Source organism: Homo sapiens, chromosome 14, assembly GCF_000001405.40.
Source record: "Homo sapiens chromosome 14, GRCh38.p14 Primary Assembly".
Classification (NCBI taxonomy): domain Eukaryota; kingdom Metazoa; phylum Chordata; class Mammalia; order Primates; family Hominidae; genus Homo; species Homo sapiens.
Genome location: NC_000014.9, coordinates 94,927,127 through 94,999,029, shown reverse-complemented (window position 1 = coordinate 94,999,029; position 71,903 = coordinate 94,927,127). Strand labels below are relative to the sequence as shown.

The window sequence follows — 71,903 nt, the reverse complement described above, 5'->3', positions numbered from 1 at the left end:
CAATCCCCATTTACATGACAAGGGTGGCAGCCTTGGGGTGGCCGCTCAGACCTCCCTTCAACGGAGAATAGCTGTGGGGAGGGCAGGCTGCTGACACCCCTGGCTGCAGAGTCTTCGGGAGCCACTGCACCGTGTGCTGAGGACACGCCCTGCCCAGCTCCAGCCTGACGCCGAGCTCTGCCGGGGATTGGCCTGGGCATTTCTGCCCAGCTTGGGGTGGCCCCAAATGTCGTAAGAGCCTGTGACCTGAGCATTTGTAAAAATGGTATTGTCCTGGCTTTAGTCACTAATTTACATGGCTGCATGCCAGATTTTGTGAGACATTATTTTCTTATTTGAAAAAAACAAGCAAACAACTCAGTAGAGTGGGAAATTAGTATTTTCCATGACTTTTTTTTTTCCCAGATAAAGCCAATCAAATTGACTGAATGCTACTAGAAGAAAGCATAGAAGGGAGCGTCTCTCTTTTGCTTAGATAATCTGGAAACATTTCATGAAACATTTCTATACAGTGACTTGGCAAGTTTCATCTTCAGCCTTTTAGCAGAGTCCAATTTCCTGACCCCTTGCTTTTCTGAGGGCCCCCTCCTACTTCCTTCTCCAAATCAAGAACCCTGGGGGTCAGGGGAGAGAATCACCAGCTCAGCCCAGGGGAAGGGCTGAAGAGCTGGTGGGCTTCCTGGAGGAGGTGGTGTTGGAGCTCAGTCCTGAGTACAGCGAGAATGTGGCTGGTTAGACAGCAGTGGAGAGGGCAGAGCAGGGAGAGGACAGCAAGGTCAAAGGCAACATGGTCCTTACTCAGTAGAAGATCATGTCTTTCATATCAGTTGGCCACCCAGGACTCTGGGATTTAGTTATAGGGTGGAAGCCCTTGTTCTTTCTGGTCTATTCCTACTCTGCCTGTCTCCCCTTCCTTCGTTTTTTTTTTTTCCTTCTTTCTTTCTTTCTTTCTCTCTCTTTCTTTCTTTCCTCTCTTTCTCTCTCTTTCTTTTCTTTCTTTGTTTCTCTTTCTTTTCCTTCCTTCCTTCCTTTTCTTTTCTTTTTTGAGACGGAGTCTTGCTTTGTCTCCCAGGCTGGAGTGCAGTGGTGTCATCTTGGCTCACTGCAACCTCCACCTCCCAGGTTCAAGTGATTCTCCTGCCTCAGCCTCCCGAGTAGCTGGGAGCGCCCACCACCAGGCCTGGCTAGTTTTTTTTTATTTTTAGTAGAGATGGGGTTTCGCCATGTTGGCCAGGCTGGTCTCAAACTCCTGGCCTCAAGTTATCTGCCCACTCGGCCTCCCAAGTTTCTTCTTTCCTAGCTCTTTATTTCTGTCCACTGCTAAAACTAGGATGTTACTGATTCTGAAACCTGCAACATAGCTGGCAGAGAGAAAGAACACAGGCAACATGGATTCAAACATTTCTTTGCAGACTGCATATCTTTGCAGATAGAGGCTGTATCAGGTTAACTTGCACGCCCCCATATCTATTTGCATTCTAACCTCTGGACCCTGTGTTTGGGACCCTATATGAAAAAAAGGGGGTCTTTGCAGATGTGATGTAATGAAGGATCTTGAGATGGGATTATTCAGGATTAACCAGAAGATTCTAAACCCAATGACAAGTTTTCTTATAAGAGACAGGGGAGAAGACACAGACACCGAGGACAAGCCCATGTGAGGATGGAAGCAGAGATTGGAGTGATGCAGCCACAAGCCAGGAGCGCCTAGGAACACCAGAAGCTGGGCCCTCCCCGAGCACCGTCAGAGGGAATTCGGCCAGGCAACACCTTGATGTTAGACTTCTGGCCTCCAGAGCGGTGAGAGGATAGATGTCTGTTGTTTGAAGATGCCAAGTTTGTGGTAATGTGTTACGGCAGTCCTGAGAAATGAACCCACGGCCACAGAGTCCCTGCCCTGTCTCCTCTGCTGCCCCCAAATCTGCTGCTTGATGTTGAGAAGTTCGCTTCTGAAATTCCACTGCCTCATTGCGGGTGAGGGCTCACCCTCCCCTTCTCTTGAAGGATAAGGGGCTGTGATGGTCCCACCAGCCACACCTGGCATGTTTCCCCAGCTCCAGTACTGCAGGCAGCCCCGGGGTTTTGTTTTCTACCCTCCCTCGCCACACAGGTATTCCCATTGTGGATCTGGACAAGCCTATCATCAAAGAATTACCCGGAAGCACTGGTATAATTCCAGTGAAACCAATACTTCTGTAGATTCTAGGGGTTGTGAGAAAAAAAACTACCACCTACTCCCAAATGCTGTATTGTAGAATTAGTAACAGAATCTGAAGAAGGAAAGGTTTTTGGAAGAAATGTCTTTGGGCAGAGAAAGCCCAGGAGGCATTTGTTGACTGCCTGCAACACAGTGAGTCGTTCTCAGCCCTTAGAGGGTGGGGGAGATTTTTTTTAATTCTGATTTTAAAAATTAGAATCTTTGGGTCTGGGGTCCAGGCACGGAATTTTTTTTTTTAATAAACACACCCCCAATAGTTTTTTTTTTTTTTTTTTTTTCCTGAGACGGAATTTCGCTCTTGTTGCCCAGGCTGGAGTGCAATGCCGCGATCTCGGCTCACTGCAACTTCTGCCTCCTGGATTCAAGTAATTCTCCTGCCTCAACCTCCCGAGTAGCTGGGACTACAGGCATGTGCCACCACGCCCTGCTAATTTTGTATTTTTAGTAGAGATGGGGTTTCTCCATGTTGGTCAGGCTGCTCTCGAACTCTCAACCTCAGGTGATCCACCCACCTCAGCCTCCCAAAGTGCTGGGATTACAGGCTTGAGCCACCACGCCTGGCCATCCCCAATAATTTTAATGTGCAGCCAAACCCCACTGACTGGGAGGGATTTTCAAGGCCGGGCCCATGGAGTGTCAGCCCCTGGGTGATGCTGGGTAGCCATGCAGAACCCTCAGGCACATCCCACTTCCGGGGCCAGGGTCTCCTGGAGGAGACCAGCAGTCTATGTCAACAAGTCTCCTGGGGCTTCTGCTGTGTGCTCCAAGCTGAGAACCACTGTTCTGAGGAACCCACCTAACTGCTCCTCCACCCCTCTCTAAGGGTTTTTGCTATTCTGAGTGTCTTCAAATTCTTTCAGGTCTCTGTAGCGGGCCAGGCTATTTATTACTAACGATAGTAATACACATAGCTAATATGGTTCCAGTTGCTTCCCTGCTCTGGGGGACCCTGCCCCGGGCATCTCTGTCCCCCTTCCAGGGAGTTACCAACAGTGGGAGGCAGGAATGTTCTCCGACCCCCTTCCCCTTTGATCCCCGATCCTTGGCAGCGGAAGATGTCCACTCTCTCCCTTGACTCCTGTCCCCGCAGGGTCCAGTTGCTTCCGGTCTCTGAGAAAAGAAAGTACCTTCCCGCACTCCCCTGCCAAGGTGGTGCCTCAGGGAAACTTCAGCTGGCATCCCGGCTGGAGGTCTCTGAACCTTGGTGTCTGGTTTGATGTGGGTGGGGCAGATAAACTTGCCCTTGGGCACAAGTGAGAAAGAAGAGGGCAAGGGCAATCCACAAAGAGAGAACACCTGGATTGGTCCTTCTAGGCATCCCCTGCTTCCGTGTGTCAGGCACTGCAGGCACCAGTTAAATACTTTTTATATGTAGCCTTATTTAATTCTTACAACAACTTGGGAAGGAGGTATACTATTATCCTATTTTACAAATGAGGAATCCTTGCCTCTCTGAGATCCAGAAACTCCTCTGAGGCAGACAGGATTCTAATCCAGGAGGTCTGGCCCAGATCCCACATACAGGACCACAAGGCTTTGCTGCCTGGTAATAACCACAAAGCTTCCCCTTGGAGATGGGCTCTGGAGTGAGGGGCAGTTCCTGATCCCTTGTTCTCCTGGGATGTGTGAATGGAGATGGGAAGGAGAGAAAGCAAGCCTACTGTCTGCAGTGGGAGTGAACTGGGTGGTTGGGGTCCCAGTGGCAACACCATGCATCAAGCCTGTGCTTCTGTCTTTTGGGAAACAGTCTAGCAAAGGAGCAAGATTGCTGATGACTTTCTGTAGGTGTCTCATAGTCTTGTTTTCATGGGACCTCCTGGCTATTTTTTTATTATAGTCCTAACAATCATCAACACAGGATCTGAAAAGTTGTGAAGTAGGCACCACTTTTGGAGAAAGTGGACACTTTCTCCACAGGACACCCATCCAGCTGACTTCTGTCCATGGTGGGGATGGAGACAGGACAAGCAAGGCTTCAACACTGGTGGCTAGAGCGAGGAGACCTATGTGGAGGTCTCCGCATCTGAGACTTGAACTGTGGAGACTGAGATGTGTGTTCTGGGAGCATACTAACAACTTACTAAATGCTGCTTATTAGTGAATTTTATGAGCGTATAGTGGTTTGATTCAATAACCATGCCTACTGCCCTCTAATGGAAATGAGGCCAGGTGTTGTTAGTGACACAAGATGAAGAAGACACAGACCTAGCTGGGCTCAGGTGTCAGGACACGCAAATATTTGAATACTTAATGTGTGTCCTGTAGAGATATGTTCAGAATACTGTGGAAACAAGAAAGAGAGGTTGGTTAATCCTGCCAAGGACACAGTGACAGCTTTGCAGAGTAGAAGGTATTTGGAAGATAAATAGGGCCTTGAAGGATGAATAGGAGTTCAAGTGGTGAAGAAGGTACAGCAGGAGAAAGAGGAAGGAGGACCCTCTTCCTTCCATCTGGAGGGTCAAAATGACAGTGACATGTAAGCACAAGAGAAGTCTGCCACCCCTGGGTTGACCTGATTAAGAAATAAGTCTACCATGTCCTGGAACTCTTTCCCTGTCTGCTGGCTGGATACAGAAAATTCTGAGTTCCCAGGGATGATAGAGCCTCAAAGCAGGAAAGGACCTAGATCCCTGGATCATCACATGGAGGAAAGCTTCTCAGCAAACTGAAACACTCACATTGAACTATTAAAGAAGTGAGAAGTAAAATTCTCTTGTGCTATATCCTTGCAATTTGGAGATGTATTTATGGCAATTGGAACCTGTAGGACCCATACAAGCATAAGTGAAAGTCCAGTGTGGGTGTTGGAGGAAGTGGTGGGACATTGGCCCAGAAAGGCCAGTGAGACCTAATTGAGAGGGGCCTTGAATAACTACAGGGTTGGAATAGTTCACTTGAGATGTTTTATTTGGAAATTTCCTGCAGCAAGCAGTGGTGGCAATGGAGGAATGGAAGTGAAGTGTGTGGATGGGGCTGGAAATTTTGCTCTCAGAGATAACCGAAAGTTGGTTGTAATCTGAGCTTAATAAGAAAATTCCCTGAACATCTCCTTTGCTATGCAATTGTTCAAAGCAGTCAGGCTCCAGCTCACTCATACATTACGAATATTTTAGTGGTAAAGGAAATTTTGCTCTCTTTGATTTCTTTCAAGGTGTTATGAATGACTTCACATTAATGAAACCCTTTGAGATCCTCAATTAACTGTGACTTCAGCAATATTATGACTCTAATGCCTTCCCCCCAGACTTGCTTCCCCTTTCATTGGGAAGGATTATTGCCCACTTCCCAGCTCATTAGCATGCATGAATATGGGTTTAATTTACAGAGGAGTAATAAATGTCTAGTGGAAATAACTGCCCCTCTTTTTAAGACCATTTATATATTTATTTTGGAAAAGGTATAAAGAATTTCTGACTTTTGCAAACAGGCTTAAAAATTATGTGAGAAAAAATATGAATGACACCATGACGCAGAACACAGGACTCAATCCCCTGACTGAGAGGCAGGTGTTTGGGTTCAAGTCTTGGCCCGGTCTTGAACTTGCTCTATGACCTGTGGCAGAGTTTCACTTTCCTATTTTTGACACAAGGGGTTTGCCATAGGCTAGCATTTCCTTAAGTTTGGTTGATGTGCCACTGGTGGTGTGTGAGATAATTTTTAGTACATAGACAAGTATTTCGTTAATTATCACGATTATATATTTATTTTAATGTTTAATAAAACAACATAAATAGTACATCAAACCCATGATTTTGTGGAGATTACTGCATCATTGTGATTTCCCTTTAAATAAAGTTAATAAAAAATTTTAAAGGGAGGTAACAAATTAAAAAATAGGTAAATAATATAAATTATTAATGGATGTTGCAAAAATTGTAAAGGTGGCATGCTAATGACTGAAATTGGGTGGAGTAAGTGTTTTTTCTAGGTCCAGTGATCTGTGGCTTGTTGGGCCTTTAATCCCACTGGTTCCTCTTTAAGAAAATGAATCCAGATTGAATCATTTCTTTTTCTTTTTCTTTCTTTCTTTTTCTTTTTTTTTTTTTTTGAGACAGAGTCTTGCTTTGTTGGTCAGGCTGGAGTGCAGTGGCATGATCTTGGTTCACTGCAACCTCTGCCTCCCGGGTTCAAACAATTCTCATGCCTCTGTCTCCTAAGTAGCTGGAATTACATGCATATGCCACCATGCCTGGCTAATTTTTTGGTATTTTTAATAGAGACAGGATTTTGCCATGTTGGCCAGGCTAGTCTTGAACTCCTGGCCTCAAGTGTTCTGCCAGCCTTGGCCACCTCCCAAAGTGCTGGGATTACAGGTATAAGCCTGGCCCAGATTGAACCATTTCTCTCATTGGTATCATAATGAGAGAAATGGTTCAATCTGGATTCATTTTCTTAAAGAGGATAAATGACATAGTATACTTATCATACTTATGATACAGGATGGTATTTTAATATAGTTGCTTTCAGAGTATTCTCTCTGGTTCTTGGGATACCAGTTCTCTTGTTTACCCTCAAGGTGATTCATTTGTTCATTCATTTGTGGTTTGTAATTTTAGATTGCAACATCTCTCATAGAAATTGTTTCCTATGGGAATTCCATGCACTTTGTGTTATAAAATTGTCTCTACAGAATGATCTTGGCAAGTTTCACTTGTCCCAGGCTAGTCTTAATGTTAATGTGTCAGTTTAGGGTTCAAATGTCTTAGGAGGAAGAAAATTTGGCTCAGGTTGGCAATTTCTAGAAGGTTTTTTTTTTTTTCTTCTACCGAGGGCTGTGAACATGTGGCAAGCTCCCTCACCATTTTTCTGCTAGTGGATTTAGCAAGAGCCTCCATTCTACTACCTCTTTACACAGTTCTGAGACCTCTGCTCTTGAGAGGACAGAGAGATGGGAAGTGATAGTTGATAAGTCAGTGGTGTCATGGGAAACCCACTGAGGTCTTAGATTGTTCATTCATTCATCACCAACACTTACTGAGCATCTGCCATATTCCAGGCTCTTTGCTGGGTACTGAGAAAAAGATCTCTCGGAGCTCACTTTCTAATAGGATTGGGATTAAAATGTTCGTTCTACTAGTTACTTGCTTTTAACCTTGGGGAAATAACTTAGCTTCTCTGAACTTTGATCCAGTATAAGGTAAGAAATGGCTTAGCTAAGAGTATTGGAATTCATATGTTTCAACAAGAGGAGAAGCAGAGTATAGGTAAGTTGGTGAATTTCATGGAGGGCCATTTGAAAATTATCTTCTGATTGCTTCAAATTCATTCTAGTGTAATAAAATAGATGTAAAGTCATTAGCTGAGAGCAAGCAAGGAGGAGAGGGTGTTGGCAATTTGAGAAAAAGGAAGACATGTGATGATCTTCTGCCAGAGGATTGATTAGGAAAATGGAAAAGAATTGCTGAGAACTCCAAGAGCTCAGCTGAGGGTTAGGGTCATGAATTCAAGGTGATATAGTTTAGCTGTGTCCCCACCCAAATCCCATCTTGAATAGTAACTCCCACAATTTCCACGTGTAATGGTAGAAACCTGGTGGGAGGTGATTGAATTATGGGGCGGGTCTTCCCTAGGCTGTTCTTGTGATAGTGAATGAGTCTCACAAGGTCTGATGGTTTTCAAAATGGGAGTTTTTCTGCACAAGCTCTTTGCCTGCTGCCATCCACATATGATGAGACTTGCTCCTCCTTGCCTTCTACCATGATGTGAGGCCTCCCTAGCCATGTGGAACTGTAAGTCCAATAAACCTCTCTCTTTTTTAAATTGCCCAGTCTTGGGTATGTCTTTATCAGCAGTGTGAAAATGGGCTAATACACAAGAAAAGCCCAGCCAGCATGGCTATGTGCTTTTCCCTAGCCATGCTCAGCTGCATGCGTGCAGCTATATTTAATGAAATTATAATATGCATTATTTCATCAATCCTCATGACAAATCTTAGAAGCCATTTTGTACCTGTTTCACAGATGAGTAAACCAAATGTAGACAGGTAAAATGACTTATCCAGAATCACAGTTAGGAAGGGGCACAGCCAGGGTTAGAAACCAGGACTGGCCCCAGAGCTCACACTCTTAATCCTTGTGGTATGCTCAAATAGCTGCTTTATAACCTTTTAAGGGAGCTTCAAGTGATTTTGATTATTTAATCTGTGAAAACTGCTATGCAGTATCCAAAGTGGGCGGTCAAATTTTAGATATGATTCTGCTACAAATTCAGCGGTGGCTTCAGCCACATCAATTCCTCCCTGTGGTCTTGATTCTCCTCTCTAAAATGGGGGGGTTGATCTAGAGGCCTCTTGATTCTCTTCCTACTCTTTAATTCTAAGCATTGGTTTTTTTTTTTCTCTCTCTCTCTTTCTCAGAAGTGTGGCTTAGCATCCTGTAAAAGTTCAACCCTGCAGGGACTCGAGGTCCTTCTTTGACATGAACACATTTGGGCACTGTATCTTTTCCACCAAGATCTCCAAAATCTGAAGCCAATTAAAAGCAAAGATCATCTAGAGTGGAAATCAAGGCACACTGGACAGGGCAGGGGGTCAGGGAGCTGCCACCCTCCTCTCCACAAAGTTTGCAAGCCCGGTCAGATGGGGGCACTCACTTTGTCACGGTGCTGCCCCCATAATTGCAATAGGCTCTTTTGTTACTAAACAGACCCAGCCAAAACAAAAGGGATACTGTTTCTTTTATGAGTAATGTGCTAACTCACCCCTGGAAAAAAAAAAAAGTTCAAGTCCAACCTAGGGACTGAGACAGCATAAGATTTATTATGAAGGCTACAGAAATTATTCCTCCTTCACAGCACTTAAATTGTCTAATTATTCACAGCTGTTTCCAATTTGGCTCAGGTTGTTAATTAAGGGGTGTTCGTCTTCTCCTCCCTTCAGTGGCAGCCACCTGAAGCCTCACCAGGCACCACACAGAGGAGCTGGGGCAAAGGAGGGTCCGTGGCTTAGATGTGGGAATCTTCTGCGCAGCGGCCAACCTGCTTTTGTCCATTTGCCTCTCACTCAGATGGAAATATATCAGGAGACATGCATTTCCTTCGTGCAAGTGAAGGATGCTGGCTTGAGGGATTACCTGCAGAGGGAGGGACCTGGTTCCTTGACCTCCCCTAGGAATGCAGGGAACCTCTGATCACCTTAGGTGTTCTTGGGGACCATCGAAGAACATCCTAGCAAGGGGGTGGGTCTCTCCATTCCTGTCTACACCCAACACACACAGGCAAGTTGGACCTTCCACTTACATCTCACATTCTGGTCTACATGCCCCTCCCCTTGCAGCCCTTATTCCCTCTGGTTACCTCCACGGCACCCCCATATATACCCCTTGTATCTCCTTGTCTCAGGTAGATATTCTGCTTTGATTTTCAGATAGGTGATTATAATAAACATTTGTTCGACAAACATCAAATGGGCAACTGCTGTGTTTGGGGCACTGAGCCAAATACTGGGGCTTTAAAAATGAATGAGATGTGTTCGATTCCCCTCTAGACTGTAAGCTGCATGGTATAATATCTTAATCATCTTTAACTTCTCCCCAGTACCTGGCAGAGTGGCTGGTATACAGTAGGTGCTCAATACATACATCTGAATAAATCAATGAGTCACAGAATGTTCTGGCTGCAAGAGACTTTGGTGATAAGCCTACCCCTTTAATTTAAAAAATTTTAAAAGCTTTTTACTTGAAACAAACCTAAGATATATTAATTTTAGAAAAATTGGAAAATAAAGAAAAAACTAGAAATCACCTATAATCCTACCTAGAAAACATATCAGTTGTAAACATTTGGTCATATATCTTTTTAGTCTTTTTTCAAAGGATATTATGTATATTTTTAAACAAAACTGGGATCCTATGTTATATTTACCTGTTTATAACTTGTTTTATTATAATTTTATTATATTAACACCATATAATTTAAAACATTTCCCACATCATCTTCATCCAAATCATTCTTAACAAATATGCTATATTCTATGATATAGTTTGACTATAATTATTTTTACCAGTTAGGTTGCTTAAAGTCATTTTCATTTTTTCTTTTGCTGTTGTATATAATGCTTAATTGAACATCCAACTTTTTATAAAAGAGGAAACAGACTCAGAGAGGGGAAGCAATTCACCCAAGTGTTGTCCCTCAGCTCCAAATGCATTCTATATGATGCTGGGGCTGGGATTTTACAAACCACATTTCTGCTTTTCTATCACAGAATGAGTAAATGGACAAATGAGAAAATGAATGTAGAAGTCTCTGAATTGGCTAGAAAAAAATAATTTTGGATAGGCTCTTTGATGGCTGATGGAGTGAATCTAGAAGTATGTATTTATGACTTTCAAATGGAAAGGGAAGCATCAGAGTTCCCTGCATGGTAAGCTATGGGGGCACTTTTTTGGTAAAACAGAATACAATGTAAAAGACAACTATGGGACGGGTGCAGTGGCTCACACCTGTAATCCCAGCACTTTGGGAGGCCCAGGCGGGCGGATCACGAGGTCAGGAGATCGAGATCATCCTGGCTAACATGGTGAAACCCCGTCTCTACTAAATATACAAAAAATTAGCTGGGTGTGGTGGCGGGCACCTGTAGCCCCAGCTACTCGGGAGGCTAAGGCAGGAGAATGGCATGAACCCGGAAGGCAGAGCTTGCAGTGAGCCAAGATCATACCACCGCACTGCAGCCTGGGCAACAGAGTGAGACTCCATCTCAAAAAAAAAACAAATAAAAAATAAAAATAAAAAAATAAAAAGACAACTATGTAAAGACAGGTACTGAAGAGTGAGTAAAAGCAGGCAGATTCTGCAGGGGAATAGACACTTGGAAGAAGAAAATGGCATAGGGTGAATTTTCTGCCTATCTGGTGTTTAGCCTGAAAGCAGACCACAAATGACCCACACGAAGCCAATAAAATACCAGTAGAAAACCTACAGCCTTTCTGAAGAGACCTAGAGAAAGAGGGAACCACAATCTGTGTATAAACTCAAATCTCTGGTGGACCGCTGAACCATGCATTTGCAGGACAGACTGCAAGTAGTTCAGCTAAGGATGAAAGAGCTAAACTGAGATTTGAGCTACCGCCTGTGTCAGAGTTTTCAGTTTGCACCCACCTATGTTAACATTGCCTGCTAATACAAACAAAAAATCAGCAGTCTCCTCAGGAATAACCAAATTCAGTTATAATAGACAAGAATAACATGACAGTCACAATGTCTATAACACAATCCAAAATTACTTGACACACAAATAGGAAAATATGACCCATTCTGAAGAGAAAAGACAATTAATAGAGACTGACCTCAACATGGTAGGTAGCGGACAAGGATGTTAAGGCAGTTATTATTGTTCAATGATGTTAAAAAAATGCACTTAATGAATGAAATAAAAAAAATCAGAGAAATAGAAACAAACAAACCTGAAAAATACAATACCTGAAATTGTGTAGATGGTAGTGAAACCCATGGGAATGAATAAGATTGTCCTAGATAGAGGAAGAACAAAATTTTTTTTAATTTTAATTTTTTATTTCAATAGGTTTTTAGGGAAGAGGTGCTGTTTGGTTACATGGATAAATTCTTTAGTGGTGATTTCCGAGACTTTGGTGCGTCCATCACTCAAGCAGTGTACACTTGGTATACAGTATACATTTGGTGTGTGTGTGTGTATATATATATACCAAATTTGGTATTATATATAAAATTTGGTGTGTGTGTGTGTGTGTGTATATATATATATATATGTGTGTGTGTGTGTGTGTGTGTGTATATACACACACCAAATTTTTAAGCATTTAAAATATATACCAAATTTTTAAAAATCCACTCAATGATTGATGAGCATTTGGGCTGGTTCCATATTTTTGCAGTTGTGAATTGTGCTGCTATAAACATGTGTGTGCAAATATCTTTTTTGAATAATGACTTCTTTTCCTGTAGGTGGATACCCAGTATGGGATTGCTGGATCAAATGGTAAATTTACTTTTAGCTCTTTAAGGAATCCCCACACTGTTTTCCACAGTAGTTGTACTAGTTTACATTCCCACGAGCAGTGTAAAAGTGTTCCCTTTTCACCACATCCATGCCAACTCTATTACTTTTTAATTTTTTGATTATGGCCATTCTTGCATGAGTACAGTGGTATTGTGTGTGGTTTTGATTTGGATTTCCCTGATAATTAGTGAGGTTGTGAATTTTTTCATAGGTTTTTGGCCATTTATATATCTTCTTTTGAGAATTGTCTATTCTTGTCCTTAGCCCACTTTTTGATGAGATTGTTTGTTTCCTTCTTGCTGATTTGAGTTTCTTGTAAATTCTATCTATTAGTCTTTTGTCAGATGCTTAGTTTGTGAAGATTTTCTCCCAGTCTGTGGGTTGTCTGTTTACTCTGCAGATTATTTCTTTTGCTGTGCAGAAGCTTTTTCATTTAATTGAGTCCCATCTATTTATTTTTGTTTTTGTTGCATTGTTTTTGGGTTGTTGGTCATGAAGTCTTTGCCTAAGCCAATGTCTAAAATGGTTTTTCTGATGTTATCTTCTAGAATTTCTATGGTCTCAGGTCTTATATTTCAGTCTTTGATCCATCTTGAATTGATTTTTATATAAAGTGAGAGAGGAGGATTCAGTTTTATTCTTCTAGATGTGGCTTGCCAATTATCCCAGCACCATTTGTTGAATATGGTGTCCTTTCCCTACTTTGTTTTCATGTGCTTTGTCAAAGATTGGTTGGCTGTAAGTATTTGGCTTTATTTCTGGGTTCTCTATTCTGTTCCATTGGTCTATGTGCCTATTTTTATACCAGTACCATGCTGCCTTGGTGACTATAGCTTTATAGTAAATCTTGAAGTCAGATAATGTGATGCCTCTAGATTTCTTCTTTTTGCTTAGTCTTGCTTTGGCTATGCAGGCTCTTTTTTTGGTTCCATATATGGATTTTAGAGTTGTTTTTTCTAGTTCTGTGAAGAATGATGGTGGTATTTTGATGGGAATTGCACTGAATTTATAGGCTATTTTTGGCAATATGGTAATTTTCACAACATTGATTCTACCCATCCATGAGCATGGGATGTGTTTCCATTTGTTTGTGTCATCTATGATTTCTTTCAGCAGTGTTTTGTAGTTTCTCTTGTAAAGGTCTTTCACCTCCTTGGTTAGGTATAGTCCTAAGTATTTTTTTGTTTGTTTTGTTTTGTTTTGTTTTTTGTTTTTTTGTTTTGTTTTGTTTTGCTTTGCAGCTACTGTAAAAGGGGTTGAGTTTTTTATTTGATTCTTGGCTTGGTAGCTGTTGGTGTGAATAGCAGTGCTACTGATTTGTGTACATTGATTTTGTATTCTGAAACTTTACTGCATTCATTTATCAGTTCTAGAAGCTTTTTGGATGAGTCTTTAGGGTTTTCTAGCTATACAATTATATCATCAGCGAACAGTGACAGTTTGACTTCCTCTTTACTGATTTGGATGCCTTTTATTTCTTTCTCTCGTCTGATTGCTCTGGCTAGGACTTCCAGTACTATGTTGAATAGAAGTGATGGAAGTGGGCATCCTTGACTTTTTCCTGTTCTCAGGGGGAAGGCTTTCAACTTTTCCCTGTTCAGTATAATGTTAGCTGTGGGTTTGTCACAGATGGCTTTTACTACCTTAAGGTATGTCTCTTCTACACTGATTTTGCTGAGGGTTTTAATCTATAGTAATGCTGAATTTTGTCAAATGCTTTTTCTGCATCTATTGAGATAGCCATGTGATTTTTGTTTTTAATTCTGTTTATGTGGTGTATCATGTTTATTGACATGCGTATGTCAAACCGTCCCTGCATCCCTGGTATGAAACCCACTTAATCATGGTGGATTATCTTTTTGATATGCTGTTGGATTTGGTTAGCTAGTATTTTGTTAAGGATTTTTGCATCTATGTTCATCAGGAATATTGGTCTGTAGTTTTCTTTTTTTTGTTATGCCCTTTCCTGGTTTTAGTATTAGGGTGATCCTGGCTTCATAGAATGAAGTAAGGAGGATTCCCTCTTTCTCTGTCTTTTGGAGTAGTGTCAATAGGATTGGTATCAATTCTTCTTTCAATGTCTGATAGGATTCAGCTGTGAATCCATCTGGTCCTTGACTTTTTTTTCTTGGCAATTTAAAAATTACCCTTTCAGTCTCGCTGCTTGTTATTGGTCTGTTCAGGGTTTCAATTTTTTCCTGGTTTAGTCTAGGAGGTTGTATATTTCCAGGAATTTATTCATCTCCTCTAGGTTTTCTAGTTTATGTGAATAAAAGTGTTGACAGTAGCCTTGAATGACATTTTGCATTTCTATGTTATCAGTTGTAATATCTCCTGTTTCATTTCCAGTTGAGCTTATTGGGATCTTCTCTCTTCTTTTCTTGGTTAATCTCGCTAATGGTCTGTTAATTGTTTTTATCTTTTCAAGGAACTAGCTTTTTGTTTCATTTTTTTTTTGTATTCTTTTGTTTCAATTTCATTCATTTCTGCTCTAATCTTTGTTATTTATTTCTTTTCTTCTATTGAGTTTGGGTTTAATTTGTTCTTGTTTCTCTAGTGCCTTGAGGTGTGACCTTAGATTGTCTTTTTGTGCTCTTTCAGACTTTTTGATGTAGGCATTCAATGCTATGAACTTTCCTCTTAGCACTGCTTTTACTGTATTCCAGAGGTTTTGATAGGTTCTGTCACTATTATTGTTCAGTTCAAATAATTATTTAATTTCTATTTTGATTTCATTGTTGACCCAACAATCATTCAGGAGCAGGTTACTTAATTTCCATGTATTTGCACGGTTTTGAGGGTTCCTTTTGGAATTACTTTCCAATTTTATTCCACTGTGGTCTGAGAGAGTACTTGATATAATTTCAGTTTTCTTAGACTTATTGAGACTTGTTTTGTGGCCTATCATATGGTCTATCTTGGAAAAAGTTCCATGCACTGTTAAATAGAATGTATATTCTGTGATTGTTGGGTGGAATGTTCTGTAAACAGCTGTTAAGTCCATTTATTCTAGGGTATAGTTTAAGTCCATTTTTTGTTGTTGTTGACTTTTTGTCTTGATGACCTGTCTAGTACTGTCAGTGGAGTATTGAAGTCCCCCACTATTACTGTGTTGCCATCTATCTCAGGTCTATTAGTAATTGTTTTATAAATTTCAGAGCTCCAGTGTTAGGTGAATATATATTTAGGATTGTGATATTTTTCTGTTAGACTGGTCCTTTTATCATTATATAATATCCCTCTGTTTTTTTTTTTTTTAGCTGTTGTTGCTTTAATGTCTGTTTTGTCTGATATAAGTATAGCTACTTCTGCTCACTTTTGGTGTCAATTTGCATGGAATATATTTTTCCACCTCTTCATCTGAGTGCTTATGTGTTAGGTGAGTCTCTTAAAGACAGCAGATACTTGATTGGTGAACTCTTATCCATTCTGCCATTCTGTATCATTTAAGTGGCGCATTTAGGACATTTACATTCAACGTTAATATTGAGAAGCAAAATACTATTCTATTCGTCATGCTAGTTGTTGCCTGAATGCCCTAGATTTTTTTTTCATTGTGTTATTGTTTTATAGGTCCTGTGAGATTTATACTTTAAGGAGGTCCTATTTTGGTGATTTTGAGGATTTCTTTCAAGATTTAGAGCTCCTTTTAGCAGTTCTTGTACTGCTGGCTTGGTAGTGGTGAATTCTCTCAACATTTGTTTGAGAAAGACTGTATCTTTCATTTATGAAGCATAGTTTCACTGGTTACAAAATTCTTGGCTGATAATTGTTTTGTTTAAGGAGGGTAAAGATAGGACCCCAATCCCTTTCCGCTTGTAGGGTTTCTGCTGAGAAATTTGCTGTTAATCTGATAGGTTTTCCTTTCTGGGTTGCCTGATGCTTTTGCTTCACAGCTCTTAAAATTATTTCCTTCCTCTTGACTTTAGATAACCTGATGACTATGTGCCTAGGCAATGATCTTTTTGTGATGAATTTCCTGTGTGTTCTTTAAGCTTCCTGTATTTGGATGTCTAGATCTCTAGCAAGGCCAGGAAAGTTTTCTTGGTTATTCCCTCAAATATGTTTTCCAAACTTTTAGATTTCTCTTCTTCAGGAATACCAATTATTCTTAGGTTTGTTCATTTAACATAATCCCAAACTTCTTGGGGCCTTTGTTCAATTTTTTCAAAAACTATCCTTTGTCTTTGTTGGATTGGGTTAACCTGAAAGCCTTGTCCTCAAGCTCTAAAGTTCTTTCTTCTACTTGTTTGATTCTATTTCTTAGACTTTCCAGTGTATTTTGCATTTCTCTAAGTTTGTCCTTTATTTCCAGAAGTTGTGATTGTTGTTTATTTATGCTATTTCTCTGGAGATTTTTCTATCCATATCTTGCATCATTTTAAAAATTTCTTTAAATTGTTATTCATCTTTCTCTGGTGCCTCCTTGAGTAGCTTAATAATCGACCTTCTGTATTCTTTTTCTGGCAATTCAGAGATTTCTTCTTGGTTTAGATCCATTGATGATGAGCTAGTGTGAGCTTTTGGTTAAGGAACCCCATTTTGTCATATTACCAGAATTGTCTTTCTGGTTTGGAATAACATAAATTGATAGGGGTCAGAACTAAAGTCCTTCTCAACTTTCAAAAATATTTTATAACTTTTCTCAGTTTCCAATTGCCTGTCTTTATGAAAATACTTTTCTCACTTGATAACCAAGACATCCTTTGAGATAGATTTATATTTTCTATTTAGCAGACAAGAAAACCAAGGTTTCTACAGGGGGGAAAAACATAATACCTTTTTTTTCTTAACTGAGAATACTCTGTATCCCAACTGCTGAACTTGATATACCTTTTTGCTTATCTTGAAAATAATCTTATAAAGTAGTTGTGCCTTTTAATCCATGTTGCAGCTAAAGAAACTCAGGTCAGAGAGCACAAGCAGCTTGTATAAGATCACTTTGTGCCCAGGACAGGCCGTAGCCAAGGATGGCACTAAAATACACACTGAGCAATAATGAGATGCTCTAGAGTTTAGGATTTGAATCTGACTTCACCACTAACTAGCTGTGTCATTGTGTGTGCCTTGAGTCGAGGCAGTGTATTTAGTAGCATGGGCTGTAAAGTTAGCCGGGGTTCAAATCTAGCCACATGAACTTGAGCCTCAGTTGTCTCATCTACAAAACCAGAATAGCAGTAAGACACACCTCACTGACTGACTGGTCGTGAGGATTAAACACGGGAACACAAGTAAAACACTTATAATATTGCCTGGAAGAAAGAAAGAAAGGGCTTATTAAATGTTGGCTATTCTCGATGATAGTAATAACAGCAGGGTAGCAAATACAATCACTGCCCTGCCCTAATCCCCATGCCCTTACCATTTCAGTTCATGCCTGCCCATCTCCCAACTATTTGCACTCCTTGCCCCAGGACTTTCCCTTTATGCTTCCTATCAGCTCTGCAGGCAAGTGAGGCAGGCTCGAAATGCTGAGGAATTAATGCTTGGGAGGAGCAGCCCTTAACAATGGCTAATGTAAGTTGATGGATAAATACCTCAGCTCCCTCACCTCCAAGGTGGGATAGCTCAGGCATATATTCTGCACCATTTTCCAGAGCTCCCCAGTGGGGTTGAGCTCTGTTTGGCCAGTAGTAACATGCTTAATAATCCACCCTTCTTTTCCTTCACTGTCTCACTTCTCTTTTTTTTGTTAATTTTTTTTTTTTTTTTTTTTTTTTTTTTTTTTGAGACGGAGTCTCGCTCTGTCGCCCAGGCTGGAGTGCAGTGGCGGGATCTCGGCTCACTGCAAGCTCCACCTCCCGGGTTCACGCCATTCTCCTGCCTCAGCCTCCCAAGTAGCTGGGACTACAGGCGCCCGCCACTACGCCCGGCTAATTTTTTGTATTTTTAGTAGAGACCGGGTTTCACCGTTTTAGCCGGGATAGTCTTGATCTCCTGACCTCGTGATCCGCCCGCCTCGGCCTCCCAAAGTGCTGGGACTACAGGCGTGAGCCACCGCACCCAGTCAGTCTTCTGATTTTTTTTTAGTTCTTTATTAAATGTTATAGATGCAAGCATTTAGATGGAATTGTGCTTCTGCAAGTAATATATTTATTTTAAATGAAATGTTCACCTTTTCAATAGTGCCATGAAGAATGGCTTTTAGAGAGATTGCCCTAAGAATCCCCTGGCCACATTGCTTCTCTGTTTAAAATCCTTTATGCATTCCACAATGTTTATTGAGCACCTACTGTGTGCAGGCACCGTGCTGGGTGCTGGGGATGTATCAGTGAACATGCCAGTGTGCCTTGGCCTCATGAGGCCTGCCTGCCAGCAGGGGAGAGAGATAAAAGACAAAAGTAACATGAAAATATGATGTCAGGTATTAATAAGCGCTCTGAAGAAAATAAAGCAGGAAGAGGGTATAGCAAGTGCAGGATAGAGATGTCATCCTGAGGAGGCATCCTTGGAGCAGAGACTCAGATGAAGGGAAGGACTGAGCCATGGGACTCCCCTGTGGAAAGATGAATTGACCTGCTAACCTGGCAATGGTTGGCTTTGTTTTCAGATAAAGCCCACATTCCTTAAAGTGACATTCCATGTCTTTCCCAATCTGTTTCTTGTCTCTACATTTTCATCTTCATTTCCTGTCAGTTCCCAAAGCCATGCCAAGCATCAGCCATGCTGCAAAACCAACATTTCCTCCCAAAATATATTGTTCTATTCTCTTCTGTCAGCTCTCCTCTGGCTTAGGCTTGGGGAGCCGGGAATGAGTCCAGCAAAGGCTCAGCTTCCCAGGGAGAGGGAGGGACATGAGAAGAGGTGAATGAATGACAGAGGTGATTGTCCACAGCAGCCCAGGGCAGCTCCGCTGGACAAAAGCCCAGGTGGGGATGAAGAGGATGCATGGATGAAAAAGATCACAGGAGCATCATCTTCCCTGGGATTTCTCGTGTAACACTGTGAATGTATTGGCTTGTTGGTCCCATCTGCACTCTGCTTGCTCTGTGTCACCAGTTCAGGATTTATCCAAAAGAATTCTGCAGTCAAATTACTTTGAGACAAGCTGTACTTATGCCCCCTATAGAGATTCACCGTAAGCTCTGACATAATAAATGCTCTGAGAAGTCCTGTAGTAAAGAAATGTGTTGAGCTTTACTTTAGCATTTTCCAAACCTATCTGGTGGCAAAAGTCTTCCATTCCTATAGAACATCTATTACAATCTCCCAGAAACATTGCTGGGCTGTGCACACAGGTGAAAACCAGAGTTAGAGTCAATGGTAATTATTAACAGTTGAAGTTTAGTGGGAGATGATTGTTAGAATCCATAGATTCATATTCCTTTAAACTTTGACCTATGTTCAGATTGCCACCAAAACAAAAAAAATGTGGGACATACTGAGTGGCAAATACGTATGCTTATTTTAATTAAGACCTATAACTATGTATGGAAAGAAAGCATAAAATGATTGAGTTGGGGGCTATATTCCTCTTTGTAAATGTTATTTTCTTCTGTTATTTTTGCTGATAAACGCTTAACCGATTGTCCTGCTCAGGGACAAGCAAGATTTCCCTTGGTGGTAAAAGGTCCAAGGTCCAAGGAGATGACAGGGTTCCTGAAGGAGCAGCTTAGGTAGGAAAAAGGGGGCTAGATAAGAGAAAATCCTCCCAGAATCCTCCTGCACCCAGTGACTGTCACTATACAGAGACCTCTCGAGGGCAAGATCTGGGTTTATGCATCTCTGTGCCCATATGTTACACAGAGCTTGGCACAAAGGAGGTGTGCAGTAAAGCTTTGCTGAATGAGTGAAGGAATGCATGAATAGTGATTCCTTGTGTTCTTACTTCCTCAACACTTAATTGTTCACTTATTATGAACTATTTACAATACCTCCTACTGTGTGCCAGCCGGGATCTAGGGATGTCCAACACATGATCCCTTCCCTAAGGAGCTCACAGTGTAGTCATCTTTAATTATTTTCATTTTAGGGGTCCCTTCCAGCTCTGGACTCTGCCACTCACCCTAAGATTCTACGATTCTGTCATTCTGAAACTCTGTTATTCTAAGATTCCACGATTCTACAACTCTCCTCATGAGCCCTGGACATCTGCCTTTATTTTGGATCCTCTGTTGGACTAGTTATCTAAATAGGAATCTTCTCAGTTCATTTATTTGTGAATGTGTATCAAGCATCGATGAAGAGGTCACCTCTAAGAAATTTGTAGATTCAGTTCAAGGTCAATTGAAGCTAACCGTATTAAAGCAAGATCTTATCTCTCCTCATGAAATATTAGCCGTTCTTTTTGAAAAAAAAAAAAAAAAAAAGAATTAGGCCAAAATAGTTCACATAAAGAAAAAAAAGACTTCATTACTGCATATATTTACGCATATGCTCATTTGGTGGTTTCTTCTCTTAATTACGAACAGGAGGAAAAGATCTAGGGTCATACGAAGGGTATGTTGTGTATGGACGGGGCCACAGGCAAAGTTCACAGAGGGTAGCACTGAGGGTTGGAGGGAAGCAGGGAGTCCACTAAGCCAGTCACCCACTCGCCCAAGGCCACATAGGAGGTGAAGGCAGAGAACCACCCCAAGTCGGTTTCCTCCTCCTGGTTCCGTGTTCTCCTTGCATCCTGAGGCTGACCAGACAGGTTGACAATGACCAGGGAGATGGGACCAGGTCATTGCAGGCCCAGGCTCTCCACCTCTGTGTGCATCCTCTGAGAACATAGATTGGTAGCCCTATTGAGTGACACAGAGTGACATGGTAGGAGGAGGCTGGGTTGGAACTCTGGGGGATTTAATTCAAACTCCAAACCCAAGGTGGGCTTGGACGAGTCACTTCTCTTCTCTGAGCCTTGGCTTCTTCGACTCTAAATTAAGGATGTTGAAGTAAATGATTGCAAAATTAAATTGCTATGAGTCCCCATTTATGCTTATAGTGGTTATTTTTTAAAATGTTATTATACAAATAACATATTAATACGTTATATACAACATGATATATCTATAAATATGAGTGCATTATAGACAAGGCTAAAGTTCGTTTTGACTTCAACCCAATCCTGCTTCTTGTTTGACTTCCCCGAAGAAACCATATCAGCTTGGTTTGTATCCATGCATTTATATAACACTATACACACACACACACACACACACACACACACACACATAGACATACATATATAATATGTACATAGTATAACATCATCTATGTGTGTGTGCTTGTATGGTTTTTTTTGTTTGTTTCTTTGTTTCTTATTACCATTCTGTACTCAGCTTTTCATTCAATAATATGCCTTGGACATCTTCCCATAATAATCATTATTTTTGATGATTTGCAATATTTTAATTATTCTCAATGTTTTAAATTATTGCTTTGCAGTCTACTGTATGAGTTTATCTCAGTCTATGTTGTCATCCCTCTGTTGGTGGTCATTTATGTTGCTTCTTTTCTTTACTGGGTTTAATTTAATGGTTTAAGTTTTTAATGCTACTTTGTGAACTGTATTGGCTGTTGCATCAAAGATTCAGTAGTAGCTCAAGTCAGGAATGTAATACAATGCCTGCGTTCTCTTACCTGAGGGTAAAATAAAGTTGCATAATTACCTCTCAAACAAGCCATAGCAACCACCTGTTGACTAGAGCCATTCCTGGAGTGCCAACAGGGGAGACTGCCTGTGATCTCTACTTGTTACTGTTGACCATCAGGAGTTGGGGAGGATAGATTCTTCTTTCTCTGAGATTAGGAAGTTAGCCACTCTGCCTTATAGTTTGTTTTTTTTTTTTTTTTTTTTTTTTATTAGACGGAGTTTTGCTCTTGTTGCCCAGCTGGAGTACAATGGTGCGATCTTGGCTCACTGCAACCTCCGCCTCTCGAGTTCAAGAGATTCTCCTGCCTCAGCCTCCCAAGTAGCTGGGATTACAGTCATGTACCACCACATCTGGCTAATTCTCTTTTTGTATTTTTAGTAGAGACGGGTTTTCACCATGTTGGTCAGGCTGGTCTCTAACTCCCGACCTCAGGTGATCCACCTGCCTTGGCCTCCCAAAGTGCTGGGATTACAGACGTGAGCCACCGTGCCCAGCCGATGCCTTATACCCTTAATATAAAAAAGTCCAAAACTTTTATAATGATATTTATTGTCATTGCAACTTCAGGTAAAAAGTGACCACCTACAATTTAACAGTCTTCCTAGGAAATATATCTTTTTAAGAACAAAGGATAACTGCACATACATTTGCCCTTTCAGTGTGTTGCTCTATTAAGATATTCATCCATCATTGCGTGTATATAAGTATATGAATGTGGAAGCATTTGGACAATTTCAAATATCTTTTGAAAGTCCTCTAATCACTTGGTATTCTGGTGTTTACTGACAAGATCATAGTAAAATTACTCCACCTGACAACTTCCAATTTATTTTTATTTTTAAAATTTCCTTTATTTATTATTATTTTATAGAGACAGGGCATTGCGTTGCTCTGTCGCCCAGTCTGGAGTGCAGTGGTGTGATTGTAGCTCACTGCAGCCTAGAGCTCCTGGGCTCAAGCAATCCTCCCACCTCAGCCTCCCAAGTATCTGGGAGTACAGGCATGCACCACCATAATCAGCTAATATTTTTATTTTTTGTAAAGGTAGGGTCTTGCTATGTTGCCCAGGATGGACTTAAACACCTGGTCTCAAGTGATCCTCCTGCCTCAGCCTCTCAAATCTACTTCCTTTTGGATAAATTTTTTTACCTAAAAGTTTGGAACAGGTGGGGTGCCTAAATGCCTACAATACCCCTTACACTTTACTCCCTAAGAGAAAAAAGAAATGCAAGTATATTTTAAACTGGATAAGAACAAAGCAAAAATTGGTTTCAAGTAAGATTTTAGTATTGCAGGCACCAGTCTGAGTCCGTCTTTAGGCTAGGTAACTTTATGACGATTACACAGGCGTAATTACCCGTCAGAAGTCTGATAAAAGACAGCAAGACCATGAATATTGATGCACTTTCAGAATGCTGGTTGGAAGACCACGGAATTAACACTGATGGCTCTGGTTGTATTTGCCTTGTTGCTTATTTTCTATTTCCCTAGGCAATACGGCATTTCCTGCCTCCTACAGGAAATGATTATGTGTCCCTCTGATGGAAGTGATGACTGAGAAGAGTGGAGGCTGGGTTTTTGCTCTGACCCTGTCCTGGGCTGATGAGTGGCTCAGGAATGATCTGTTTCTGGCTGTTGTTTCTTCCCTCTCTCCTCTACTTTGCTGCATAGTACTTGACCTTCTGGATCTCTCTTCCTCTTGAGATCTGAATTACCAGGACTCTTGGCTGGCAGGTTTTGGAAGCCTGACTCACACTGGCTCAAGCAGAAAGGGAAATTATGGCTGCCCTGGCTAAGAAAGTTATTGGGGTGGGTCCCAGAACTAGCAGGTTACATACCCACTCTACAATGATCAGGGTGCTTGTTATCACAAGAAGAAGGATGGGAAAGCTTGCTGGGCTCCCAAAGGCATTGGCTATTCTTTATTTTGAGAATATCTGCCCAGAACCCTCATAATCCTAGAAGGCTTAAAAATGAAGGCCCCTTTTTTTCTACTGACCAAACCTTACTATTAAAAAAAAAAAAGGCTTAAGAGAGAAAGAGGAACAATACTAACATGCTTTTGTGCTGTGGAAGAGCCAGCCAGCGGGTGGGGCAGGGTGAGCCAGTCAGAGAGAGGGAGTGTGAGCAGGTACAAGAGAGAATGACCACGTGGAGTAGTACTCAGTGACAGACACATCAGTGACATCTGGACCTGCCACTCCAACCCACAGCCTGCTGAAGCCAGCTGACTGAGTGGGCCCAGCTGACACCACATGAAGCAGAACTGTTTGGCTGAGCCCTGCCTGAATCCCTGACATGCAGAATTATGAGAAATAATACATCAATGTTGTTTTGAGCCTTTACGTTTTGAGGTGGTTATATAGCAACAGGTAACAGAAATGTTGGGAATTCTGTGAGTTTTTTCCTTTTAAATTCTAATTGTTTTGTGCTTGGTGAGGTGATCCTTCTAAAGTTTGACTCCCTTGCATGCTTTGAAAGTGCACTTTCTCTTTCCTTTTTGAACTGTTACTATCCCTGAGCCTTGCTCAAATTAATAATTAATAATTAATACTTAATCTTGCTCAGATTAATACCGGGTCAAAACAAAGATCTGAGCCCTCAAATGTATAAGGCACTTACTTATCTTGCGTGGGATGGTAAACTGGACTTTAGACCCTTCTTTATGCCAATGGCTTGGTGGAGTGAGGAAAGAAACTGTTAAGGGCTAGGGGAATTCACTTTATGTTTGCCTTTTGTATGTTATTTAACATTTAAATGGTATTTTCTGGATGTAAAAGTAATGTATACTCACTATAAAAATTTGTAAAATGCAGAAAAGTATAAATAAGTAGAGAAAGTTAGAGATCGCTTCTAATTTTATCATCCTGGTATAGGTAGCATTACCAGTTTCGTATATCTTCCCTCCAGTCTTTTTTCTGAGTACACACACAGACACACACATACACACATATTTTACACAGTTGAAATCATTATAATGCACAGTTTTGTGTCCCTTTGTAACTTTTTTCTTTTTCTTTTTTTGAGGCAGGGTCTTGCTCTGTCACCCAAGCTGGAGTGCAGTGGTGCCATCATAGCTCACTGTACCCTCGACTTCCTGAGCTCAAGTGATCCTCCTGCCTCAACCTTCCAAGTAGCTGGGACTACAGCTGTGCACCACCATGCCTGGCTAATTAAAATTTTTTTTTTCTGTAGAGATGGGGGTCTCCCTATGTTGCCCAGGCTGGTCTCTTAACTCCTGAGCTCAAATGATCTTCCTACCTTGGCTCACTGCAGCCCCGACCTCCGAGGCTCAAGCAATCCTCCCACTTCAGCCTCTCATGTAGCTGGGATCACAGGCACGCATCACTACACCTGGCTAATTTTTTGGTTTTTATTTTTGTAGACACAAGGTCTCACTATATTGCCCAGGCTGGTCTCAAACTCCTGGGCTCAAGTGATCCTCCCATCTCGGCCTCCCAAAGTGCTGGATTACAGGCATGAGCCACCATGCCTAGCCTTTTTTTCTTCACATCATAAATGTTTCTCCTGATTCATTAAAAAAATACTTTACAAATGTCAGGGTTTTTTTTTGTTTTTTTTTTGAGACGGAGTCTCACTCCATCGCCCAGGCTGGAGTGCAGTGGTGCAATCTTGGCTCACTGCAAGCTCCGCCTCCCTGGTTCACGCCATCCTCCAGCCTCAGCCTCCTGAGTAGCTGGGACTACAGGCGCCCGCCACCACATCCAGCTAATTTTTTTGTATTTTTAGTAGAGACGGGGTTTCACTGTGTTAGCCAGGATAAATGTCAGTTTTAATAACTGCCTTGCATTTTGCCATCTGGGTTACCACACTTTGCTTAAACAACTCTCCAACCTATAGGGTGCCTCCCATGTCTTGTGATTTTGAAGTCTGCAGTGAACGTCCTCATGTGTAAATGTTTGCAGCTGTGGCTAGAAGTATCCCTAGACATGGGATACTTAGTGCTAGATTCCAGGGACTGGTTTGAATGTAAAATGACATTTTCAAAGAGCAATCAGAAAACTGACTTAAATGGTCATTTCAATTGTGATAACGAAACAAGCTGATATAAATTGAGATTCCCAGGAGGATGTCTCTTCTGGTGTCTGCTTTTTCTATGTTGAAGTTGTTCATTTTGTTGTTTATTATTCCCAAAGTGTTCCTCACCAGCATGTTGTCAAGGGTTCATGCTTATTCTGGCTTCTATTGATCCCCTTTGATGCATCTTAAAAGTCAAATTAATGGAAGAATAGGGGTTAGAATTCAGTTTTTCCATTCATTTGTTGTGGATCAGTGACATCATCTCCCCCTTGGGACTCAGACTCCCTGTAAGTACAATAATGGGCTTTGAGCAGACAATTTTCTCCCCATCCTCGGGTTTGAGCACCTAGTACATGCCAGGCACTGAGCTAAGAGCTTTTCGTGCATTCTGTGTTTTAAACCACACTATTATTAACCCATTTTATAAATGAGGAAACAGGCCATGAAAGCGTAAATTGTACCCACAGCTCCTTCAAGGCTTGTCCACTTTCTAGCTCTAAGGTTGGACCATTGTATCTAGGGTAACACAAAGGTCCAGGGAATTAAGGTTCAACTCATCCCTACTCATATTTCCCAAGGGCCCCCCACATGCCATGGCAATGTCAAATGATTTTTTTGCAAAAAAATCATACTTATTTGCTAAATTTATTTATTTACTTATTTGCTAAATTTATTTACTTATTTGCTAAATACTTATTGTATACTTATTTGCTAAATCTCACAATGATTCCATAAAACAATGTTATTATTCCCCAGATGAAGAAGCTAGCATTCAGAGAGGTGAAGTGACTCATCCAAGATCACACAGCTGGGAAGGAACAAAGAAAAAATTTTACCCGAGTCTCGCTGCTTTTAAACACAAGGCTTCTTCCCCATGTTCAGTCCCCATTGGTAATGGGAGGATAGGTTCATGACCTCTTGTCACTGCCATGCAGATGATGAAAAGGAAGCTCTGATCTCTGTGTTCTGTCTGGACCACTTCTGGGTTTTGGTACCTTCTTCCCTCTGCATTCTCACTGTCCCCACCTTCTTGACTGGCCACCAACTTAACTCCATATTCACCATATCTGGGGCTTCCTCCTGTCATTAAAAATCCACCTCTCTCTCTCTTCCTCTCTGTGTCTCTGTCTGTGTCTCCCTTACATAGCCGTTTCCTTTTCCCTCCTCTTGCAAAATACAAAACCAGGAATGAACTGAACACAGAAGTCTGTAAACACGCCGGCTTGGCTCCTTCTGAGGCTCTGGGTTCCTGGACACAATCTTGAATCCTAATTAAGCCGTTAGAGAAAAGCTTGTTACTGGCAACAGCGTCGGGGAGAAATAGTTTCCATTGTGCAGTATCTGGAATTGGAATTGGCCAGAAGGCTCTTGCTCGCTGCTTTCGATACCTAATAGGCAGAATCTCAAATGTTATTAATCTAAGTGAACCGTGCGAGACACAGGGATAGAGTGGTGAATAGAGTTATTTGATTTTAAGAAAGAAAATCAGGCAAAGAACATTCTGTGTTTGTAATGTCCTGGATCCCTGTGACAGGCCGTTAGATTAGAAATAAGTCTGTGGTATGTGGTGCAGGATTTAATGAAACTACAAGATAAATTGAGAAGCTAAGGCCAAGGTGAAAACATAGAATTCCTGACTCACTCTCTGCTTGGAGCCTCCTGTGCCCTTGGGGATTGGTGAAATGAGCATTCTTGATGGCAGAAAAGGAAAACATCTGATGCAATTACCAGTCAGTGCTGGGGCTGCCCACATGCTAGAGGGTCGATTCTGAAGCTTCACAGCCAGCACAGCCACTGAGGCCTGGGGGAGGCAGCCATTTTGTTGGCAAAAAAAAAAAAAAGAAGATAATGGCTTCTCTCCTGTCTTACTTCATGGGATGTAGGGACAGGATGTGATGTCTGGAGCTATGGCAGTCATGTTGTGATGTGAGTTGATATACTTAATAGATTTTATTTTATTTTTATGTAGCATAAGTGTTTTGTAAACATAATCATTTAATAATAACTCAATACCCAAACCCTGAGGATGGCAGAGCAAAGATTAGAAAAAAAAAAAAATCTGATGTTATTGCTGAATCAGCAATCCAACCCTGGGACTTCTTGTTAAGGAAGAATTAAAGGATAGGTGTCAGGTATTCTGTTTCTTGAAGTCCAAAGCCTATGTAGCCAGATGCCTGCTGGATATCCATTCTTAGTATACTCTTCTGTTACAGAGCTCTGCTATGTAACAAGGCAAATTACTACTAAGAACAAAGATTACATGACCTATTCTTCTTTCCAGGTAGAGTAGCAATGAGACTAAGTTCTGGCCAATAAGTGAAAGTTGTGTGTGGGCTTCTGAGAAAACTCTTTCAAAGGAGCCAGCTTTGCAGGAGGTGTGCCCTTTGTGTCTGTTACATGGTTAGGCTTTGTGTCCCGACCCAAATCTCATCTTGAATTATAATCTCCACAATCCCCGAAAGTCAAGGGAGAAACCAGGTGGAGGTAACTGAATCATGGGGACAGTTTACTCCATGCTGCTCTTGTGATAGCAAGTAAGCTCTCACGAGATCTGATGGTTTTATAAGGGTCTCTTTCCCCTTTGCTTCGCACTCACTCCATCCTGCCACCCTATGAAGAAGGTGCCTGCCTCTCCTTTGCCTTCTGCCATGATTGTAAGTTTCCTGAGGCCTCTCCAGACACATGGAACTGTGAGTCAATTAAACCTCTTTCCTTTATAAATTACCCAGTCTGGGGAAGTTCTTTATAGCAGTATGAAAATGGACTAATACAGTCTATTTCCCATTCCTTTGTCCAGATGCCAGGAAGGCAAATGTGAAAGCTGGAACCCCAACATCCATCTTGGGCCATGAGATGGTGAAGCCGTATATAGAGGTAGGGGGAGCAGAAGGAAGATGCCTGGGTCTCTGAGGTCTGCAGACCTGCTATACCAGTCCCGACTGCCTGTATCTGGACAGAACACATTTCTGGAAAACAACAAATTCTGTGTGTTTAAGCCACTGTTCTTTTGAGTTTTCTGCAAGTCACAGATGAATCTAATCCTAATACTGGATGGAAAGCTAGCCCAAGAGGAACTCGTTTGAAACCTTCGTGGCTTCCTGTTGCCTGCAGGAGAAAGTCCTGGCTTTCAAGGCCTGTACAATCTGCCTTAACCTTCCTTTCTAGCCTCATCTGCAACTCAAAACTTCCAAATCATCCTTGGACACTCCAATCAAAGGTACTTGAGCCTCTGAGAAGCCCCCCTGACCCTCTCTGGCAGGGGACCCCTGGCTCTGGGATCTTTGGCATCTTGCCCATGCCTCTGTGCTAGCGAGTATTATACCCACCTACTAACAGTTATTTCTGTGGAAGTTTCCAGTGGAAAATGTTTGCAGGGCAGGCCAAGGAAGCCATGGCCCAGAGACAGCACAAAAGTTGGGCAGAGCCAGCGCTTCCAGCTCTGAACTAAGCCCCTTTCCACTCCACCCTCTTATTTTATTAGACTGGAGGGAGGAGGAGACTTGTTAATTTCAAGTCATTCTACTTGACAACTTGATTTGGCATCTTATTTCAAGGACAGAGCTGGAAGCTGTCGAGCTGGAAGCTGTCAAGCTGGATTTCTGGGGGTTTCAGCTGAATTCTCTTCCTCCTGGAGAATCTAGCACAGGCTGCTCCAAGGGTCACCCCCAGGTTCTATTGCCGGGACTCAATAGCAGCACTGGGCAGGTCTTGGGTGACCTGATCCTTAGCCTGGTGCTAGGCCTAAGGGCAGGGTCTGAGGCAGGTATGGAAAGAAACTGACATAGGTCTCGAGTAGAGACTGGGGTGGAGCAGGTTTGGGCAGCTGGGACTTTTTTTTTTTTAAGAAAAAAAGAGGCTTTAGGTCATTTATGCACTTACTCATTGTAGCCTGGTGCTGGTGAGAGGCAGTTAGCAGAGTGGTCAGTGTATGGACTCCAAAGTCAGACAGCATGGTTTCAAATCTTGACCCCTGGCTGGGCGAGCTGGCTCATGTCTGTAATCTCAGCACTTTGGGAGGCCGAGGCGGGTGGATCACCTGAGGTCAGGAGTTTGAGACCAGCCTGGCCAACATGGTGAAACCCTGTCTTTACTAAAAATACAAAAATTAGCTGGACACGGTGGTGTGTGCCTACAGTCCCAGCTACTTGGGATGCTGATATAGGAGAATCGCTTGAACCTGGGAGGTGGAGGTTGCAGTGAGCTGAGATCATGCACTACACTCCAGCCTGGGTGACAGAGTAAGACTCCGTCTCAAAATAAGTAAATAAATAAATAAAAATAAAAATAAATCTCGGCCTCACCATGTACTTGCCACGTGACAATGGGCTAATTCTATTCTATGAACAAAGTCATCTTACAAAAATTAGTAAGCACCAGGTATACGCCAAACACTATTCCACTATCCTAGACATAGGAAGGAGTGTGGACATAAAGCAGTAAACAATACAGATTCAACTCTTTCCCTGTGGAGATTTTGTTCTAGTGAGAGGGAAGGGGTGCTGTGGTTTGAATGTTTTTGTCTCTTCCAAGACCCATGCTGAAACTGAATCCCCAGTGCAGCAGTGCGGGAGACAGGGCCTAATGGAAGGTGTTTAGGTCCAGAGGGCTCTGTCTTCATGAATGGACTGATGACACTAAAAAAAGGGGTTGTAGGAGTGTGCTCACTCTCCTCTGCTCCTCTACCATGTGATGACACAATGTTCCTTCTCTCCAGAGGACTCAGGAACCAGGTACCATCTTGAGACCAGAGACCTAACCTGTCTGTGTCTTGATCTTGGACTTCCCAGCCTCCAGAAGAACCGTGAGAGAATAAATTTCTGTTCTTTATATATTACCTAGTCTCAGGTGTTCTGTCTCAGCAGCACAAGACAGATTAACACAGAGGGGACCAGAGAAAAAACACATAGACAAATGCATGTATAATATGTAAGATAAATATAAATTTTATCTAAAAATTAAGCAGATGGGAGGGTAATTTTTTATTGAAAGACATTGGTTGGCCAAGCACTGATCATGCTTATATTTGTCTGCCATCTACCCCACCAGAGAGGAGAGCAATCCAGAACAGGGGTGAGGTGTGATTCATCTCTAAAACTGAGTCTAGAATTGTCTAGGAGAGATTTCCCAAACTGTTGTCCATAAAAGTGTTACTAGGTAATGAGTACTAAGTGTGTGGTCCAAGTTTGGAAGGTGTCAAGCTAAATAAAATTAAATCAAACAGGCTTTTTGCTTCAGAGCCTTTATAGGCTAAGGTGCGTTGTAATGCAAGGTGGAATGGGGTAGAGGGAGGTGGCTGCCTACAGTCATAGTTCCCAAAGTTACTTGGTTGGGGGCCACTTTGAGGCAGAGCATCTCAAGGTGCTAGTGTTCTGAAGAACCCACTGTGATGGTTAATTTCATAGTCCTCATCCAATCCACTGAGGGCCTGAGTAGAACAGAAAGGTAGAGGAAGGAGAAATTTCCTTTCTCATTGAGTTCCTGGTTTTCAGGTGTTTGGACTCAGACTGGGGCTTACACCATTGGCTCTCCTGGTTCTCAGGTTTTTGGGCTTGGACTGGAACCACACCATCAGCGTTCCTGCGTCTCCAGCTTGCAGATGTCAGATCATGGGACTTCTCAGTTTCCATAATTGTGTGAGCCAACCTCTAATGATAAATCTGGCCTTGGTGACCCAGGAGCCAGGCAGAGATCCAGGGTTTTGGTGAGTGGTGGATAGATGGATTGAAAAACGCATGCATGGGTGGATGGATGGATGGATGGATGGATGGATGGATGGATGGATGGATGAATGAATGGATGGATAAATCTCTGAAAGCTTAGACTGAACATCCTGCTTCTAGACCCACAACAGAAATTGTGCAGACTAGGGGGACCTCTAGGAGCCACACTTAGCCAGCGTCCCAGAGGGCCAGGGGGAGGCCTCCATGTGGGATGAGCTGATCTTGGAGCTCTGGGACACTACGATAGGGTCCCTGGTTGGAGCCACAAAGTTGGCAGCAGCAGGAATGGGGCCAGGGCTCAGGACTGCATGGGATGAGGGGCTCCCTGCAGCTCCTGTGGGCTGGGAGAAGGCTCCTGAGAGGTCCCAGAAAAGGCTCATTCAGCTTCTAGGAAGTGTTCATGGTGTCCCTGGCTTCAGCTTTGGGATCCAGGGGCAGAAGTCTATATATGTGGCCAGGGTCTCTGGGCTTGTCTTGTTCCTGGGGCTCTGAGGACTGAGCAAGGCCAGGTGAGGGAAGTTTGAAGGCACACGGAGAGATAGGACCCCCTAGGGCAGGTGTGTGGAGCTGCAGGGCCCTGGGCTCAGCCAGCTGGGTCTCCCTGAACTCTCAGGAACACTGTATTCCCCTTGCTGTTAGGTTGGGTCAGCGACTGCTTTGGCCAAGGGAGTTAGGGTGAAAGTTGCTTGCTGCTTCTCAGCTGTCCTTAGAAACATCTGGCACTGCCCTCCAGTCCTCTCACACCTTTCCACTGCAACCTTGGAAACTGTGTGCTCTATAAGATGTAGCAACAGTGTGGGAGCAGCCAGGTACCTGAGTCCCCTCTTTGAGAAAAGCCACCCAGGAGGGCCACCCAACCCACACCAGGCTGAGAAACACAAGTGAGAAATGAATCTTTAGCCCATCAAGCTACTGAGATGCAGCCTTGATATTTTAACCACAGTGTGTGGTCTGTCCCGTGTTTATTCCAGTGCGGTTTCTCTCAGGGGGTCTAGGTTGATGGGGAGCCAGTGATGTGACTTGTCATGGATTTGGCACTTCTGTATTATTCACTGATCTCAAAAATAGAGGCACACGGCCCAGGAGAAGCAGCATGCTGTTCAAGTCCAACAGACCTATGTGCAAACCCTCGCTCTCACCGTTACCAGCTGTGTGTCATTCACCAGGCAAGTTACTTATCCTGAGCCTGTTTCCTCCTCCAGAAAATGAGTATAGTGACTCCACATCACAACATGGTTGTAAGAAAGAAGACCTTGAGTAAAGTATCAAGCATTGTGCCTGACACATAGTAGGTGCTCAACAGAGGTGAGTAACTTTCTTCCTCACCCTCAGAGATGCTCCAGAAAGCTTACCATTTATTTTTTCATTCATTCATATGTTCCTGCAATAATATTTATGAAGCACCTACTGTGTGCCAGCTTCTGTTGCAGGCACTGGGGATACCGCAGTGAACGACATGGATAGAATTCTCTGCCTTAATGGAGTGACACTTCGTTGGGAAGAGACAGTCAACGCCATGCATGGGGTGTCTGTATGTGTGTGCACGTGTGCATGTAGAGGCGTGGTCCTAGGAGGAATAGGGTGAGGATTTCCTTTTTCTTATTCTGAAGCTCTTTTTGATTTACAAAGAAAATGGAATCAGGGCTGGAAGATGCAGGAACCAAGTTTGAGAGAGTCTTTGGGGACAGTGGGTACAAGCAGTGCTCTGTGGGGCCTAGTGACACAACACAGCACCAAGCAGGGGAGAGAAACACCTCACATGCCGTACATAAGCCCCAGGGACACTTGGGGACTCCAATGTCTCATGGAGGGCAGAAGCTGCCCAGGGCCCTGGTGCTTCCATGCAGTATTTTGATAAATTAGGTGTTGATGAAACAGAAACATACAGATAAAATCTCTCTGGAGCACCCACGGGTTCCAAGATGGAGGGGAATTGTTTGCTTGGCAAAGTGCATTTTGGGTTCTGCCCAAACCCTCATGGTTGGAAAATATATCTTTTTGCCCTTCCTTTTTTGACACCCCAAACACCAAGGGTTGTATCTCGCCCCGGGAGACAAACCAGCTCTTTTAGGCCGGTAGTCGCAGCTACTCGGTAGGCTGAGGGAGGAGAATTGCTTGAACCTGGGAGGTGGAGGTTGCAGTGAGCCGAGATCATGCCACTGCACTCCAGCCTGGGTGACAGAACAGAAGGAGGCTCTGTCTCAAAAATAAAATAAAAATAAAAATAAAAAAATAAAAACCAAAAAAGGAATGGAATATCCACAGCGGCCCTTCCCTGCTGGCTGCAGATGGAAAGCTGTGCCTCGCACAAGCGCAGTGGATTCTGGCTTCAGCTCCTGACTCTTCTGCATATTGTGTGGAAAGTGCACTCGGAGGCCTTGCAAGCACTTCTGTTGGTGCAGGAGTCGTCTAGTGCGATGGGCTGGCCATGAGCCTCTCAAGACCAGGCCTGTGTGTCATTCACCATCATATCCCCAGCCCTGAGTGCAGTGTGTGGTACAAACCAGGAGCTCAATGTCTCCATTGATGAATGAATGCATGAACGAGTCTTTTTTTTTTCTTCATAACAACCCATGAGGTAGGGATAGATATTCTAATTTTCCAGTTGAAAAAATGGAGGCTCAGTGAAGTTAAGTAACATGCCCAAATGTACACAGCAAGGCTGTAGAAGAGCTGAGATTTGCACCCTCCCTGACTCCCGACTCTGTGTCTCCTTCATGATCCCTTGTGTCTCAAGGGATTCAGGGAAGCCAAGAAGTGTTTCCAGCTTTGGGAGCTTGAGATTCCTATGGACTTGGACTCCCAGGACTATGGACTCCTGGCTTTGGGAGCTTGAGATTCATTCCTAAGACTCAGTCCTAGAACACAGTGTTCACCCACTCCCTGGTGCTGTGAGCAACAGCAGCTAACATCTATTGAGCCAAGCACTGTGCTAGGTACTTACCTCGTTTTGCCTTTACAGTGTCCTGTGAGGTTGATCTTACTAGTATCTCTCCCCCTTTATTAGATGGGGAAACTGGAGCTTGAGGGGTCAAGTGAGTGGCCACGGTAATGGCTGGTGAGCCAGGGCAGAATTTGAATCCAGGCTGCCTCATTGAAGAATCCCCTTGCCTCAGCCAAGGACCAAGCAGGAGATGCAAGGGGGTGGTAATGCAAGACAAGTTCATGTTCACCTGGCTGGGGTGGGGGCAGGGGCAAGGGGCTTCCTGGAGGAGGTGGCTTATGAGCGGGGCCTTGAAGAAGGGTCAATGAATTGTGGGTACAGAAGCAGGAGGGAACATAAGGTACCTAGGGTTAGGAGTGGACATTGGGGTTCTGTGAAGTCGCAGGTTGAGAAGCAAGCCCAAGATGAGAGCGACAGGAACCCAGCCTCATTCTGTAGGGTCAAGAAGTGGCAGCTGAGACTTCTACTCAAATTAATTTCTTTTCTGATACAAATAAAGAATAAGCCAACCAAGGAAGCTGTTGACCGTGTTCGTCTCAGATGGTCTAGAAAAGTCCACACTTGGAGGCTGCTCTGGCTCTGCCTCCTGTTCCGCCTCCCGCCACTGTGTGAGCTTGGGCCACACACTCTTCCTCTCTGAGCCATTGACCCCTCACCTGCAACATGAGAGGCAGATACTTCTACCTCCAAGGGTTATTGGGTTGGTTAAGTGAGAGCAAATTCACAGAATCCCTCTCTCTTCCCAAAGCAGCACAGCAGCAACAGACAACATCACAGGCTCGAAGTCGGATTGCTTGGGATCACCAGCTCCACAACCTAGGTGTAGCTGCAAATCCTCCCTCCGTCTCCTCATCTGGAAAATGGGGACAACTGGAGACTGTATCTCACTGGGTTATGGTGAGGATCACATGGGGCATGTCTGCATGATGCTTGGCACAATACCAGATGCACCGTAGGTAAGCAGTCAATGTTCACTGGAATTATTACCATTTGTGTGATTACTATCAGAAGTAGTAGCTGTAATGGGGAAATGTCTTACAGTGTGAAATGTCAGACTCTGATGCCCCTCTATTTTTGCACTTGCTGTTTGCTCTGTTTAAAATGTCTCCCTACCCTTAAGTCAACTTATCCTTAACGATCAGCTCAAATGTCATTTACCCTGGAAGGCTTTCCTGAGTCAGGGACCCCGGGTGGATGTACATGTGAACTCGCACAGCCTTGGATCCCTATCGCTACCCAAACACTTTCAGCATAGGATGTATCTGCCATCTCTTAGCGCCCCCATCTTCCTCTAAGACCATGGCATTGAGATGTGGAGACTGTGTCTGCAGCATCCCTGGGCTCTAGGGCCTGGCACCGAGGATGTGTGTAACCAACCTAGAAGACAAATAAATATATAACGTGCTGGCCCCAATGTCATCTCCTCAAATCGTCACAACCTGTCATCCTCCTTGTGGATACAAAGTGGTGGATAAAATACATTCTAATTTACCTTTTTTGAACAACATTGAAATGTGTTTGAAAAAACATTTGCATTGAAAATGATTGGAAAACATACAATTTTGTTCATGCAGAAAACGGAATATTGAAGAGATGGGGAAATGGTGTGACCTGCAGTTGCCAATTCATGATTTGATGGCTTCGAGGCTCAGCCTCAGTGCTATAGTACTGGTGATGGAATGTTTTGGGTACATTTTTTGCTGGTGGTGGCGGGGAATGGGTCTCATGTGTTGGAAAATTTATTCCATAAAATGATTCTCATTTTATAGACAAGGAAGCTGAGGTTTGGAGGTTAAGCGACTTGTCGCCTGCTGATGAGTGATGACAATCAGGCTGTCTGCCTCGGGCCACACCCTGAGGCTGCTAGGCAGTGTCTGCTGAGACAAGGCCAAGGCGGGCTGCTCGCTCTGGGCAGACCCACTGGGGGCCTGTGGAGCTGTCTGCAGTCAGCAGAGCTGGTAGTGAGCTCTCTCTCCCCAGCGGGGAAGTCATCAAGAAATCTCCCATTTTCATCTTCCTGCAGGCACGTCTCCCTAGAGAGGTAAGTCTCATGCGTCTTAGAGCCATCACTGCAGGGAGGCAGTGAAAGGTTCAAATATGTGCCCTGGAATCTCTCCCCAAACTTTCTGACGCCACCAGAGCTCAGAATTTCCAGGAGCCTGATAAGATGTGGGGATGGGGGAGGTAAGGGGGCTGTTCTCCAGCTTCAGGAATGTTTAAACCTGGCAGGAGTCTCCCTGGGAGGATGCTAGGTCCCCTGTGGACCCTGGGAGTTCCTGGAGGATGTCCCTGCTCCGTGACTACTGGCGAAGGTAATGAGGACCCTATCTCCAGCTCCACTCCCTCCTCAAAGGCTCCCCCTCAATGGCACGTAGCAAAACCTGCAGTACATAAGCAGCCCTCCCCACCCAGCTCAGCCTCTGCGTGTCATCATGCCCTTCTCGGGACACCTCTGGACATCCGTCTGGCAGGAAGCGTCTCCTTGTCACAGCCCCATTTCCTCGCGCTCAAGTCGGGATCTGAGGCTCAATCTGGAGTTGACGTGACACTGTTTATAATTCCTCGCAGTTCCTCCGGGGTTATCCGGTCCTCGCCAAGCCCACCTCTTGCCTTTCATTTCAACTCTGAAATATGCACCAGGTCAGGGGCATGGGGATGGGCTGGGGGAGGGATCCTGCTACAGCCCTCGGCTTGTGGCTTGCACAGCCAGCTGAGGCTTGGGGTGACAAAGGGAGGGTGGACTCTGCCGGGTTTCCAGCCCCAAAATAGTTCTACCAACCATCACCAGCTACCCAGGCCACAGCTGATGGAAGGTAGAGAGGACAGGACAGCTCAGAAAGAGTTGAGGAGTGCAGCGATCAAGACTGCTGGGTAGGGGACAGGCAGCCCAGAGGGAAACTGAGGGCAGGAGAAGGGATGGAGAGGCCCTAAGGGGGAATGGGAGAGTGTGAGCCAGGGACCTTAGCATGAGTCATTCATTCATATGCACATTTATTCATTCATTGCCTGTGTTCACTCAAAAAGCATTTAGTGAGCACCTACCTAATGCACGGCTTTGCATATCACCAGTCCTGTCTGCAAGCTTCCTCGTGTAAATATTAGGTTCGTGCAAAAGTAATTGGGATTTCTGTCATTACTTTCTTTTTTTGAGGTGGAGTCTCGCTCTGTCACCAGGCTGAAGTGCAGTGGCGCCATCTTGGCTCACTGCAACCTCTGTTCCTGGGTTCAAGAGATTCTCCTGCCTCAGCCTCCTGAGTAGCTGGGACTCCAGGCATGTGCCACCATGCCTAGCTAATTTTTGTGTTTTCAGTAGAGATAGGGTTTCACCATGTTGGCCAGGATGATCCCTTGACCTCGTTATCTGCCCACCCCAGCCTCCCAAAGTGCTGGCATTACAGGCGTGAGCCACCATGCCCGGCCTCTGCCATTACTTTTAATGTAAAAACCGCAATTACTTTTGCACCAACTTAATAGTAATAATCGTTCCCATGCATTGTTTGCTTCTCTGTGCCAGGCACTGGCTAACAGCTTCCTACACATTAGCTCATTTAATCATCACATCAAGCCTCTGGTAGGGAGCATTTTTATCATTTTACAGATGAGAAAACAGGCACAGAGAGGTTAAGTAACTTGCCCAAGACCACACAGCTAGGGAGTGGCAGAGCTTGGAATAACACCCAAGCTTGTCTGAGATCCCTAAGGCTGTGCTCTCAGCTCTGCACTATACAAACCAGAGAGAAGCTCCCACTTGTCTAACAGGCCGGTGGAAAGTAGTTTCTGGAAGGAAAAGTGGGAAGGGAGATTGGTAGTTGCCCAGGGACTCAAGAGAAGGAGGCAACAGGTCAGATTCCCAGGGCTGGGCACTTCACAGCTTAGGGTCTGCGGCTGTGTCCACCCACCAGAGTCTGACCGCACGCTGCTGAATTGAAGCTTTCAGCTGTTGTTTTTGGCACCAGAGACCCAGTTTGATTGGACTTCTCGTTGGTAGTTTTGGCATATCTTGTGAGGTTTTCTTTTTAATGAAGAGATTAACAGTCGCCGTATGTTACATATCTTTTCAGGCAAATTCCACAAACATTGACGGAACCCTTGCCAAGGTCCAGAACCATGTTGAGGAATTGGTCCACATTTCCTCATTTAACCCTACTGTAATCCTCAGAGGCCACTTTATCATTTCCATTTTATAGAAATCCAGAGGAGTGAAGAGGACTGTTCCAGGCAACTTGGCTAATAAATAAAATTATTACGCCTGCAATTTATTGGGCATCTACGATGTGTTGGACACTTCTGTCAATTCCTTTTAATTCTCACAGTTCCCCTAAGGTTGGAGGGATCACAGTAACCTTACCAAGGAAGAGACTGAGGGTCGGAGAGGCCCAGACACTCAGGATATGAACCAGGATTCGGACTCAAGGGCAAAACTTTTTATTCTGTACCGCAGTTTCTTCCATTCCCCTTTACTGCATTCTTTGTACAAGTTTTGTTTTTTTAACTTTGGATTTTGTTACTAGATTTTTCGGTGCGTATATCCTGATCTCTACTTTCTGCTTTATTGCCTCAACTGTTCAGCTGGGGTGTGTTGAGCCCCTTCTGTGTGCCAGGGCCTCTGCTGGGCACTGGGGAGCAGAAGGGAGGAGACACAGACCCAACTCTCAAGAAGTTTGCAGCGATGGGGAAGGCTGACACATGGGTCAGCCACAGCTGTGCTGCTGGGAGGTGTGACAGAGGTCATGTCGTCGGGCAAGCTTTCTGGCTCCCCTCTGCAAAATGGGAATATCAGCAAGATTTACTAAGAGTGGGGATGTAAAGCGCTAAGGGTGATGACTGGCAGGTGGGGATATCATACTACGCGGTGGAGACGATGTAATGATTATGCTATCTTCCCAGAGAAATGGCTGGGTTTTTCCCTAAAAAGCCCAATAATGTTTATATGTCAAATTGTTTATATATTAAATGTTGATATTTATACTCCACAGATAGAATCATAATAGATCAGAACTAGGGGAGCCCTAGAAGATCTAATAGATCCTCTGGTCAACCTCCCCGCTATATAGCATGTAATTGAGTTTGAAAAATGCTATAGCAAGCTTGACACAGATGTGGGAGTTGGCTAAATGTTTGCATGTTTGTATGTGTCTGTGAGGGTGCAGTCTACAGTTCCTTTTATTTGCAGTTTTGTTTCATCTGTTTTACAATAATAGTTTCGGTAACCCTATACCCTGCGTTGTTGGGGCAGTCCAAAACCCCTTTAGAAAGTGACATGAATTAAAATTTAACCATTTGCATGAGAAAATAAATATAAATGTCAAAATGCACAAAAACGTTCATATCAGTGCTCTCTAAAACAGCAGACCACAAGAGTTATGATGCTGTGGTCTATCTACTCAATGGTACATTATATGAGCGTTAACAGACAAGTTAAATGAATACAAAAGATGCAAAGCGTATGTAGTCTGCTTGCCATTAGGTTGATCAGTCTTAATCTACACCCTAGGGACCACTTGTTAATGCCAGAAACATGCCTTATTCAGGAAAATACCCACTGCAGAGGTAGGTAGTTATGTGAAGCAACTAATCAAAATTGCACCTTCTGGAGCCAACCTGGAAGGACAGCCAGTGGCCCAAGCTGGAACAATTTGAGCCATGAAATTCAGAATATGCGATTGGATTGTAGCCCAAAATATACAATAAATACCCATGAGTCCATACTGATTTAAATAAACAAACGGGGGAGAGGAGATAAATGTTCCTTTAGAAATCAGAAGAATTCACTGACGAGAAGAAGGCAATGCTTCCAGTCCACACTCAAGGGAGCGGGGATAAAGAGCCCCCCTCCCGGAGATAGCTTAACTGCCCCCCACACCACCCTCGAATGTAGGCTGGACTTACTGCCTTGTTTTCAAATATAGAATATAGAAAGGGGGAAGACAGTGAACTACAGTGAAAACTGGCAAATAAGACCTTTACCAGGGACCAACATCAACGTCAGTGATGGGGCATGTTGAAGGTGCAGGTCTTTAATATGATGTGATGATAGGTAACTTCACCTCTGTGGCAATCTTGCCCAAAACGAATCACCCACTTGACGATGAGACAAACATCAGATAAGCCCAAATTGAGGGATATTTTACAAAACTCCTGACAGCACTCCTCAAAAGGGTCAAGATCATTAACGATAAGGGAAGACTGAGAGACTGTCACAGACCAGAGGACCCTAAGGAGACACAATGACTAAATATAATGTGGTTTCCTGGATGGGACCCTGGAAGAGAAAAGGGACATGAGTGGAAAACCCTAGAGAAATATGAGTAAAGTCTGGAGTTTGGTTAATGGTAATGTACCAATGTGAGTTCATCAGTTGTGGCAAATGTGCCATAGTAATGTAAGCTGTTCACATTGGGGGAAACCGAGTGAGGGGTACATTAATGGAAACTTTCTGTACTATCTTTGCCACTTTTCTAAAATTGTTCCAAAATTAGAAGTTTATAAGAATTTTCACCTTTCTAAGAAACTTCTAGAAGTACTTTTGCCATCTTTATCTCCAGTGAAAACCAGAGCATGACATATGTTAGAAATGATTTTCTGTGGGTGAAATGAGGGGTGCTCACCATTGGGGCTGTTGCCTAGGCTGTCCTGCCTGGGCATAACTCATCTTGAAGAATCTAGAAACCTTAGTGTTAGGATCTTCAGCCTTTGTAGTTCTTCCCAAGACGTGTGATTCCAAATTAGTCTCTGTTTGGGTGCTCATGGAAATTGGTTACTGGAGTTTGTCAAGCTTTGCTGAATCTTACAGCTAGAATATGGGCATGTCTGCTCTAAGAGTCCCTAAAAGAATAAAGCCTGGACTTCCCTGGAGCCACGGAACAGTTCTAGGACAGCTTCTGTGACTGCTTGCTAGTAAATATTGACACGTGAGCAAAAATTGACCCAAAACTTGCTTTCGCTCTCACCTGGTAGTGAGGTTGTAGGGGAAGGCCTCTGACATCCCTCAAAGAGCCCCAGAATTGCCCTTTCCAGATGTCAGACTTTGGAACAGGTTTTACCTATGTGCTGTGTGTGTGTGTGAGTTGAGACTCTTCTTTTTGTAAATTATCAGAACCTAACTCAAATTGGCTGGATTCACAAAAGGAAATGTGTTGACTTGAGTTTCTGGGAAGTCCAAGGGGTGGTCTCTTCTGGCATGAATGGACCCAGAGGTTCAAATGATGTCAGCTGGACTTCCCCCACCTTTCAACTGTCTTCATTCTTCAATAGGCTTTCTCCATGGCAGCCCCGGGCCTCTGTTATCCGGATTGCTCCAAAGCTGGAGGAAATGATAGTCTTGCCTTGAAGTTCCACCAAAGTCCCAGGGAAGACTCTAACTGGGCCAGCCCTGAACCCATTATAGTCAATCACTCTGATTGTTCTTGTGTGCTCCCCTGGGACAACCCGACCTGAAACATATTGATTATTGCAGAATGGGGGAAAGATAATCTCCAAAGAATAAGAGCCCAAACCGCTGTTTTATCTTAAGCCAAGTCTTCAGCTAGAACTTATCACACAAAAGAAGCCAACTAAGAACAATCCAGTGTTAAAAAAATATGTATATATATCACACAGAATCTCTAGAGGACAGAGTCCTGTCCAGGGGTCTGGAGTCAGAAGTTCTGATCCCAGTTCTCCTCTAAATCACCGAGTGACCTTGGGCCGATCACCTCCCCTCTTTGACCTTCCAGAGAGGCATTCTGTAAAATGGCATGCTGGGGAATGGGTTATGCAGGGTGTTCAGAAAGGGGGCAGAGGGAGAGGAAAGGAACCGACATTTGGAGACGGTTAGTAACTCTTCCCATTCTGTGGATCCTGGTAAAGAGAATGAAAACAGCCTGTCTTACAGAGACACACAATTCGGAATTGAAGCTGCCAGTTCCCCCTCCCCAACCAGGTGCCTGAGCTCAGTGCCAGGGACAGAGAAAAGCCTGGGGTGGGCTCTGGTACTTAGAGTATAACAGTGCCCCATGTCATGGAGATAAATGCCAGAGTGAGAAAGCCCTCACTAGAGGGACATAATTGTAGCTCCTTCCTTAGGGGGCTCCTGTGAAACTGAAGTGAGAGAAGCCAATGACGAACCGCTCAGCCAGGGCCGAGCACTCCCAGCTACAAGGAAGTCCTGTCTAAAGTCCCACTGGCTTTTGGTCAACACCCACGTGTTCTCTCCCGGGGCCTTGTGGCACAACTGTCCCCATCACCTTCACTTAACTGCTCAAACTCTCTCTGCTGCCTGGCAATGAAGAGTGAACTGAAAATGCCATCACCCGGAATATCCTTGATGAAGCAGTACAATTTATTAATTTTATTAAATCCTGACCCTTGATTGCATGTCTTTGTAACGTTCTATGCGACTAAGCAGGAAGTGGACGTAGGGTGCTTCTCATACACACAGGTGCATGTCTGAGTTGTGAGAGATGAACAGCTTCTTATTTCATAGAATCCCCTTTTTTTCTTGAAAGAACAACTGATAAGCAAACAATGGTTGTTTAGACTTGGGCATTTGGCAAACATTTTTGAGAAAATGAATGAAGTGAGCCTGTCACTTCAAGGAAAACAATGGACAGTATTTGTTGCCAACAAAAAAATTCAAACTTTTCAAGGAAAATTTGAATTTTGGAAAATTTATATCCATAATTAAGTGTTTCCCAACACCTAAAAACTTTTAAAAAATGAGTTTGGAGGTAGTGTTAATGAACGAGACTGTTTGATATTGCATGACAAAAGGTGTCAACATTTGGAATCTCGACATACTTCAGTGAACCAATATTTTCCAAGTGACCAATGTGTGACGTTGCAAAAGCATCAATGAATAAAAGAGCCATTAAAATTCAAGATACAACAATGGTTTGTAATTTAACAGAATACAAAAATTTCATTTTGACATGATTTCAGATTCCACATTGAAATTTTAAAAGAAACTGACATTTGTCAAATGCTGATGTACCAATCAAAACTAAATATTCACAATTACCTGAAAAGGCAATTATAATACTCCTCCCTTTTCCAATTATATATCTTGGTGAAGCTAGATTTTCTTTATATCCTTCAATCAATGCAACATATCACAACAGACTGAAAACAGAAGCAGACAGGAGAATTCTTCTTTTATTAAGCCAGACATTAAAAAGACTTGCCAAAGTGTGAAACAGTCATTCTTCTCAGTAAATTTTTTGTTTTAGAAAATATAGTTGTTTTTAAGCTGGTGTGGTGTCTCACTCTTATAATCCCAGAGCTTTGGAAGGCCAAGGCAGGAGGATCACTTGAAATGGGCCTGGACAACATAGCGAGACTGTCTCTACAAAATATATATATATATATTTTTTAATTAGATGGGTTTGATGGTACATGCCTATAGTCCTAGCTACTTGGAAGATGGAGGTGGGAGAATCACCTGAGCCCAGGAATTCAAGGTTACAGTTATCTATGATAGCACCACTACACTCCAGCCTGGGTGATAGAGTGAGGTCCCATCTCTAAAAATTAAATAAGTAACATTTAAAAAGAAACTATAGGGGTTTTTTCCCTTAAAATATGCATGTTAACATGCACAGGTTTATGTTTTATTTTAAATGAATTAGTATATATATTTACATTTTTCAGTTTTAATTTCTAATATGGTGAATGTTTATAGCTATGTATGACCCACATAAACAAAAGCTCTTTGGAGTCCTCAATGATTTTTAAGAATGAGACCAAAACATTTGAAAACCACTGAATTGCAGCTTGGCTCCAGGGAGGCAGCTCTTAGACACTGGCCAAGCACTTCCCTGCCTCTCTCCCTATGGCCCAGAAGCAAAGGCCAAGCAGAGTTTAGGTGGTCTCCTCCCACCCCATTGCCTCGAGGTGGTCTTTGTGCCCTCTTGTCCCATACAGAGGCAGGCACAAACTCCCAGCCCCAGGTCACCATGAATCAGCCCTGTAGCCAGTTCCCTGAGAGACTGGCTGAGCACAACATGCTATATGCCTCAGTTTCCCCATTTTTGAAAGAGCAGATTGGCCTGGCCAGTCCTAGGGGCTCTGTGGTAGGCTGGATAATGGTCCTCAAAGATATCCAGATCCTAATCCCTGGAACCTGTGAGTGTTACCTTATATGACTAAAGAGACTGAAGATGAGATGAGAGATCTTGAGATGAAGAGATGACCCTGGATTATCCAGTGGGCCCTGTGACTACAGAAGAGCCTTCCTGAGAAGAGATCACCCAGCCTCTGCTTAAACACCACCTGTGAAAGGGACCTCACTGCTCGCAGTGGTGGAAGCAGGTGGCTACTGTGTGACCATCGCTTTCAAAGGCGCCGGCATGCACATTGGAGGGTAAGCCTCTGTTTTCTCATCACACAAGTCTGAAGCTGCTGTGCCAAGGCAACTTGCCTGTAAGCACTCTGCTAACAAGGGGCGGCATCTGTCTGACCCCTGAGCCGTGCTCACACTGGGACTTGCTCACTTTCAGAATCCAGCCCAGATTCTAGCAGAGACTAGACTCTCAGAAGTGATTTGTAGAATTAATTGACAAAATGAGTCCTTTCAGCCTGAGCCTCCCAGAAGTGAGCCAGCTATTTCCAAAGGTTGGTGGGAGAACGCGTAGGGCGAGGTTCACTAAGCTTACTTGTAGGCAACTGCAGTGCTGTCCACCAGAAATAGGAGGTGAGCCATTGTTTAGGGCTGAATTGTGTCCCTGCGATGTTCATGTGTTGACTCCTTAGCATCTAGTACCTCAGAATGTGACCTTATGAGGAGATAAGGTCTTTATGATCAAGTTAAAATGAGGTCATCCAACGTGACTGGTGTCCTATAAGAAAGGGAAATCCATTACTGGGTACATATTCAGAGGAATATAAATCATTCTATCATGAAGACACATGCACGTGAGTGTTCACTGCAGCACTACTCACAATAGCAAAGACATGGAATCAACCTAAAGGCCCATCAATGACAGATTGGATAAAGAAAACGTGGTACATATACACCATGGAATACTATCCAGCCATAAAAAGAATGAGATCATGTCTTTTGCGGGAACATGGATGGAGCTGGAGGCCATTATCCTTAGCAAACTAACAAAGGAACAGAAAATCAAATACTACATGTTCTCACATATAAATGGGAGCTAAGTGATGAGAACTCATGAAAACAAAGAAGGGAAAAATGGACAGCAGGGTCTACTTGATGGAGTGGGGGAGGACGGCGAGAAGCAGTAAAGGCAACTATCGGGTTCCAGGCTTAATACCTGGGTGATGAAAAATGTACAACAAACCCCTGTGACACGTGTTTACCTATGGAACAAAACTTTACTTGTACCCCCAAACGTAAAATAAAAGTAAAAAACAAAAGAAGGGGAAATTTGGATACAGATAGTACATAGGGAGAATGCCACCTGAGCGTGAAGGCAGAGATTGTGGTGATGCTTCTGATTGCTAAGGAAGGCCAGTGACCACCAGCAGCTGGGGGAGGGGCCTGCAACTGGTCCTCCCTCACAGCTTCAGAAGGACACAACCCTGCCCACACCTTGAACTTAGACTTCCAGCCTGCAGAACTTGAGATAACAAATTTCTGTTGTCTAAGCCATCCAACTGGCAGTACTTCGTGACGGTAGCTCTAGCGAACGAATACAGCCATATATTTTCTAGTAGGCACATAAAAAAAGGTAAAAGAGGCTGGGCATGGTGGCTCATGCCCGTAATCCCAGCACTTTGGGAGGCTGAGGTGGGAGGATCATGAGGTCAAGAGATAGAGATCTTCCTGGCCAACATGGTGAAACCCCATCCCTACTAAAAACACAAAAATTAACTGGGCATGGTGGTGGGCACCTATAATCCCAGCTATTTGGGAGGCCCAGGCAGGAGAATCCCTAGAACTCAGGCAGGAGGTTGGGGTGGAGGTTACAGTGAGCCAAGATCACACCACTGCACTCTAGCCTGGCGACAGAGCGAGACTCCATCTCAAAAAAAAAAAAAAAAAAAGGTAAAAAGAAACACATGAAACTAATTTTAGTAACATAGTTTAACCCACGATAACCAATATATTATTGCTTTAACATATAATCTATGTAAAAAACTATTAACAAGATATTTTCCATTCTTTTATCCATTCTTTTGTTTGGTCTTCAAATTCCCATGTGTTCTACCCTGACAACACACCTCCATTGCACTGGCCACGTGTCAAATGTGGAGCTCACAAGCTATGAGTTGTCACCCGCTCCGTGGCTGACAGGCTGGCCAGGCAGGTCCTGCGGATCTGAATCCCTCTCCATATGAATGCAGGCCTGTGTCTGGGGCCTCAGGGAAGTCTCGATTCCCTTTTCTTGTCCAGCCCTTCAGCTACAGAAGGCCAAGGCCAGCCGGAACACTTGGGGCTAAGAGCCCTCTGTTTCTCTAACTGCTGCAGTGTGCTACACCCTCCGCCCTGGCCTTGCTCAGCTCTGGCAGGCTTCTGTCTGCCCCGGCCCTCGGGGTGTGGGTATAGGTGTGCATGTGGGTTTTTTTTTTTTTTTTAACCTCATATATGATTGCATCCATGAGTTTTCATCTTTTCCTCTTATGGTGAAGAGGCTACTGCTATGAATCTGACCTCAGGCAAAGGCTTTATTTTCTGTCATCTTCCCCCTAAAAGAGTTGGTGGTAATGAACTAACCTGAGAAAACCAGCCAGGAGACGGTGTTTTTTTTTCCCTCTGGAAATGCAGATGAGGGGGAAAAAGATGATCCTACTCTTGTGGCAGGGGGACCAACTTACCCGGCTTGCCTGGGACTGTTAGATTTGGTGCTGAAAGTCTCACACCTGGGAAACCTTCAGTCCCAGGCAAACTGGGGTGGTTGGTCACTCCACTGTATACCCAGTTAGGGGCTATCTGCCTCAGAAATAGGGGCAGCATATGTTTGTTCCTGTGTAATAAAGGAAAAGGGGTGTCAGACGGGCTTGTCTGCTGACTCAGAGAGTTGGAGAGGGCAAAGCTGAGGTTTATCCTTTTTGTTTGGCAACTGGGGAAACTGAGGCCTACAGAGGGGGGCAGGACTTGCTGGGGGTTGTCAAGGCCACAGCTGAATTCCTTTGGACACCCTGCCTGCCTCCCTTCCAATAGCCATAGCAGTCTGCTTGTGGGGAAGAGGTGGTCGTGTGTAGACAGCACCTCTGTCTGAGTATCCTTAAGGAGAAAGATGACAGTCGATGGTAAGGTCAAACGGTCTAGAATTGGGAACAGGGGACAGTGATTTGGCCCCAAACCCTGGGGCATCAGAGCCAAGGGACACCTGCCCAGTGGGAGGTCTCTGTGAGTGTGCGCTGAGGGAGCCCGTTACCTCCCAAAATGGCTCAGTTAGGATGTGTAGGGTCACTCAGGAGGGCTTTTCAATGGGGTCTGCCCTCTGCCTCTTCTGATAATGTTGTAGGCTCAGTTGGGGACGTTTGTGGTGTCCCCTGGGCTGCAGCAGAGAGAAGCTGGTAGCGTCTGAAGCTCCACCCAGGAGCCCTGCATCTGGTGTGCTGAGCCAAGAGTGCTGCAGAGGGAGCTGGCTGGTAGCTCCCTGGGCCTGTTCTGAAGGACCTGTCTTCTCCCTCTACCTAATCCTAAGTGGGGATGGAAGGGTGGGTAGCCAAGAGTCCTGCCTTCCACGCTGCTCCCTCCCCTCTCCCTGGGACAGCCCTTGCAGAGCCAACAGAGATCTGCAGCTCTGGGAAGTGACCTTACCTTGGGGAACACCAGTTGTGTCTGCATGACGTCCACTGCTTCATTTTTAACCAAACCAAACCAAAACAAAAAAACAAACAAACAAGCAAAAACAGGAAAAAACAAAACTCTAGTTTGGGTTTTATACCTTTTTCTCCTGGGGCCTAAGTGATTACACTGGTGATTTGGTCTCTTTTGAATCATTGAACCATATTTCACAGTTTTCACAGTTTTATCTTCTCACAGTCTCCTTTCAACTCTTCGATTAAGCTGTAGCTGTCTGCGGTCTGCCTTGGTAATGACAGCCACCCTGTTATGAAGCGTCTGCTGTGGAACAGGCACATGCTGATGCTTTGCTTCAGGACGTCCCACTGCAGTTTTGCCCCACAGGTATTAATAACCTGATTTGACAGATGAGTGAAAGAGATTTGAGTTTTAAACTTCGATGATCCAGGTACTTAACTTTAATGTTATTTTCACTCTTTCTATTTTATCCACATTTTCCTCCTTTCTTTTTTTCTTTTAGTTGGCCCTATCTTCTTATTAACTTGAGGATGTTCTTCTGTTGAACTTCATCCTCTTGGCTGAGGAATCCTTTGGATGAACACTGAGCCAATGCAGTTGACTGTGAGGACAGGCTCACCCCAACAAGGCAGCGGGAGAAAGCGAGATCGTACGGCGAGCCCCTCTTCTCCTTGTGCTGCCTCGGAGGTCTCAGGCGGAGGAAGTAAGATGCTACGGCGAGCCCCTCTTTTCCCTGTGCTGCCTCGAAGGTCTCAGGCAGGAGGAAGTGAGATCCTACGGTGAGCTCCTCTTTTCCCTGTGCTGCCTCGGAGGTCCCTCCCATTTGTACCTCCCTCCCAGTTACAGCCTCAGGGAGCCTCAGCCTCTGCTTATCACATTTTAAGGTAGAACCAGGCTGCAGTAGCTTCTAGGACTTGGCATGGCTGCTACTTCAGCCCAGAGTTCCTTCTCCACCAGCTCTGCCTGGCAAGCAGTGACTCGCCTCTCTAGATTTGGCTAGAGCAGCTTCTCTATAAATTCTCCCTGGCCTGCTCCCCACTTCCCTCCTCCTCCCCAACTCCTAACAAGAGCACCAGGGGCATGTTGTGGCCATTGTTTGCCCTGTGCCTGTTCCCCCACTGGACTGGGGTCTTCCAGGGGTCATTTGGATACAGATAGTACATAGGGAGAATGCCACGTGAGCGTGAAGGCAGAGATTGTGGTGATGCTTCTGATTGCTAAGGAAGGCCAGTGACCACCAGCAGCTGGGGGAGGGGCCTGCAACTGGTCCTCCCTCACAGCTTCAGAAGGACACAACCCTGCCCACACCTTGAACTTAGACTTCCAGCCTGCAGAACTTGAGATAACAAATTTCTGTTGTCTAAGCCATCCAACTGGCAGTACTTTGTGACGGTAGCTCTAGCGAACGAATACAGCCATATATTTTCTAGTAGGCACATAAAAAAAGGTAAAAGAGGCTGGGCATGGTGGCTCATGCCTGTAATCCCAGCACTTTGGGAGGCTGAGGTGGGAGGATCATGAGGTCAAGAGATAGAGACCTTCCTGGCCAACATGGTGAAACCCCATCCCTACTAAAAACACAAAAATTAACTGGGCATGGTGGTGGGCACCTATAATCCCAGCTACTTGGGAGGCCCAGGCAGGAGAATCCCTAGAACTCAGGCGGGAGGTTGGGGTGGAGGTTACAGTGAGCCAAGATCACACCACTGCACTCTAGCCTGGCGACAGAGCGAGACTCCATCTCAAAAAAAAAAAAAAAAAAAAAGGTAAAAAGAAACACATGAAACTAGTTTTAGTAATATAGTTTAACCCACGATAACCAATATATTATTGCTTTAACATATAATCTATGTAAAAAACTATTAACAAGATATTTTCCATTCTTTTATCCATTCTTTTGTTTGGTCTTCAAATTCCCATGTGTTCTACCCTGACAACACACCTCCACTGCACTGGCCACGTGTCAAATGTAGAGCTCTTTGGGTGCCTATCCTTTCATCCTTGACCTGATATTCATCAGGGTTTTAATGTTGCATGAACAAATGACTTGACTAAATAATACCACCCAACCCAAATCAAGTCAGGATATGGTTTGCCTTTCAAGATGTGTTGGCTTGCTGTGGATTGAGAGACTTGGGTCCATGCAAACCACCACTATTAACCAATTCCAGGACTTCGAGAAGGCACCTGGGCTCTCCAGGTGGATGCAGGCTACCTTTAGGGAGGTGACTGGGGTAAAGGAGTGGAAGAGGGGTTTGCCATTCACTGCAAACTTTTGTATTTGTGCATGTACGTAATTCAGAAAAAAACCAAACAAACCATTTTTTAAAAAAGAAATAATGAGATGGGAATTTAGTGGAAGGGGTACTGAATGAGAACTAAGATGATTTGTGGAAATAGAAGCATGATATTCTTATACTCCCGATTTTGTGGACTGGTCTTTACAGCTGCTTTGGTGACCCCAGGGCCAAAGGGCCTTGTCAGGACGGATAGTGGGAGCTGTAGGCAGGGGGGTTAACTCAGTGTGAGGAAGAGGAAAAGATGCAGACATTTATGAACTAATTTATGTTTCAGAGCTTATATTATGCCACTAATATTATTATATAAATTTATGATGAATGCCAACCCTTGTGAAAATCCTGCATTAGTTTCAACTATTAGTTTCCTATTGTTGCTGTAACCAATTACCACAAACTTAGTGCTTAAAGCAAGACAAATTTATTATCTTACAGTATTAAGAAGTCCTAAAATCAAGGTGTGGGTTCTTTCTGGAGGCTTTAGGGGAGAATCTGTTGCCTTGCCTTTTCTAATTTCTAGAGGCTCCCTGCATTCCTTGGCTGGTGGCCCCATCCTCCTTCTTCAAAGCCAGCAATGTAGCATCTTCCAGTCTTGGAATTCTGCCTTCTCTGCCTCCCTCCATAGGGATACTTTTGATTGTATTGAACCCAGCTGGATAATCCAGGCTACTCTCCCTTGTCAAGATCCTTACAGAGACCTCTATAAAGTCTCTTTTGCCACCATATAACCTAACATGTTCACAGGTCCTGGGGATTAGGACATGGACATCTTTGGGGATTTGTCTTAGTCTGTTTCCTGTTGCTTATAATAGAGTACTGGAAACTGGGTAATTTATAAAGAAAATACATTTCTTACAGTTACGGAGGCTGAGAGTTCAAGATCAAGAGGATGCATCTGGTGAGGGCCTTCTTGCTGGTGAGGACTCTTGGCAGAGTCCCGAGGCAGCTCAGGGCATCACACGGAGAGAGGGCTGAGTGTGCTCATGTGCCAGCTGAGATCTCTCTTCCTATAAAGCCACCAGTTCCACTCCCATAATATCCCATGAATCCATTAACCTATTAATCTGTGAATGGATGAATCCATGAATGAGGGCACAGCCCTCATCACCTAATCACTTCTTAAAAGTCCCACCTTCAATATTACCATATTGGGGATTAAATTCCAACATGAGTTTTGGAGAGGACAAATATTCAAACTATAGCAAGTGTCAGCCAACAACAATGACTATCTCCACTCCACAGTACCTGGAGCCTGGGGGTTCCTCAAGGTTAAAGTACCTCACCCAAGCCATGCAGCTAGGGCGCTAGGGCTGAGCAGGTTCTCCTGCAACCATGACGACTCTTCTATGGTCCCAGCTGTCTGAGTTGGACAGGGTCCCTTGGCTCCCTTACTGAGCTTCCTGTGCATGCTGGAGGTGTGCAAGGAGAGGCAGGGGCCCACCTGGTATAGGAGGATGCAAACATAGTAGGTAAAGTGGACATTAGGAGTGCAGACTAGAGCACCCTACAGATACGAGGCACTCATTTGCCAGCTGCCGGGAGAGTTGGAGCCAATGGTTCTCTGTGAGTCCCTCTCCAGAACTTGCCCTCAGTAAGGGAGTGGCTTTGCCTCAAGTTGTGCCCCCTCCTGGGGGACAGCCCACATCTAAAGGCTCTCTACGGGGCCACCCCAGCTCCAGAACTCCATGCAGAATCTGGCCAAGGCCTTTGTTGTGGCTGCATCACTACTCGACATTTCCCTCCGCCAGTCCTCTTCCCTCATGCCCCCATAGGGATTCTTCGTGACTCCCAGGAGCACCATCAGCAACCCCCCTGCATCCATGTCTCTGTCTCAGAGTTGGTCTCCCCGGAGACCTGATTTAGGGCAGTGGAGAACAGAGGCAGGCTGGACTTCCACGAAGGTTTCTCCCAGGCTCTGACCTTCCATGGGAAGGTGACGTGGTAAGAGCAGCTAGCCCAGGGCTGGAACATTCCCTTTCTTACCTCTCTCTGTGGCTTGTGGGAAGACTGAGTAGCTGAAAGACAGAGCAAAAGCCAACATCACCACAAGGGCTGCAAAGCTGGGCATGATCTGGTCCCATTATCTCTCAGATTGGCCTCATTTCCTGCTTCTGGTTAAGTTTCACTGAGCTCTTTGCTATTTCTCAAACCTGCCAGATGCTTTTCTGCCATGTGTGCATGCTGTTCCTTCTGCTTAGAACGCACGTCCTCCAGGTATCTGAGTAGCTCACTCTTTCATCTGCTTGGAGTCTGTTCAAACACCACCTTCTCAGGGAGGTCTTCCCTGACCACCATATCTATACCCACACCCCCACCTCTCCCAGCACCCCCTTTGTTTTTACTTTTTCATGTAGTTTCTATCCCTTCCTCATATACTATTACACTCCCTATCACTCACAACGTAAATACTATGATCACTTTATAACGTACAATCTCACCCATAATACATATTTGTTTCATCTACTTATTTATTTTGTTTTTGTGTCTGATTTACTCGGGACTGTATCTCTGCTGCCTGGAATGGTGCTTGGCACATAGAAGGGGATCAGGAAATGTTTGTGGAATGAATGAAAATTTGGGGGTTACATTAAGTCTTGGAAGTGATACCAGGGGCCCTTGGACCCAACACTGCTCTGAGATGATAAAGCGTAAGCATGAAATGATGACGTGATGCCTTCCTGTTTTGGGCAGCCTGGGTTCCTGTCTCTGTCACCACCATGCTCCCCACCCCAGGTCACAACCACATAGTGCCTGCACACTGTGAAAGGGCCACAAATTCTTTTTTTGTTTTTTCTTTTTTGAGATGGAGTTTCACTCTGTCACCCAGGCTGGAATGCAGTGGCGTGATCTCCGCTCACTGCAACCCCCGCCTCCCGGGCCAACGGGTTCTTCTGCTTCAGCCTCCCGAGTGGCTGGGATTACAGGCATGTGCCACCACACCCGGCTAATTTTTGTATTTTTAGTGGAGATGGGGTTTCACCACATTGGCCAGGCTGGTCTTGAACTCCTGACCTCAAGTGATCCTCCCGCCTCGGTCTCTAAAAACTTTGAGATTACAGGCGTGAGCCATTGTGCCCAGCCAAATTCTTGAATAAATGAGGGAGAGAAAACTGGGCCAGCCATCCCCGTTTATCAGGTGAGGAATCCAGGTTTTAGGGAGAGAGGTACCGTGATTCCTATGGGAATAGCTCAGACTGCAGCCTGAGGCAGCCAGACGAGTGCATCAGTCTTGAGTGCAGCAGCTCAGCCAGGGCAGGCTGGGAGGAGGGCCTAGACCTGCTGTGCCGCAGGCCACTGCCCTCGAGGGGTCTCTAGTCCATGGGGAAATAGTGCATAGAATGCAGTGTCCTGGCTTTGCAGGATGTCCCCCAGTTGATGGTTCCTTCGGGATTATAGGGACCAGTGTTCCCACCTGGGCTACCTTGTCCCCAGGAGGGCCATCAAGACAGGAGTGTGTGTAGGGGATGGAGGTAGGGTTCCCCTAATTTGAATATGGCCAAGGCCTTACAGAAATCACACATCTGCCCAAGAAGAGGTGACACAGCCCACTCAAAACCTCAGGCTTATTTATCTTTTTCTGAAATTAGATACACTCCAGTGGGAAACAATGAGGTTGACCAGAAAGCTGGTTCATGTCCCATTCAACCAGCCTTCCTCATTGAACGGTCCCCAGCACATACAATTCTTCCCGGAGAGGGATTCCGTGAATAAAACATCCCTGTATCATCGTATAAGAATGCCACAGAAGCCATAACCCTGCCAGGGTGGGCAGAGAATGCAAGAAAAGAGACATTCAAATAAAATGGAAGTGACAGCCTGCAGGAGTTAAGTCTCTTCCCATTTTTCTAACCCAATGACTGGCTAAGTGTTCTAGATAAGGCAACTTCTTTTCTGCTCCACATTTGTATGCAGGAAAGGAGGCTGAAGGTGGGCCCTCCTCCCTGGGAACCCCCAAGGCCTGCCCCCTAACACAGCCCCTGAGTTGTGGAGCTCCGAGCTAAATCGGAACCTGGGTAGAGTCCGGTGGAGCTGGGTGAGGCCTGCCGGGCAGAAATCCCAAGTGTTATCATTGCTGTGCCTGGATCCTTGAGGAGAATGCAGGCCAAACTCGGCTGAAGCATCTCTCTTTGGGGAAGTTGAGAAACTTTGGCCTTTTTCCTTGATGAGGCCTCAAGACCTTAGTTCAACACTGAATAAACCACACTAGGACACTGGATTTGATGGAGTTTGGCAGCACGATCCCACTGGGCTTCCTGAGAGCTCAGCGCCCAGGTGGTGCAGTCAGGACAAATGTCCCCCCTACTTTGATTGGGTCTTCACATGCAGTGGACCAAGGTCTCATCTTCATTGTGGAGGTTTCTGAACGCGAGAGAAGCCATCTGCCAAATGGACAGAGCCCTGGTCTGGCTTGCAGGCTGCAAGCCACTGTGTTCCATATGCCCTTGGGCAAGTCACCTCTCCAGTCTCCCCATGTGTGGACTCTCAAAGAGTTGTTGGGATAATTTTTTTAAAAACTCAACTACTGTCTTCCTTGCTCTCTGCCTCTCCCTGGCTCCCACCCCTGATTCAAACACAGTGAGTAGGTGCTTATTCTTGCCCCTCTCTGCCACAGGGAAAGAAGAAACAGTGAAGAGCAGAGAAAGAGCTTGCCCAGCTTCTGATTTTCAAAAACAAGCTGGTGTTTTCCTGTAAACAGATTCAAGAGAGATGTGACTAGCTGTGTTCTAGAGACTGTGATCCTGAATCTGGCATCTTCATCAGCTTCTGGGATCAAATGCTATAAAACACCAGTAGAGAGCCAGTTCTATCAGCTCTTAGCTGTGTGACCTTGGACAGGTCACTTAACATCTTTGTGTCTCAGTCTCCTGCATGATAAGATGAGGGTGGTGACTGTGCCCAACCTTGTGGGATTGACGCGAGGACCCGATCAGCAAATTCACGACAAGCGTGCCTGGCGCAGGTAAACCCTGGGTGGATATTTGCTATCACTATCATCAGTAGCATTATTGTATTACTGAAGTCAGTGGTTTTTAAACTTTTTAAAAATGGCAGAGCCTTTTCTTCAAATGAAATTGGATGCAAATGCCCAGGGCATAACTGGAATAGAGCACAGCTGCTTGAATGGAAATGGGGAGGAGGAGGTGCGTGAATCACCCTTTCAGAATAAAGTCCCTCAGTGCCCCCTCATGATAGCCCCGAGGGGGCTTCAAGGAACACTATTAAAAAATCTCTTCCATGGATACAAATGAAAAATGCCAGCAGACTGCTAATAAATGCCTGTTCCTTTTGATAGAGACCCACCTCATCATTCTGACATATTATACTATGGCCACAACTTCAGAGGTCATCGTTTCCAGGGGATGCTGGGGAGGGAGAATCCGAGATGGAGATGAAGTTTGGTGGGGGTGCCACTAGGATCAGCACTGGGTGATGGAGACATTGGGCTGTGATGAGGGCCCAACAGAGGCCCCAGCCCCCACCATTAGGAGCTCTGCAGATGGATGACCTGTCAGAGCTGCCCCAGATGGGGCAAGAGGGCTGGGCCTTTAGACCCAGGTTGTTCTGTCACCGGATGCAGGCTGTCCTGGAAGGAGGGAGGCCTGGGGCAAGGGAGCTCTCCCACAAAAGCGCAGGCAGCTGAAGCTTGTCTGCTGCAGGCTCTCTCAGCCTCTGGGAACAAGTCCTTGCTCCCTGAAGGGGCTCTGGGAAGCACAGCCTTTCATGCACCTGCTGAGCCTTGGGGACACAGCGGTGAATGACACAGACCCCGTCCTTGCCTGCTTGTTGCTTACAGTCAGGATGGGAAGATGGGCATTCAACCAAGCAGATTAACTCACATGTAATTGCAGGGGTGGCTAGTGCTGTGAGGGGCCAGAAGTGGATGCTGTGGGAGATAATAAAAGGATGGCCTCTGAGGGGAGGTGACATGTAGGCTGAGACCTGAGATGGCGCCATGCTGAAGTCTCAAGGGGCGAAAGGCTCAGGAGAGCTCACAGACAGAGGAGGCCAGCATTGAGACCAGAAGCCTTGCAGGCCATGTGACAAGAGTTGGGATTCTTCTATGCACAACGGGAACAGGGCTGCCTTCTCCATTGGTCTCAGTAGGCACCATGCCCATGGCCCATGGAAATGTTTGAAATGCATTTTTTTTTTTGAGACAGGGTCTTGCTCTGTCAACCAGGCTTCAATGCAGTGGTGTGATCATAGTTCACTGCAGCTCTATCTCCTGGGCTCAAGCAATCCTCCCACTGCAGCCTCCCAAGTAGCTGGAACTCCCGGCATGCACCACCATGCCTGGCTAATTTTTTAAGTTTTTTGTAGAGACAGGGTCCTGCAATGTTGTCCAGGCTGGTCTTGAATTCTGGGACTCAAGCATTCTTTCCCCCTTGACCTCCCAAAGTGTTAGGGTTACAGGCATGAGCCACTGCATCAGGCCCAACTATAAATTTGCCCCCTTCTCAGCCGAGGCTTTTTCTGTAGAAGGTACCAAACTGACAGCCTCATCTAGCTGTGGAGAGACTCCATAGGTCGCTGTCTCCTGATGCCCTGGGCCACAACCAACCATAAAGGGCTGTCTTGGTTTGAGTTCCCTGAAGTCAGAGCCTGGAGACAAGATGTTGGGCCTTGGAGCAGGTGAATGACTAAGGAAGTGATCCCGGGAGCAAGAAGGCATGAGGAGCGTGAGACAAGAGGGAAAGAAGCCAACAAGGTGACCATCACTCTGGTCTCTGCTGTGAGCGACTTGCACCAGGTGCACTGGGGACCCTCGAAGAACCACGCGGAACATACCACAGATTGTCCCTCAGAGGAGGGGAGCCCAGGACATGTCCCCAGTGCTCCCATTCCCTTCAGGTGATGTCCTCAGGGCAATAATGCCACACTTCCCTGCTGTCCCTGCTTGCAGGCTGTGAAAACAACCTCAGCTTTCTAGAAAGTTCTGTGGCAGAAACACTGAGATATAGTGAGTGCTTGTGTGGGAAGCCCAGGCATTGGCAGGATGGATTTGCCCCAGCCACAGGCTGGTCAGAGGAGGTGGGGGTGACACAGGGCAGGGCCCACCAGCAACTGCCGCAGCTGGGCGGTATTTACCAACCCACTGAGGGTACGTCGTGGGCTTCCTGTTCTGGGCTGCATTATGACTTTTGTGGGCCGCTTCCTCCAGAAAAAAATAAAATAAAAATTCTATTTTACAACTGTGTTGGTATAAAGATGACTATAATCTGGGCTGGATTTATTAGTAGTATATATGCATCATTACATTTATATTTTTCTTTTTTTTTTTTGAGATGGAGTCTTGCTCTGTTGCCCAGGCGGGAGTGCACTGGCATGATTTCGGCTCACTGCAACCTCCGCCTCCCAGTTCAAGCAATTCTCCTGCCTCAGCCTCCTGAGTAGCTTGGATTACAGGCATGCGCCACCACATCCAGCTAATTTTTGTATTTTTATTAGAGAAAGGGTTTCACCATGTTGGTGTGAAGTTCACCCTTCCCATCTGTCTCATCGTGCATTCATCTGCACACATGGAGGGGTGCCAGCCCCATGCTGAGCACTGGGTGCGCCTGCCGGGGAAGTACAGAGGCCTCGGCCTGCCCAGGGGTGGACAAAAACCCTGCAGCCAGTGTGGCCACTGTGCCACTGAGAGGAGCCTCCCCTGCCCCCTACAGTGCTGTGATGAGTGGGGGATGGGAGGGAGAGAGCACAGGAAAGTCTCCTGGGGACACCCCAACCCCTTTCGGTGGAAAGAACTGACCCCTGCAGGGGGCTGAGCAGAATCCCGGGCTGGGACCCCGAGGTGCTGAGGAAGACTTCCTGTGTGTAAACCCCATAAACAACTCGATTTTCCTGGTCCCCTTGGCCAGGTGGCAGACAGCTTTCCAGAGCTTACATCTCCAGGATGCGTATTTTTTCAGAAAAACAAACAAGTGGATGCAGAGTTCAGCCCTACCCATTCCCTGGGCAGGGCCCCTGGCTGGCTGGGTGGGCAGAGTCTCTTCAAACTCAGGGAGAAACCTCCAGTCACCAGTGGGGACCCAGCCATGTGTGGGAATAGAGGATATAGATGTGCCACTCCCCCACCCCCAGCCCCTGCCTCAAAGAGCTCCCAGCATGAGAGGGAAACAGATGCAGAACCAGACTCACTGCAGTTCCAATGGTGATGGCCAATGTTCACCAAGGGCTCAACCAGACTCACTGCGGTTCCAATGGTGATGGCCGATGTTCACAGGGGCTCAACCAGACTCACTGGAGTTCCAATGGTGATGGCCGATGTTCACAGGGGCTCAACCAGACTCACTGGAGTTCCAATGGTGATGTCCGATGTTCACAGGGGCTCAACCAGACTCACTGGAGTTCCAATGGTGATGGCCGATGTTCACAGGGGCTCAACCAGACTCACTGCGGTTCCAATGGTGATGGCCAATGTTCACCAAGGGCTCAACCAGACTCACTGCGGTTTCAATGGTGATGGCCAGTGTTCACAAGAGCTCAGCACGTGCCTGCCCTTGTGCTGTTTTCTGCCATTTAATCTACAGAACAACCTCACGAGAGTGGCTATTCTGAATTTTCTCAGTTCTAACACATCTTTCACTGGGAGACCCAACACTGCTTTAATAACAATAATTTAAGGAAAGAAAGAAAGATACCCTAATTAAGTATGTGTCTTGAATTGATATGTGGCCAAATTTCTATAAAAATTGTGAGTATTGAATTTGGGGGAATATTGTCCCCATTTTCCAGGTGGGGAAATGGACCAATGTCCCGACCCTTGCTCTCTAGTCTGGTAGCTGCCTTAGCTGTGCCATCTCGACAGTGCCAGGTGGGGCCAATGCAGATGCATGACAAGCCTGGCGTGACCCTGGGGCGGGTGCCCTGGAGATGCAGGGGGTTGGTTGGATAAACGTTCTTGTAGCAACCGCCGGACGGGCCCTTGAAGGACTGGCAGAGGCCATGTGGGGTGTGGGGCGCATCCAAAAGGGGAGAGTCCTGGAAGGAGTGAGAATTAAAAAAAGCAGGGATGGAACAAGTGCAGGCTGCCTGGGACCCTTGGAGATAAGGCCCTGAGAAGAGCGGTGGTGGTGCTTCCACCCAGCTCACCCGCCCCCACTCCCATGTTATCTCCGACTGACCCTCCCTCTCTGGGCTTGGTCTCTCCCACTGTGGCCTAGAGTGTCCCCAAGGGCCTCTACCTTCCTGCAGGGTCCTCACGCCCACTCAGCTCCTGTTTACACCTCTGATCATGTGGTATGTATAGTGTGTGTGTGTCTGTGTGATGTGTATGGTGTATGTGTGTATGTCTGTGCAGTACATGTGTGTGTCTGTCTTTGTGTGAGTCTGTGTCCATGAATATCTATGGGGTGTGTGTGTCTGTGTGATGTGTATGGTGTATCGTGTATGTGCATACTGTGTGGTATGTATGGTGTGTGTGTCTACGTTGCATGTATGGTGTATGCATCTATATCTGTTTGGGGTGTGTATGTGTGAGTCTGTGTGTGGTGACAACTGGCATCTTTTACTCCCAAGAGTACTGGGTTAGACCAGAACTCATATGGCCACCTTCCTCTTGCCTCGATGCTTTCAGCCTGCCTGAAGCTGAAGCCTAGAAGAGCTGACATTTCCGGAAGGCCCAACTCCTGCTTTCAGTCTCTCCCCATCAACCACACACACACACACACACACACACACACACACACACACACAACCACACACATACACCTGCAGACATACATGGACACACAGAGACAAACACAGCATACATACCACACAGATATGCACACATACACCATACACATCACACAGACACACACACCCCATAGACATGCATGCACACAGACAGACCCACATACGGACAGACACACACATACATACCACACAGACACACACACACACATACACAACCACACACATACACCTGCAGACATACATGGGCACACAGAGACAAACACAGCATACATACCACACAGACACGCACACATACACCATACACATCACACAGACACACACACCCCATAGACATGCATGCACACAGACAGACCCACATACGGACAGACACACACATACATACCACACAGACACACACACATATACCATACACATCACACAGACACACACACACAATAGATATGCATGCACACAGACTCAGACACAGACACACACACAGATACATGCCACATAGACACACACACACGATATATACCACATGGACACACACACCACACAAAGACACATGCATACAATGAACACACACACACACCACAGACATGCATGGACTCATACACAGACTCATACAGACCATGCACCACACAGACACATGTGCATACAGACACACACACAGACTCACACACACAACCCATAGACATGCATGGGCACAACACACACTCACACACCACACGGATACACACACACACCATATACACCACACAGACACACACATATAGACACATACACATACCACATGAACACACACATATGTCATATACATCACACACACACACAGACACACCCCAGACATACACACATATACCATACATGCCACATAGACACACACACACCATACCTACCACACAGACACACACACACATACACCATACATAGCATACAGACACACACACACTATACATACCACATGGACACACAAGCCACACACAGACACACTCAGACACACACACCATAGACATTCATGAATACACAGGCCCACACACACCCCACACAGATATACACACACAGAGACACACCATACACCACACAGATACATATACACAGACACACACACACAGACTCACACAATCTGTAGGTGTGCAGGGACACACACAGACTCACGCACCACACAGATACACACACACACCATATACACCACACAGACACGCACATACAGACATGCACACCACACAGACACAGCCGTTCTCTCTCTCATACACACCCCTCCTTATTTAGTGGACCCAAGGGAGAGATAAAAACAGAGTTTACCACCGTAAAGCCCCTCACACTTTCAGCAGTTGCGTGGCACACAGAGCCCGGGACCTGGGGAAATGGGTCCCTCCCAGGACCTGTTTCCCTTTAATATCCAGGCGACCCTTTTAAAGGGGCAGCCTGCTCTAAAGTTCTGGGCCTATAAGAAGTTTTCTTCTTCACTGTTTAAGAAGCTCTTTCAAGCTCCCTGGTGTGAGGAACGCCACTTTTAAACATGTTTATCCTGAGGGACTTCTGAGAAAGTCACTTCGGTCTGCCTGGCCTTAGAGGGACGGGTGACTCGGGAGCAGCTGCCGCCTGGGAGACCCCACATTTTCCTGGTGACTTCAGTGTGGAGGAACCAGCACCCGCCGAGAGGGCCCCCCCCTCCAAGGGAATCCCACGGGCAGGCCGCCTGGGGCAGGCTTGGCTGGACTCCACTGGAAAGCCTCCGTCTGTGTTTGGGAGGCAGGTTCACCTCTGTCCAGCCCCCTGGCTGAGGACCAAGCCCCCGGGGGCCACGGGTGACCTGAACAGGCGGCCCTGGCCCTCCCGCCAACCCCAGTGGCCTGCGCCTGGCCCGGCCCCTTGGCTCCTCGAGTAAATCAGCACCGTCAGTGTGGTAGCAGCTTGATTAAAGTTCAGGGGTTTAATAGATCATTTAAAAAAAAAACCCAAATTACTCCCACCCCAGCCCAGCCACCTGGCCCGCTGCCCCCGGTGCGCGGCAGCCCTCGGCCGGCACCGCCAAGGCCAGGCCGGGCCGAGGTTCCTGCCTATTCCCGGAGGACGCCCGCCGCCGAGTGAGCCCAACATTCTCAGCTGCATTTAATCTGCCCTGAGACAGGCTGGCGATGAGAAAATGCAAGGGGCAAGGCACGTGAGGCGAGACGTGGAAGGGGTTGGACAGTTGGTCGGCTTTGTTCACTTGGTAACCTGGAGCGGGGCCAGCCTCGGAGGAGCTCCCTTGGCAGCAGAAGTCTGTTCCAATTAATCGTGTTTAACCATTCTAATCACACTTTAGCACATTAATCCTATTTTCAATCCAAAACACATCTGAAACAGCGGCATGTGGGCCTTTTTATGGGAACCGCAAATCAGATGTAACGGAGAGACACAGGGCCCTCGTTTGCTCTGCACTTTCACTGAACTTAAACTTAATAAAATATGGGACTGGCTTGTGGTTGGATTTACTGCACGATGCTGATGCTTTCACATATAAATAGATCCCTTAAGTGACTTAAAAACCTGTCAGAGAGTGCAGCGAAAATTTGATTATAAGGTAACCAGTGCTGTGCTTTCTCCCCCTCCTCCTAACAGTGCCATTGTGGGTCTGATCGGTGGGTGGGTGGGTGGGTGGGGGGCTGTCTGGCTTCCTGAGCCTCTGCTGGCGCCTGCCAGAGGTGGCAGCGATGCCCGGGGAGGCTCCGAGGGCTGGTGCTGAGCGGCCTTGTAAAGGGTTTATGGAGGTGTAATCTTGAAAACTTGATAAACCTCAAGCACCTCATCTCCGATGTTGCTGTCGAGTTTTTCAAGCAGTTTGACGTGAAGGACTTGTGTGCAGCAGGCCTGCAGATGGGGGCAGGGGGGCCTTCAGAATGACTCCCCTGCAAATGGCCAGGCCCAGAGGGGGAAGAGAAGGTTGTCCAAGCTGCCATGAGCCTGGGTGACATCCAGCCCAATGCCTGTCATCGGGAGATGATTCTCAAAGTGTGGAAGGCACTTGCCTGAGGTGAGAACTGCGTGGCGGCCCTCCAGCCCAGCCAGCACCCTTTCTCTTCCATTGAACAGCCCCTGACACACACAGCAAAGCTGAGGTCGTGCAGCCTGCAGTCATATTCCTTGCTGCAGTGATGCCTGGTCTATTAACCACTTTGTTCTGCAATAATATCCACTTCATTTTATCCTAAGCCCAGTCAGTGGTCCGTAGGCAGCTGCTGCAGTATGAGAAGGAACCATTTGCATCTGGATGAAAATGCGGCTGAATTGGCGATCTTGCACTACACCTAGGAATCATGTTGGGTGCACCGGCCTGGGAGGTAGGAGTCCTGAGTTCAAAGCCAGTCTCTGCCACTTCTAAGCTGCGTGTGCTTCAACTAATTATTTCCCAAGTCTCAATTTCTTCGTCCACAAAATGGGGATGCCAAGGATACCTTCCTCGTGAATTTCTGTGTGTATGTGTGTGTATTAAGTCAGATAATCAGCACAGTGCATGGCATGCAGTAAACATGGCACGCAGTAAACACTATAAACATGTTAGCTACCAGCTTGCTCAAAAAATCAAGGACAAAAATGTTGAGGTTTCCTCATCTATTACATAGAGAACTGATTCCTGGCACACAGGGTCAGTGAGCAGATTAAGGAAGGTGACATCAGAAAAAGTATGTGCTCAGTGAATATTGGCTCTTAGAAGGAGCTTATCTTTAGTACTTTATGTCAAGAGAGGTGAATAATAAAATTGTCTAGAAATTTTAAAGTTTTCAGAAGAAAGAGAGGGTGCAATTAGATCGAATATCTGCACTAATATAGCTAATTGTATTTGAGCATAAAATTTGGGAGTGAGTTTCTGGAAAAGGGAAGAAGGGGAAATAAAAAGAAGTCAGTTATCCTCACTGTTTATTTATTCAGTAGTCAATTTAGCCAGCACTCACTTAGGGCCTACTATGTGCCAGAAACTGCTTTGCCAAGGTTATGGAGAAAGATGGTTGATCCTTCAGGTCCAGCTTTCCGTATGAACTAAACGATCAGCTTAGTCTACCATGTTGGCTCTGGAATGATTTTATAAGGAGTATAACAACATCCCTATAAGCAGCTCCTTACAGGGACCCTTGATAATTCTGGAGAACTTCATCCAGAAGTCAGACAAGGCCTTCTCGCAAGGACATTCCTTTAAAATGAATTTGCAAATATGCAACTTTGGGCTCCTTTCTGTCTGAAACAGTACGGATTTCAGAGGTGCCATGGAGAGAAACATATGCAGAAAAAGAAAATGCAATGCCTAAGTGAATCTTAATTTGGACCTGGGGTGGGAGTGATCAATTCGTGCTAAATGAAATATGCAACGGTTCATAATGTAGTAGGAAATGTGAAAAAAGATGTTGCAAAGAACTTGGATAGGAACCAGGATTAGAGTCCGATGTTTGGCTTTCTAAGTAAACACGTCTAGCTTTTTATTTTACAAATAACAATCTGGAAAGATGCATTAGGGAATCCAAATGCAAAATAGAAATGAGTTTATCCAGGTAAGTAAGGTTTTATTAAACAATTTAATTCATTCCAGTTCCTTTGGAAGAAACTGTGGGTTATGGTTAATGTTCTGAGCCAGACAGAAAGTGCATTCATGAAGCCACCTGCATTTAATATACAACTGTCAGAAAGCTGCTCACCAGCCCTTTCCCAGAGAGAAACAAGCTGAAGTAGATTTTATTTTGGTAAATGCAACAACAGAAATGGCCAATGAATATTCAAGGCAAGGACAATCTCAAAACGGAATGTTAGCAGCCGAGAACATGAACAGGGTTTCGAAGTACCAAGGACCTTTTACAGTTCTAGCCACTTCTAAATGCAGCATGCTGGAAAGAAACTTTTCAGATGTGATATGGGAAAAGGAAAACAAAAAAAAACTAAAAAGCCAACTGGAATTAAAACACAGGTCCCTGCAGATACTGTTATAAAATAAATCAACTTATGAAATAAGTCTGTAACAGTCATACTCAAACCAGGAAATTCTCAGAACAAGTATAATCATTTTATGAGTATGTAAAAAAATCCTCTGTTCCTGTAATATTCTTTACTGGGAAAGCTAGACACGTTTGCATTGGGGGTTTTGCTGTCTGCTTGGTATCCCTGGTATTCATGGTTTCAGAATAGGCATTTCTCAAGTCCTTTGGCAAAAGAAAAATCATTGCTTTTTATATGAAGGGATTTAACAGGCATCTGGTAAAAAGTAATAAAATTATCCATGATTACAAGTACACGCAAAAGCTCCGTCATGCAACAAGTTCTGCACGTTGGCGCTGTTACAGGCTCAGCATTTCTACCTTGAACTTCTGTCTGCTCCTCCTGTGTTTTCTGTAAGTCACTGAATGACTCCTCCCCTTAGTCTTTCCTATTTTTAAATGTTATTTTTTATCTAGGCTTTCAACAGAGGTCACGCCGATCACAAAATAGGTGCTCAGTACATAGGCAGAGGAGTTGGTAAAATGCAATCCCGAAGAATGTAAAATGCTATGGCTGGCTTAAAAAAGAGTATGGTGGTTCATTGAAAAATTAAACATAGAACTACCATTTGATCCAGCAATTCCACTTTTGGATATATAACCAAATGCATCGAAGGCAGGGATTCAAACTGGTATATTCATAGCAGCATTATTCAGAATAGCCAAAAGCTGTATCCACACAAAGGAATACTATTCAGCCTTAAAAAGGAAGGAAATTTTGGCCAGGCATGGTGGCTCACATCTATAATCCCAGCACTTTGGAGGCTGAGGCGGGCAGATCACTTGAGGTCAGGAGTCTGAGACCAGCCTGGCCAATGTGGCGGAACCCCATCTCTACAAAAAATACCAAAATTAGCCGGGCATGGTGGTGGGTGCCTGTAATCCCAGCTACTTGGGAGGCTGAGGCAGGAGAATCACTTGAACCTGGGAGGCAGAGATTGCAGTGAGCTGAGGTCGTACCATTGCACTCCAGCCTGGGCAACGAGAGCAAAACGATGTCTCAAAAAAAAAAAAAGGAAGGAAATGTTGACCCGTGCTACAGCATAAATGGACCTTGAAGACATTATGCTGAGTGAAATAAGCCAGACACAAAAGATCAAACGCTGCATGATTCCACTTATATAAAGTACGTAGAGCAGTCAACATCATAGAGACAGAAAGTACAGTGGTGGTTGCCCGGGGCTGGGAATAAGGAAAAATAGGGAGTTATTGTTTTAATGGGTACAGAATTTTGGTTTGGGAAGATGAAGAAGCTCTGGAGAAGGATTGTGGTGATGGTTGCACAACTGTGTGAATGCACTTAATGCCACTGAATGGCACACTTCACAATGGTTAAAAAGGCAAATGTTAGTCTATGTATATTTCACCACACCCAAGAATGCAGCCCTGAGAAAATGAACCGTTTCTCAACAGTCTTCATAGAAGCCCCATTAGAAGGACCAAGAGGGACAGTGCACGGAGGGGACAGACCTCAGGACCATGTGATTACAAGACAACAGCAGTATGACCAGAGACCCGACTCCAAGCTGGCTCCTGTGAAACGAGGCAAGACGGGGGTGCCCAGACAGCACTGCTTCGGGAAGCGAAGTCGGCCAGTGGGGCCGACGTAACAGCAATTGACATTTGTATGGCATTTGACAGTTTACAAAGCAATTTCATTTCCCATTATTTCATTATTGCATTGAAACAAGCCTGTGGGGTTAGTAATATTGTTGCTCCCGTTTTGCAGATGAGACAGTAAATGAAGGCTTGTGTGCAACAGCTAAACCCCAGAAAGGGGGTTGAAAAAATGAAATGGAATGGAATGCTGCAAGGTGGTGTTCCTCCTTGATGCCTCGGCATCTCCGGGGGGGAAATGAACCTTCATCACCTCTCAAGCTCTTTCTCCACCAGGAAGCCTTCCCAGAGTGCACATTGCCCAAAGAATGTGCTGTGCTCAGGAGGGTGGGGAGGAAGTGTGACAGCAGGAAAAACTGTAGAGGCATGGAGGGCATACCATGTGCTGGCTACTCTGCATTGGTCTCTCTGACTCTCCATTAATGCCTCTGTGAAATGGGAATGCTAACCTTGGTGAAGATCAGATGATTCTAGTATCTCCAGGCACCAAGTTCCCACCTGTGCTCGGTACATGATGGGCAGAACATTAGAGAACATTTTAATCCAGAGATCATTTTCTGAGCTTGCACTGCAGACCAGGCCCTGTGCTGAGGACTGGGAATGTGAATGTGAAGAGGGCAGGGTCCAGGCTCTCACAGCCTGCCGGTGCTGGTCCAGAGAGAGGCCTTGGGATCAGCCACTGAGTTTAAAGCTCAGGTCTGCCATGTACTAACCCTCTGTTTCTTCATCTGCAAAATAGAGATATTAGTAAAAGTTCCTACATCACTTTGGAAATTAGGAGGATGCAGTGAGGTGAGGAACACAGCATAAAATACGTACCAAACAGGCAATAACTATGATTACTTTTTGAAATTATGATTATAGATATAACAGAGGATGCTGTAGTAGCACAGAGGAGAGGACCTCAAACTCAGCCTGTGAGCATTCAGGAAGGCTTCCTGGAGGAGAGGACCTTGAGCTGAACCTTGGAGGATGAAGAATAGTTTGGTGAAGAGATGAAAGAAGTAAAGTTTGATTCAAAAGAGAAGTGGATGTACCCCGAAGAGTCAGGATGGAGGAAGTCACTAAACCCCGTCTCTCTCTCAACCTCTTCCTCCTCCAGGAAGCCTTTTAGAGCACACACTACCCAAAGAGCAAGCATCCCTCAGGAGGGTGGGGTGAAGTTTGTCAGCAGTTTCTAACATTGTCAGAAAGGGCAGAGATTGCTTCCCAAGAGAGTCTTCATTCAGGCTGTGTGACCTGCTTGCTGGTCAGGTCCTTGCTGGTCAGATCAGCTTGCTCCTGCCTCCTCTCGCAGGCTGCAAGTTTCCAAGGGCAGTAACTAGGCCTTACCTTGGATGCTCTACTGAGCCCAGCACACCCCTGGGAACACAGCAAGGAGGCACAGATACCTGTAAATCAGAAAACTACTGGGGTGACTCTAGAGCAGATTGCAATGGTGATTCCTCTAACCCAGCTTGCAGGCAGAAGCAGGGACCTACTTCAGAGGGACTTACTTTGCTAAGTGGCCATGCAGTCCCCACCCTACTGATGGATGAGACCAAGGTAAAGATGAGACTTCTGTTATTAAGAATAGAACAGAAACCTCCTTGCCAGGTCCTTTTGAATATAGACCCCCCTCCCCTTCCCGTGTAGCACTCACCACAGCCCTGTGCCATAAGACCTATTTCCTACTGTGCAGAGGAGCAGGGGGAGGTCAAGGTCAAGGCCAGCCAAGTGCAGGTGGGGCTGGAGGCCAGGCCTGCCTTTTCCAAAGCTCTTCTTGCCAGATGCCACTGCTGTGCTACTAGAGTGAGGAGCGTAAGAGGTGACCCCAGAGTCCCATGGGCATAGGTAGGGGCACTGGACCAGGCAGGAAGAGGCCCACGGAAATTCCTTCCTGCCTGGAATCCCTTTCCAAGGCCAGACTGGGGGTAGGGGGAGGTGGGTGGCAGGCCCCTGCGGAGCCTTGAGATATAACCGAAGGAGAACTGGTCATAGAGTCTGAGATATGTGTAAATCTCAGAGTGCCCCCAAATAGTCAAGCGACTTTGGGTTCAATGTGACTGAGGCTCGGTTTCTTTGTTTGTAAAAATGGGCTTAGTATGTCATCTCCTTCTAGAAGAATAAAAAATGGGATGTATGAAAATGCTTGATAAACCTTAAGATGCCACAGATGTCACTAGGCTAGGTGCACAGTAGGCGCTCAGCAAACATTTGCCAAATGACTTTTAGATAACCAGTTATCTGTGTAACAGTGGCTCTTGGTGCTGCATCTACGGAGTGATCAATCCACTCACAATATCGCTCCCTCACATGGATATGAACTTTACAAGGACTTAGCTGATTTGCTTCATAGACGCCTGGGAGCTGTGAGGGAAAAGGGCTTTCTACTTTGAAAGGGAAGACACTGAGGCCCTGAAAGCTGACTGACTTGCGTGAGGTCTCAGGGCTGGCAGATGGAGGGGCTGCACGCCTGGCTCTGAGACAGGATGACCAGGAGAGTCAGAAAGAAGAGAACTGAAGCCTGCCTTCCCTTGCAAGGTCATAGGCCACAGAGGTCACACAGCCTGAATGAAGAGGAGGGAGGAGTCAAAGGTAACTCACACTCCAGACAGATATGTTCACCACCTGCTCTATGCCGTCCGCCCTGTGAAGGCACCTGCACTGTAATCAACTCTGTTCTAACCTGGGTTCTCAACAACAGGGCTTTGGTGCTGTTCTTTTCTGGGTCCCAAATGCCTTGCCCTATGCTTGGCATGTAGATATTCCATGAATGCTTAGTGTATGAATGAAAGAATGAACACGTGGCCATGTGGGCTGATATGCTTTGGCTCTGTGTCTCCACCCACATCTCATGTTGTATTGTGATCCCCAGTGTTGGGGAAGGGGCCTGGTGAAAGGGCTTGAACCTCTGCCTCCCAGGTTCAAGCGATTCTCTTGCCTCATCCTCCTCAGGAGCTGGGACTACAGGTGCATGCCACCATGCCAGGCTAATTTTTTTTTTTTTTTTTGAGACAGAGTCTTGCTCTGTCACCCAGGCTGGAGTGCAGTGGCGTGATCTTGGTTCACTGCAGGCTCCGCCTCCTGGGTTCACGCCATTCTCCTGCCTCAGCCTCCCGAGTAGCTGGGACTACAGGCGCCCGCCACCACACCTGACTAATTTTTTTTTTTTTGTATTTTTAGTAGAGACGGGGTTTCACAGTGTTAGCCAGGATGGTCTCAATCTCCTGACTTCGTGATCCGCCCGCCTTGGCCTCCCAAAGTGCTGGGATTAAAGGCGTGAGCCACCGTGCCCGGCCAATTTTTGTACTTTTAATAGAGACAGGGTTTCACTATGCTGGCCAGGCTGGTCTTGAACTCTTGACCCCGTGATCTGCCTGCATTGGCCTCCCAAAGTGCTGGAATTACAGGCGTGAGCCACCGCGCCTGGCCATCAGTTATGTTTTTAAAAAATCAATTTCTTTCTTCATCTCATTTTCAGTTTTAATGGAGAGAATCGCCACGTTTGTCAATTTCTCTTGGCCAAATGACAATCTTAAAGAATTTTTAATTAATTTAGCTAACTGATACTGTCTTTCTTTAAAATTTTAGTATTTTGTTCATCATAAATTTTTGCATTCATTTCAAATTTTAAAAAATAATGCATAACAATTTGCAACTGCAAACATATGGAACCAACCTAAGTGCCTGTCAACTGAGTGGCTAAAGAAAATGTAGTATACATACACCATAGAATACTACTCAGCCATAAAAAGGAACAAAATAATGTCTTTTACAGCAACATGGATGGAACTGGAGGCCATTATTCTAAGTGAAGTAACTCAGGAATGGAGAACCAAATATCATATGTTCTCACTTATAAATGGGAGCTAAGCTATGAGGATGCAAAACCATAAGAATGATATAATGGACTTTGGGGATTTCAGGGGAAGGTTGGGAAGAGGGTGAGGGATAAAATGGTACATATTGAATACAATGTACGCTGCTTGGGTGATGGGTACACTAAAATCTTAGACATCTCCACTTATCTATGTAACCAAAAACCACCTGTAGCCCCAAAACTATTGAAATAAATAAAATTTAAAAATAGTGCATTAACATATTTTCCTCAGGAATTATTGTTTAATGGGTACAGAATTTCTCTTTGGGAAGATGAAAAGTTCTAGAAATAGACAGTGGGGGTGGTTGCACAGCACTGCGAATGTTCTTAATGCCACTGAATTATACGCTTAAAAATTAAAATGACAAAGTTTATATTACGCATATTTTACCACTATACATATGTGTGTGTATATATATAATTTATCTTTATTCCTGAGTTTTTATCTTTATTTCCTGAGTTTTCCTTTAAATTTTGTTTGTAAGGCAAGGAAGGGCCTCAGTTTTCTTCCCCTCTTCCCAGCCCTGACCAGGATACGGAGGCTCCAGGAGCAAGGTGAAGACCCAGTAAGCATGTACCACTGGCTTTACTGCAGACACAAAAAGAAAAAGATTCTGAATTTGAGCTAGAAGGTGGGTAACACCATCAAGAAGAATTGAAAGGAGAGGAACTAGATTTAATCAGTGCCTAAGCTTCCAGTGAAACATAGAAAAAAAATGAAGTGTTAGAAGAAGGTAGGTTCTTGTTTTCCCAGAGAAGAAACAAAGCTTTTGAGGTGGGGATGATAGCCAACTTCCAACAGTAACAATGGGCTAATGATGAGTGTTTATTGAGCACTTACTATGTGCCAGGAAAGGGGCTAGTGCATTACTTGCATTCTCTCACCTAATTCTCACAACACAAAGGAAAGAGTCACATTATCTTCATTTGCACCCAAGTAAACAGAGGCACAGGGAGATTAAGAAAATTGCCTAAGCTCACACCACTAGTGAGTGGTGGGGGTTAGAATCTAGGTCCCTGTGACTCAAGAATGCGTGCCCTTCACCTCCACCTTGCATTGCCTTTCATATCACGGCTGGCTACCAATTCTACCAATTCTAAGCTGGCTACTTTCTTTCCAGCAGAATCATTGCTGTTTTCAGTCTTTCCATCATTTATTCACTCATCCACCCAATAAACACACATTGGCTCTGAGCTGGGCACTGTAGGGAAATATAAAGGCGATTTTCCCCAGGTCTTGACCTCAGAGGACTTGGAGTCCAATAGAAGGTAA

The 71,903-nt window shown here is 45.0% G+C and overlaps 3 long non-coding RNA genes across 3 annotated transcripts, besides 2 other annotated features; all 3 read left to right on the top strand.

Annotated features, from left to right (window-relative positions):
• Nucleotides 18,449-19,029: an enhancer, noted in NCBI's record as "NANOG hESC enhancer chr14:95446338-95446918 (GRCh37/hg19 assembly coordinates)". NCBI's record gives its function as "activates a minimal SCP1, AML or CMV promoter by ChIP-STARR-seq in primed H9 embryonic stem cells {active_cell/tissue: H9 hESC(primed)}" and the evidence as "EXISTENCE:reporter gene assay evidence [ECO:0000049][PMID:30033119]".
• LOC107984646 (uncharacterized) lies at nt 28,623-31,504 on the top strand. Its single transcript, XR_001750937.2, has 3 exons — nt 28,623-29,033; nt 30,531-30,617; nt 31,356-31,504. It is a non-coding gene; the product is annotated as an uncharacterized LOC107984646 (long non-coding RNA).
• Nucleotides 31,505-35,254: 3,750 nt separating this feature from the next.
• LINC02279 (long intergenic non-protein coding RNA 2279) lies at nt 35,255-36,515 on the top strand. Its single transcript, XR_001750936.2, has 3 exons — nt 35,255-35,436; nt 36,055-36,151; nt 36,250-36,515. It is a non-coding gene; the product is annotated as a long intergenic non-protein coding RNA 2279 (long non-coding RNA).
• Nucleotides 36,516-36,863: 348 nt separating this feature from the next.
• On the top strand, nt 36,864-38,753 carry LOC124903370 (uncharacterized). The gene is made up of 2 exons (XR_007064318.1): nt 36,864-37,120; nt 38,542-38,753. It is a non-coding gene; the product is annotated as an uncharacterized LOC124903370 (long non-coding RNA).
• Nucleotides 61,381-61,880: an enhancer, noted in NCBI's record as "H3K4me1 hESC enhancer chr14:95403487-95403986 (GRCh37/hg19 assembly coordinates)". NCBI's record gives its function as "activates a minimal SCP1, AML or CMV promoter by ChIP-STARR-seq in primed H9 embryonic stem cells {active_cell/tissue: H9 hESC(primed)}" and the evidence as "EXISTENCE:reporter gene assay evidence [ECO:0000049][PMID:30033119]".